The 64,146-nt window shown below is 48.9% G+C and overlaps 9 protein-coding genes and 1 pseudogene across 26 annotated transcripts in view; 5 read left to right on the plus strand and 5 right to left on the minus strand.

Annotated features, from left to right (window-relative positions):
- The window catches only part of PCP4L1 (Purkinje cell protein 4 like 1), an 18,995-nt gene extending 16,758 nt beyond the window's left edge, over nt 1–2,237 (minus strand). Inside the window, exon 1 of the mRNA XM_006215739.4 lies at nt 2,008–2,237. Within this exon, the coding sequence (XP_006215801.1) occupies nt 2,008–2,016 (9 nt within the window). The 5' untranslated portion in view covers nt 2,017–2,237. The remainder of the gene's footprint in view (nt 1–2,007) is intronic.
- An 8,115-nt stretch (nt 2,238–10,352) lies between these two features.
- NR1I3 (nuclear receptor subfamily 1 group I member 3) lies at nt 10,353–15,216 on the plus strand. Its single transcript, XM_006215692.4, has 9 exons — nt 10,353–10,544; nt 10,795–10,934; nt 11,395–11,525; nt 12,678–12,847; nt 13,082–13,221; nt 13,452–13,597; nt 13,689–13,805; nt 13,994–14,099; nt 14,955–15,216. The coding sequence occupies exons 2-9, from the start codon at nt 10,828–10,830 to the stop codon at nt 15,082–15,084; spliced, it is 1,047 nt and encodes a 348-aa protein (XP_006215754.1). The 5' UTR covers nt 10,353–10,544; nt 10,795–10,827; the 3' UTR covers nt 15,085–15,216.
- TOMM40L (translocase of outer mitochondrial membrane 40 like) lies at nt 14,156–18,864 on the minus strand. 5 transcript variants are annotated; one of them, XM_072946243.1, is made up of 10 exons: nt 18,720–18,834; nt 18,249–18,499; nt 17,889–17,956; nt 17,509–17,601; nt 17,144–17,245; nt 16,890–16,995; nt 16,578–16,700; nt 16,387–16,463; nt 16,088–16,190; nt 14,156–15,951 (listed from the first exon to the last, which is right to left on the minus strand). In XM_072946243.1, the coding sequence occupies exons 2-10, from the start codon at nt 18,361–18,363 to the stop codon at nt 15,812–15,814; spliced, it is 927 nt and encodes a 308-aa protein (XP_072802344.1). In that variant the 5' UTR covers nt 18,364–18,499; nt 18,720–18,834; the 3' UTR covers nt 14,156–15,811. The 5 variants fall into 5 exon arrangements, with proteins under 5 accessions (XP_072802344.1, XP_006215750.1, XP_072802345.1 ...); XM_006215688.4 differs by having other exon boundaries at nt 14,263–15,951; nt 18,249–18,399; nt 18,720–18,864; XM_072946244.1 differs by lacking the exon at nt 17,144–17,245 and having other exon boundaries at nt 14,263–15,951; nt 18,249–18,399; nt 18,720–18,864.
- Nucleotides 18,865–18,899: 35 nt separating this feature from the next.
- Nucleotides 18,900–21,998, plus strand: APOA2 (apolipoprotein A2). 3 transcript variants are annotated; one of them, XM_072946249.1, is made up of 4 exons: nt 18,900–19,061; nt 20,898–20,973; nt 21,267–21,399; nt 21,764–21,998. In XM_072946249.1, the coding sequence occupies exons 2-4, from the start codon at nt 20,922–20,924 to the stop codon at nt 21,879–21,881; spliced, it is 303 nt and encodes a 100-aa protein (XP_072802350.1). In that variant the 5' UTR covers nt 18,900–19,061; nt 20,898–20,921; the 3' UTR covers nt 21,882–21,998. The 3 variants fall into 3 exon arrangements, with proteins under 3 accessions (XP_072802350.1, XP_072802348.1, XP_072802349.1); XM_072946247.1 differs by lacking the exon at nt 18,900–19,061 and adding an exon at nt 19,077–19,338; XM_072946248.1 differs by lacking the exon at nt 18,900–19,061 and adding an exon at nt 19,077–19,309.
- A 2,229-nt stretch (nt 21,999–24,227) lies between these two features.
- On the minus strand, nt 24,228–27,381 carry FCER1G (Fc epsilon receptor Ig). Its single transcript, XM_006215686.4, has 5 exons — nt 27,205–27,381; nt 25,244–25,335; nt 25,044–25,079; nt 24,585–24,605; nt 24,228–24,424 (listed from the first exon to the last, which is right to left on the minus strand). Exons 1-5 carry the CDS (start codon nt 27,251–27,253, stop codon nt 24,362–24,364), a joined length of 261 nt encoding a protein of 86 aa, XP_006215748.1. The 5' UTR covers nt 27,254–27,381; the 3' UTR covers nt 24,228–24,361.
- Nucleotides 27,382–27,866: 485 nt separating this feature from the next.
- NDUFS2 (NADH:ubiquinone oxidoreductase core subunit S2) lies at nt 27,867–36,412 on the minus strand. 2 transcript variants are annotated; one of them, XM_006215685.4, is made up of 14 exons: nt 36,253–36,412; nt 35,333–35,439; nt 33,012–33,202; nt 31,341–31,461; nt 31,053–31,165; nt 30,678–30,752; nt 30,419–30,496; nt 30,191–30,276; nt 29,883–30,002; nt 29,097–29,226; nt 28,727–28,822; nt 28,472–28,555; nt 28,271–28,328; nt 27,867–28,084 (listed from the first exon to the last, which is right to left on the minus strand). In XM_006215685.4, the coding sequence occupies exons 1-14, from the start codon at nt 36,345–36,347 to the stop codon at nt 28,047–28,049; spliced, it is 1,392 nt and encodes a 463-aa protein (XP_006215747.1). In that variant the 5' UTR covers nt 36,348–36,412; the 3' UTR covers nt 27,867–28,046. The 2 variants fall into 2 exon arrangements, with proteins under 2 accessions (XP_006215747.1, XP_072802351.1); XM_072946250.1 differs by having other exon boundaries at nt 28,239–28,328.
- A 590-nt stretch (nt 36,413–37,002) lies between these two features.
- ADAMTS4 (ADAM metallopeptidase with thrombospondin type 1 motif 4) lies at nt 37,003–47,770 on the plus strand. The gene is made up of 9 exons (XM_072946251.1): nt 37,003–40,715; nt 41,835–42,158; nt 42,408–42,540; nt 43,102–43,272; nt 44,035–44,321; nt 44,425–44,611; nt 44,866–45,041; nt 45,951–46,126; nt 46,576–47,770. Exons 1-9 carry the CDS (start codon nt 39,978–39,980, stop codon nt 47,000–47,002), a joined length of 2,619 nt encoding a protein of 872 aa, XP_072802352.1. The 5' UTR covers nt 37,003–39,977; the 3' UTR covers nt 47,003–47,770.
- Nucleotides 47,771–49,424: 1,654 nt separating this feature from the next.
- LOC140687958 (mth938 domain-containing protein pseudogene) lies at nt 49,425–49,794 on the plus strand (annotated as a pseudogene).
- Nucleotides 49,795–55,676: 5,882 nt separating this feature from the next.
- B4GALT3 (beta-1,4-galactosyltransferase 3) lies at nt 55,677–61,374 on the plus strand. Of its 9 annotated transcripts, none has more exons than XM_015249038.3 (8): nt 55,677–55,773; nt 56,519–56,743; nt 57,091–57,365; nt 57,911–58,146; nt 58,750–58,940; nt 59,063–59,185; nt 60,367–60,471; nt 60,605–61,374. In XM_015249038.3, the coding sequence occupies exons 3-8, from the start codon at nt 57,104–57,106 to the stop codon at nt 60,876–60,878; spliced, it is 1,191 nt and encodes a 396-aa protein (XP_015104524.1). In that variant the 5' UTR covers nt 55,677–55,773; nt 56,519–56,743; nt 57,091–57,103; the 3' UTR covers nt 60,879–61,374. The 9 variants fall into 9 exon arrangements, with proteins under 9 accessions (XP_015104524.1, XP_031545070.1, XP_006215742.1 ...); XM_031689210.2 differs by having other exon boundaries at nt 56,598–56,743; nt 57,068–57,365; XM_006215680.4 differs by having other exon boundaries at nt 56,598–56,743.
- Nucleotides 61,375–61,471: 97 nt separating this feature from the next.
- The window catches only part of PPOX (protoporphyrinogen oxidase), a 3,801-nt gene continuing 1,126 nt past the window's right edge, over nt 61,472–64,146 (minus strand). For all 3 annotated transcript variants that reach the window (XM_015249032.3, XM_031689205.2, XM_015249034.2), the window contains 9 exons: nt 63,946–64,078; nt 63,501–63,645; nt 63,200–63,390; nt 62,694–62,754; nt 62,390–62,508; nt 62,206–62,316; nt 61,956–62,105; nt 61,772–61,814; nt 61,472–61,691 (listed from right to left, as the gene is read on the minus strand). In XM_015249032.3, the coding sequence (XP_015104518.1) occupies nt 61,549–61,691; nt 61,772–61,814; nt 61,956–62,105; nt 62,206–62,316; nt 62,390–62,508; nt 62,694–62,754; nt 63,200–63,390; nt 63,501–63,645; nt 63,946–64,078 (1,096 nt within the window). In that variant the 3' untranslated portion in view covers nt 61,472–61,548. The remainder of the gene's footprint in view (nt 61,692–61,771; nt 61,815–61,955; nt 62,106–62,205; nt 62,317–62,389; nt 62,509–62,693; nt 62,755–63,199; nt 63,391–63,500; nt 63,646–63,945; nt 64,079–64,146) is intronic.

Here is a 64,146-nt window from a genome sequence, read left to right on the forward strand (position 1 = left end):
CACACTGACAGCCGGGGATCTAGTTCAGAGATAGCTAGTCTCTGTGTAAGCCCAGGTGGCTGCTTCTGGATTTTATAAATACTCATCCCCGAAGCCAGGCTCAGCTCTGTATTAGGAGGCAGCTTCGAAGGCTAAATTGCTAGTTAGAACCAGTTCACGCTGACAGCCTGGGGGGCTGGGCAGCCCTGCAGACACTGGCAGTTAGTTCCCATCCAAGGATCCTACTCTCATCGTTCTATTGAACTCCTGATTGAGGCTAGCCAAGACCAGCTGCTAAGTCAAGACTTGACTTCTCCCTCAAAAACCAAATTGTTTTCCTTGCACTGCTTTGTGACAGCTTTGTCACTCCACCAAATACTACCCTAAGTCCCAACCCCTATACTATATTCTACAGAGAGGCTGTGCACTTCTTCCCCAAAAGCACAGGATGACCACACATCTTAATGTTGGCATAGCCTTCAGATCACAAACCCCCAGGGGATGGGTTGAATTGCAATTCTCAGATTTAGAAACACGAGAGGGGATGTTGAACTCTAGACTTCAGTGAAAAGAGGGCAAGGAGAACCTCTCTTCTCATTTTAGGGCTGAAAAGAAGCAAGTGGAAAGAAGACTGAACCTTTTTTTTTCTCTCTCTCTCTCTCTCTTTTCTTTTTGAAAGGCTGCTATGGTCATAGGCACAACTAGCTGAGCGACAGGAAACCAAGTTTGTTCATCTGAAGCCCCCAGACTAGCTGAATTTTCCAGGATAAACTTAGTGGACACAGCAATCAAGACATAGTATTTGACACTGATTGGCTCCCTGGGTAACAGCTTTTGGTAGGAGCCAGCAGAGCTCCTACTAAAGATGAAGATCTAAACTGAGACTTTGTCTCCAGGGTCCTATCCCTTCACTAACCTGATATCCTTGAGATTTCTCATGCTAGTTTTCTGTAATACTCTAAAATAGAAAAAAAAGAGACAGGGAGAGAATAATAATAGCTAACATGGATTGAGTGTCTACTCTGTGCCAGGTACTATTCTAAGTATTTTGCATTTATTATTTCATTTGATCATTAGAACAACCCATAATACCCCCATTTTGCAGATAAAACACTGAAGCAGAGAAAGATTTAGTAATTTGCCTAAGGCCACATAGCTAGTAAGTAGTAGAGCTGGGATCTGGCATATAGCTGAGAAGTTGGATTTCACACAAGATCCTGGGTACTAGGTAAGGGGTTACAGAGAGCAAGCTTGTGATGCCATTGCCCATGTCTTTGTCTCTGGATGCCTACAAATGTAGTCAAACAATGGGAGAGGTCTTTCCTAGTCTCTGCTTTGACCCCCACCAATGGAGGAAATGACAGCTAATGGACTGTATTTGGCTCAGATGACCATGGAGCCTGCGGAGACCCAAGGTGTATAACAAGCACTGCAGAGGTATATCTACTCTTGAAGGGGACATCTACCCAGGAGTTGGGCAGGACCCCACTAGAGGGCCTTCTGAATATCAGAAATAGTCCCTCCAACCGTTGCTTCTTGATTGAATGAGCGGAGGGTAGGATGCCACCTTCCTAAAAGGGGCAAAGTGGCCACCCTAGGGGTCGAGGGCTGGGGTTCTTGTTGAATGCTAAAAATGGAATGTCAGAGCAGTACAGCCCTAGGACAGAAGGGATTATTTTTCTCCAAAGTCTGGGGAGTGAATGGAAGCCCGAGTAATGTCGGGGCAGTAAGACAGGCGCAGAGAGCAGTATCCCAATGATATATATGACTTATCACCTGAGACCTCGGCACCCCGACTCTATACCGGATTCCAGACCCCCAAAAGCTCCACTCACAATCGGGGGACTCAACGCCTCCCTCCTCTAATCGCACCCCAGTGCCCCAAGGTGGGAGATTTCCCAAAGGGGCAATGGGGCCCCTGGAGGATTCTCCTCGGCTCTAGGCTGCCGCACCCTCCCTTCCTCGCCGCCCAGGTACCCGGAGCCTCGGCCTCCCCGCACCGCAGCCCTAGCCCGCAGCGCTGCTCACCTCGCTCATCGCGCGGCCGGACGGGGCGCGCGGGGCGCGGCACGTGCAGGGGAGACTAAGGGGCCTTCGGGCTGCACAGGGCGACGGCCGCGAGTTGCCGGACTCTGAGGCAGAGGCCCCGCCGATGAGGCAAGAAGAGCTAACGCGGAGAGCGGTTGGTCCCGCGCCGGCACCCTGGCGACCAGCGCTCAGCTCTCTCCAGGAGTCCCCTTCCGACCCAGTCCTGCCAGAGCCGCTTGGCAAGCCTTGGCGGGCCCCACCTTTTATAGTCAGCTCCGTACCCTCCTCCAGCCCGACCAATAGGAGCTCTTGCTGCCTCAGAGTGACAGCCCCTTGCATCCAATGGTGGCAGACTCAGAGGTCTGCTGCATTTCCAAACTAGGGTAAGACAGAGAGCGGGAAGAAGGGGGAGACTGTCGGGGGATGAGAGGACGGAAAATGAAGTAGGGGGAAGCAAAGAGAGAAGGAGAGGAAGGACTGGTACACGAAGGAGGGAAGGAGAGAGAGGGAAGGAAGGAATGTGTGAGTTTGAGAAAGCGAAGGAAAAAGAGCTGGAAGGGAATCAAGAGGGTACATGTGAAGCTGTGAATGAAAGGGTAAAGCCAAGAGATGTTGCAGTTAAGATTTACAAGTGTTAGCCGCTATATATAAAAATAGATTTAAGGAAAAGTTTCTTTTGTATAGCACAGGAAACTATGTTCAGGATCTTGTAATAAGCTTTAATGGAAAAAAAATGTGAAAATGGATATATGTATGTATATGTATGACTGCGACATTGCTCTGTACACCAGAGATTGACACATTGTAATTGAATGTACCTCAATTAAAAAAAAAGATTTAGTAATAGGATGGCAGTCTGAATAAGAGAAGTGCAGAAAGGAGGAAGGGAAGAAGAGAGAGGGAGAGAAAGACAAAGACAGAGACAGAGATAGACAGAGAGAAGCAAGGGGAAGGTATTCTGTGGCAAAGAACAGGGAAACTTTGAAGTGCCTGTTTGATTTGGAAGATCATAGATCTTAGGAGTTGAAACACATTTTAGGATTCATCAATCCTACCTTCCATATGATGCAAGAAACCCTCCTCCAACAAAATGAGGGACCACTAGCATCCACTTGAATAGGTAACAATTTACAAAAAGTTATAAAAGTTAATTTACAACTGTTTGTTCATTCAGTCTTATTCTGACAACGTGCCCTCCACCGTCCTCCACTGTGGTGGTGAAACTATAAAAAAAAAAAAAAAAAGAAAGAAAGAGAGAGAGAGACACACACACACTTATTATGACCTTGCACCTACTGTTGCCATTAAAATAGGTATCAATATGCAAGTTCTATCTGCTAGAGTTTAGCTTTTTCCTTCCTGCAATTCCAGTAGCAACCTATTTGGTGGTCCGTGCTTGAGTACCACAACCAGTGGACTCTGCCAAGGTGTAGGAAGCAGATGTGAAAGATGAAGCCCAGTTCAATCTATATGGATTATTTTTCAATAAGATGGAAATTTACTAAATAATTACATGTTGTATAAATTTTAAGGAAACAATATGATTAGCGCAAGAAGAAAAGAAATAGAACACCTAAATAAAAACTCCTTTAATGCTCTTGCCTGTGATACTTCTAGGCATTGTAAAAACCTTTTAGCCTACTTAAAGCTTCAGGCAGCCAAAGCCAAACACTTTCAGCTTTAGCCGTTATACTCTTTAGATAGTTTCTTTCACAGCCTGTAATAACCGAGTCATTAATAGCTGAGCTTCTCAGCCAGCAACCACTGATATCTTCTCAACAATCAGATTCAAGTAAGAGCTCAAATACCCTTTCTCTAGCTAGACCCTCTGTGCTTTTACATTTTTCTCTGCCAGTTCAGAGACAGAGAAGATGAAAAAACGATCATGTCTCTTCCCCCATCTACCTGAGGTCTTCTGACTCCTCTTTCCAGTGGGATTCTGGTTGCCTAAGTTACTAAATTTCTAACTAGGCTAGCTCCTACTCACTCTCTGCAGCCTACTCTCTGGCTTCCTTCACACAGCTTTCTAATGAATGGCTAATTAGCATTGAAAAGATTGTCTTTAGTGAGGCAGACTTCTCCAAAGTTCTTGAACAGCCAAGCAAAGATTATACAGAGAATTTAAGATCCTAGATCAGAGGTCAGCGAAGTTTTTCTGTAACAGCCAGAGAATAAATATTTTAGGCTTTGCAAACCTTATAGTCAAACTACTTGAATCTCCCATTATAGCTTGAAAGCAGTCATAGACAATATGTAAACGAATATGTGTAGCTATATTCTAATAATACTTTATTTGTGGACACTTGCAGGTGAATTTCATATAACTTTCATGTCTCCAAAGTATTCTTTTTCTGGTTTTAAATTTTTAATGTAAAAACCATTCTCAGTTCACAGACTGTGCAAAAACAGGCAGCAAACTAGATTTGACTTACAAGCCATAAATTACCAATCTCTGCCATAGATGCTTAAAATGCCCAAGTGTACTACAACAGTAAGTTGTATACTAGTAAACAGTAATAAGTCAAAGAAGAAAGACATTGTCTAGGACTGAAAGAGTCAAAAGCTTCCTGGGTAAAATGGGATTTGGGTTGGATCTTTATAAAGGAAGGGTAAAATTTAGACAAATGTTAGAAAGAGAGGGAGAAGGAGAAAAAGAAGTTGCAGGAGATGTGAGGATATCAGAATAAGGAATTTAATCAGAATAAGGAATTTAAACCTGACCCTCATGTAAATGGCATTTTTATATTATTCCTGCAGGGGAAACATAGAACTGATTTGACAAGAGAAAGACCAAGAGCTGGGAGACAAAGATGAGGCTGTCGTAGCTGAATAAAGTGCAAGAGTCTGGGTGAGTGTTGTGACAGTAACAGAAGAAAAAGGACAACATCAAGAAACATAAGACATAAGGAATCAGTGAGACTTGGTGACTAACAAGATTTAGGACAGGATTCAAAATGACTCCTGGAATTTAGGACCAGAAAATTTGGAGTTACTCAATTATTCATTGGCTATTAAACACACATTGTGACCAGGACTTATGCTAGGGATTGGGAAAAGAAGACCCACGTGACATAGAGCCTACAGTCTAGAAGGGGAGAGGTGGTCATGGGAAAGCGAAGGTGCAGCATTGTTATAGGTGCTGTGGTGGAAGTCTGGACAAGAGCACTGGGAGTCCAGAGAAAGGAAGAGAATGAGATTTAATCTGAACAGACAACAGGAGGAACTACTAAGACTATTAAAATCCTATGCTTGGAACTGGAGTTGTAGATTTTGAAGGTATTCACATACTAGAATGAGAATAAGAATTTAGAAAAAGAAGATCAAAACCAGATTACAAAGTACAAAGGAAAGGCGGGAGCCTAAACCCCTCCTTTTCAAGGAAGTGTTTGCTCTAAAACCTGGGAGGCCAAACAGGAAAAAGCAGGTCCAGACTGGAAATTTGGCTCAGTAGCCACCTGAGTGAGGTTGATCACATGTCAGATGCAAACATGGCAGGTAAGAACAGCAGGTAGCATGGTTCCAAAGTCAGAAAGGAGTCAGGAAACAGACCAGAATATACTAGAAGACTAATGAGTATCCTGTCAGAAACTCAGGACAGCAAAGGAAAATCAGCTATGAAAGACAGCAGACAAAAGGGAGACAAGAATGTATCCAGATGACATGGAACCTGCATTGCTAGAAAATACCTGGCAAAACAGATACCCATTAAGTACTTGTTTAATAAATGAACACATTCACAAATAATTACATATGATGCCACATGGAATGAGCATGAGTTTGGAATCAGATCTTAATTCATATCCAAGCCCATTTATTTACTCCATAAACATTTATTATATGTTCCTGGAGTATACAAGACCCTAAGGATCCAAAAATAAAAGATGTAGCTCTTGACTTCAACGACTCGCAGTTGATTGACAGAGTCAGAGAGAAAGAGATGGTTGCTCTTCAGTGTGATAAGTGCTGCAATAAACGTGTGTGCAAACATGTAGCTCTAACCCACAGGCTCCCATAGATGATCTGCTATGCTCAGGTATGAAAGGCCAAAAGGATCGGGAGTCACGGGGAGGGGGATGTGTGGCAGTTTGGAAGTGGGGTGTGTGTGGCAATTCCAACCAGACAGAATAACAAGGGCAGATGTTCAGAGGTGTGTGAGCATAGCTTGTTCAGGGAACTCTAAAAGCGTAAGCATATCTAGAGCAGAAGTGTGATGCGTCAGGTCAGGGGAGGGAAGTGGGGTTGGGACCGATGAGGTCAGAGTGATAAATAGGAGCCAGATCACAAAGTACTTTGTGTGACATGCTAAAGAGATTGTATTTTACCCTGAAGGTGATGAGAAGCAAATGAAGAATTTTAAGCAGGAGAGAGACATGATCAAATTTGCATTTTAGAAATAGCAACAGCATGGAGGATGGGTTGGAAAGAGATGAAGCTGGTCATAGGGAGAATAATTTAGTAGGCTACTTGAAGTGACAAGTGGAAAATGATGAGGGCTTGAACTTTTAAGATCTATTCTCTTGGCAACCTTCAAATATACAAGAGTATTTTTAACTATAGTTATGTTGTATTCAACCTCAGAATTTATTTAAGTTACAACTAGGAGTTTGTGCCTTTTGACCAGCTTCACTCAACACCCCCTCCACTCTGGTCTCTATTTCTAGGAGTTTGAGAGTTTTTTATGATTCCACATATAAGTGAGAGAATACAGTATTTGTCCTTCTCTTACTTTCTCAGCAAAATGCCCTCAAGTTTCATCCATGTTGTTACAAATGGTAGAATTTCCTTCTTTTTTATGCTGAGTTAAACATAGATTATACGTTAAATATATATTATATATAATAAACATATATATCTTACATCTTCTTTACCCATTGATAGCCACTTAGGTTGTTTCCAAGTCTTAGCTATTATAAATAAGGCTGCAACTGTGTTTTCTTCAGATATATACCCAGAAGTGGAATTGCTGGATCATTTGGTGGTTCTACTTTTAATTTTTGAGGAGCCTGTATAATCTTTTCCATAGTGATTGTACCAATTTACATTCCCACTAACAGTGCACAAGGGTTCCCTTTTCTCCACATCCTCACCAACATTGTTGTCTTTTTTTTTTAGATACTTTTGTATTGAAGTATAGTTGATGTGCAATATTATATACATTTCAGGTGTACAACATAGTGATTCACAATTTTTATACTTCTTGTCTTTTTGATGACAGTCATTCTAACAGGTATGATAACCACATTGTGGTTTTGATTTGCATTTCCATAATAATCAGTGATGTTGAGCACCTTTTCATGAACCTGTTGGCCATTTGAATATCTGCTTCAGAAAAATGTCTATTCAGGTCCTTTGCCTATTTTAAAATTGGATTATTTGGGGGTTTTGTTATTGAGTTGTATGAGTTCTTTATTTGTTTTGGGTATTAACCCTTATCGAATGTATGGTTTGCAAATGTTTTCTCCCATTCTGCAAGTGGACTTTTCATTCTGTTGATCATTTCTCTTGCTGTGCAGAAGCTTTTTAGATTGATGTAGTCCCACTTGCTTGTTTTTTATTTTGTTGCTTGTGCCTTAGATGTCATAAAGCTCCATTTTAGACACATTGAATTGAGATGCCTATGTGACATCCAAGTGAAGTAATTTAATAAACTACTAGGTATAGTAATCCTTGTACAAGTTATTTAAACTCTCTGGCCTCGGTCTTCTCATCTGTAAAGTGGTGATATCACCTACGTTTTAGTGTTAACACAGATAAGGATTCTTACACAGTACACTGCTCATATTGGGCACTCGGAACAAATTAATGAAACAATTGACATTTATAGTATGATATATAATCTTTACCACCCAATTTAGAGTTTGATCATATATTTCCTTGTAAGATCTAGGAGTTCAATTTACTTATGCAGTCTCCACAATTAGATAGTAAGTTCCTTGATGATAGGAACCCTCTCTTTTATCCCTCCCCACAGTGCCTCACCACAGAGTGGGTACTTAATAACTTATTGCTAGAGTAATTTGGCAGCTGTGGAAGTGGACAGGGGCCCAAGGACAGAGGGCCCCGCACTCCTCCTGTAATCCCTCTCCCAGTTGGTGGTACCACCAAACACTCAATCACCCATGCTAGGAACCTGGAGTTGTCTTTAACTCCTCTTCCTCTTTCTCAGCCCAGACATTGTAGTAGTCACCAAGTTCCAGTTATTTCATCTCCCATGTATTTCTCAAAACACGATCCTCCACTACATCCGACCGCTATCCTAGCTCAGGCTTAATCCCTCACCTATTTTATGGCAATAGCTTTCTAACTGGTTTCTTTGCCTCCAGTCCTGCTTCCTCAAATCCATCTTCCAAGCAGCCAGTAGTTAGATATCTGGACTAGATCTGACAATGTCATCTTCCATCTTACCCTTTAAAAGCTTTCTGATGGAATCACACTGCTTTCTCTGGCATATGCAGTCTCTCGTGGACTGGCCTTGCCTACATCTCAGCATCATCCCTTATCTCTTAGACTTCTCTCTTCCCACTTCCAGCCTGAAATGATATGCTCCAGCAAGAAAGGCATATTTGTGGTTCTACCATAGCTGTTTTTTGTATCTGGCTTCTTGAACTTCTCAGGTTGCACCCTCTACCTGAACTGTCTTTTATTTTTACCTGGCTAACTCCCCATTATCCTTTAAAAATCAACTCAGTTGCCATTCCTCCAGGAAGCTTTTCCTGCCTCTTCCTAAACACCCCTTTGCCAAAGCAGGTTTAGGTGCCCCTCTCCTGTGATCCCATAATGCTCTGTGCAAGCATCATCAGTGATCTGACCACATATTTATTTGCATCTTTGTAAAGGTATGTCTTCCCATCTAGCATGTTTAAACTCCATGAGAGCGGGAGAATATCTTATTCATCTTTTTCCCCCTATTGTCTCATATATAGTAGGTTCTCAGTCAATATTTGTTGATTGCATTAGTATAAATTCTCACAGTCCTACTCATGCAAAGATACCAACAGATGCATACACATATATAGGCTTACCAACTCCCAAGACCAGATCTAAGCACCTGTGCCCTCTGGAACTCAGATTATTTCAAAATGCAATAAGTTATGCATAGCTGGATGTTGTACCTACATGATGAAGGGTTCCACCAACTTATCCTGGGGACCTGAACAAGGCTCTTTTTAACTCAGTCTCTTCTCTGCCTCTGTCTCTCTCTGCAAGTGTGTTTTTATGGCTCTAGCCTGCACTTGGGTTTTTAACTCATCTTTAGAGCGACATTAACTATAATTTAACCCTTAACTAAAGAGACAGATACATGACAAAAAATAAAAAGGGAAAAAAGAAAAATGCTTATTTCCAGTGAGAGAAGACTGTATAAGTGCAGAAATAGCAAACATACAGGGAGATGTGCAATGAGAAGGACCTTTCAAATTGAAAGACTGAGATTTGGAACTTATTCCAGTGTGTGGGATCAGATTTATCCAACATAGATGTATCTAACATGTTATCCATCTCTAAAACATCCAAATAGCTTTTGGAATTACTTTTTCTGTTCATAGGCATTGGGAGAGAGAGAGTGTGTGTGTGTGTGTATACACTATCTACATTTGCAAAATTATTCTTCAATGTCTATGGAACACTTTACAACCCCAGTGAAGACTCCTACTTCTGATTCTTAAACTTATTAATTAGAAGTCCTTCATCTTGGCTCCAGACAGGACCAGGTACATAATTTGCATGGCCCACTAAAAAATGAAAATGCAGGGCCCCTTGTTCAAAAATCATGAAGAATTTCAAGACAGCAGCAACAGCAGAGCATTAAACCAAACCTGAAACCACTTTGAGTACAGAGCCTGTGTGACTGCACAGGTCACACTTCGATGAAGCCAGCTTTAATGCAAGAGCCCTCAAATCAATCCCAACTACCTCTAATTTATTTGAGCCCACTTTGATTTAATTCTCAGCCCTTCTTAGTTGGGAAATAGGACCTCTTCTAGTTCTTTGCATCAGCTCTTGATTAGACCCCAGTCTCTTTTGAAGAACTCTCCTTTTGAGAGCCTGGTGCAATTGTTTTGTCTGTTCTTTTACTGTTGACATACTGCGTGTGAGAACACTTGCTCTGTCTCTCTCTGTCTCTCCCCGCAGCTTGTCTAGGATCCATGTACAGGGGAGGCTGAAGATCTAGCCTGAAGCTCGGCAGTAGGGAAACGGATCCAATGAGGCACAGCTTCTAATGAGTCATGAGGTTCCTACCTACCAGGGTCCCTCCCCATGTGGCAGCAACCAGCACCATGGGCATGCTGGGAACACCTCCCACCCAAGCCTTTGCCCTGGGTCCAGAGTCTGTGCCCTATCCTGGTAGTCGCTGAGAACAACTGGAAGCCACACATACCAGGTGTTCCTTGTTTTCCAGGTACTGAGGCCATAATCCATAACTCTTAACTCCGGTAGCTCCTGAGATCAAGGGGAAAGCGGGGTCAGAGTGGTAGTCTGAGAAGAATCCGACACCAGATTCTGTGGCCTACAGGTGACATGCTGCCTAAAAGGAGCAGGTAGGAAACCTTTTGGGGGCCAGAAACTGAAAGCAATAAAGTTCAGATAACACAGAGGGTCAGGGCCTACAGGTGACATGCTGCCTAAAAGGAGCAGGTAGGAAACCTTTTGGGGGCCAGAAACTGAAAGCAATAAAGTTCAGATAACACAGAGGGTCAGGCCCAGGGCAGGTTTGTGAAGAGGTTCTGCAGAAGGGGGAGAAGAGGGTCAAGAGGGTCCAGAGCTGAATGCTAACCCCTCCACATTCAGGGGCCTGTGACAGCCACCCCAACACCTGAAGCCATGACCAGCGGGGAAGATGAGCCAAGGTACTGTGTGGTGTGCGGGGACAGAGCCACGGGCTACCACTTCCATGCCCTGACTTGTGAGGGCTGCAAGGGTTTCTTCAGGTGAGAACCTCCTCCCAAACTGAAACTCTCAAACTGCTTGCAGGCAGCCCTTAAGCCCTGGCACATGCCCAAGCTTGTCCTGCTACATCATTCCTGCATCCTGGAGCCTAACTACCCTGTGGCTGGCTATGCTGCAAATTGCCAACCTCAACACTGTATAAACAGGTGGCAAAATTACAGAGGGAAGGCAGATCATCTGTCCTATGGCCACAATTCCTTAGTCAAGTGTCTTCATTCAAGGCAAGCAGCAAGCTAGTACAGCATCAACCAGGCTTTCCTGATTCTGTGCCCCGGTGGAAATGCTTGAGATGCATTGTATCCTCTCCACCCCTAGGGGCCTCTAGGCACAGCTCAGATTAGCCCATGTCACCATAAATTCTTTTAGAACATGTCATTTGGGCCCCTCACATACCCACCTGCTCGCTACCATCCCTGACCCTTCATGTCTCCGTCTTCACAGGCGAACAGTCAACAAAAGCACTGCTCTCACCTGTCCCTTTGCGGGAAGCTGTAAGGTCAGCAAGGCCCAGAGGCGCCACTGCCCAGCCTGCAGGTTGCAGAAGTGCCTAGATGCTGGCATGAAGAAAGACAGTGAGTTGGCCCCCTACCATCCCTAGAATCCACTGACTATGTCTCTCCACTGACTATGCTTTGCCCTTGTTCCCACAGCGTATTCTCCACACAGCAGGCAGAGTAAGCTTTTTAAACAAGTCAGACAGTGTCACTTTTCTGCTCAAAACCTCCAAGGGCTCCTCATCTCTCTTATGGTCCATGACCTCATGGTTGAGCTCCCCAATACCACCTCTCAGATTTTACTTCCTCCTCTTCCCCTTGCTCAGTCCATCCCAACCACACTGACATCAATGCCATTCTCAAACACACCAAGCGCGCTATCCTCGGGACTGTTGTAACTTCTACTTACACTTGCCATTGCTTCTACCCGGAACACTCTTCCTCTATGGCTTGCTCTTTCTCTTCTATTTTTCAAGCATACTGCCTGTCACATCGTAGGTACTTGATCATTGTTAAATTAATTATTTAATGCTTTTCCTCTGTGCCAGATAATTAGGCTATGCTCCCAACAAATAATGTAACTTGTAGTCAACTTAATGTAACAGAAGTCAACTTGCCCAAGTCTACTCAGCTGAAAAGCTATAGGGTCAGTATTCGTCAGACACTTGCTTTTTCTATGACATCACACTACTGTTCAATACGGAGCAGTGGAAACTGTAGAAGTCAAAAAAAGTCTTGGTTTGAATTCAAACTACATCATATATGTAATCTTGGACCTGTCACTGGAATGTCAGCCTGTTTGTGTTTCTGAAAAATATAGATAACACCTGCCCTCTTTACCCATGGAGATTTAACCTCAGAACCTTTGAAATTACAATGCCATGCAAACATAGGTGATGTTTTAGGTACCAAGAGTCCTCCCGCTTCAACATTTCCCCAGAAGCCAAACATCTCCTTCCACTGTTCCCACTTTACTTTCCATCCTCTCTTTCCCTCCCACAGTGCATTGTTTTCTAATGCAGTGCCTCTCAGGTCGAGGAGAGTGTACAGGAACCTCCTGCCACCTGGAGCCCTTGGGACTTTACCCAAGCCCAAGGAGGCCTCAGGAACTCTCCTCTGTCCCTGTGTCCTTCATCGTGCAGTGTCTGAGGGTCACAGACCAGGGGCTGGCAGAGAAAGTCGCTCTCTGCTGGTCTCAATAGCTTTGTCACATCCCTTCCCTGGGCACAGTGATCCTATCAGCAGGAGCCCTGGCATTGCGGCGAGCGAGACAGGCCCAACGACGGGCACAGCAAGCATCGATGCAGCTGAGTAAGGAGCAGAAAGAGCTAGTCCAGACACTCCTGGGGGCCCACACCCGCCACGTGGGCCCCATGTTTCACCAGTTTGTGCAGTTCAGGGTGAGCACTTACAGGATTCAAGCTGGAATGTGACAAAAAGGGTGCCCAAGGAGGCTGGCCTGAGGGAGGGGGCTGTGTGCCATGCACCAATACAGAGGACGGGACTTCTCCGGAACCTCAGTGGGGCAGATTCCTCAGCCTAGAACCCATCCAAGATAAAGCTGGAGAGGCCTAAAGGGGATTCCTAAGGGGTGGTCGAGGGGGTGCCTCTTACTTAGGTTCTGATCTCTGCAGCCTCCAGCTCATCTGTTCACCCATCACCAGCGCTTGCCCACCCTGGTCCCTGCACTGGCGCTGCTCACACACTTTGCAGACGTCAATACTTTCATGGTACAGCAAATCATCAAGTTCACCAAGGATCTCCCCCTCTTTCGGTATGTGACCTCTCCTTACCTTTCAGGAAGAAAACACTCGTGAACTATAATCTGCCCCCGACCAAAAATAAATAAAGTCACTGACCAAACTAACCCATCCCTCAGCCTTTCCAAAAGCCAGGTCTTGAATTCCCAGCTTTGTTTTTAAGTATCCAATCAGAACTGGGAGTTCCACTCCCTCTCTGAAGTTCAGGCTAGAGTCTGAAGTGCCGGTTACCTACTCCCCACAGGTCCCTGCCCATGGAGGACCAGATCTCCCTTCTCAAAGGAGCAGCTATAGAAATCTGTCATATAGCACTCAATACCACTTTCTGTCTCCAAACACAAAACTTCCTCTGTGGGCCTCTTCGCTACACAATAGAAGATGCAGTGCATGGTGAGATGGTGCTAGAACAGTAGAAGGCATCCCTTTGGTATGGTATGTGGCAAGGTGAACCAAAGGCTCCTAAGCCTTGTGTCTCCCACAGCGGGGTTTCAGGAAGAGTTTTTGGAGTTGCTCTTTGGCTTCCATAGGACATTGCGGCGACTACAGCTCCAGGAGCCCGAGTATGTGCTCATGGCTGCCATGGCCCTCTTCTCTCCTGGTGAGTATCCCCCAAAGCCCAAAAGCTTTTGTTCCACCACCTCTGCCCAAACTCCCAGCTCCCTGCATCCACCCATCCAAGCCTTAGTCTTCAAACCACTGGAATGGGTCTATCTCAGCCTTGGGTCCCCCCCTGTGCAGGCTACCCACAACCCCCAACCTTGTCCTGCCCTACTCCCTATCTTACAGACCGGCCTGGGGTAACCCGGAGGGAGGAGATTGATCAGTTGCAAGAGGAGATGGCACTGACTCTGCAGAGATACATCAAAGGCCAGCAGCCAAATCCCCGGGACCGGTATGGTGGGACTGGAGGCTATACCAGAGCAGGAACGGGTTAGGGAGACATTGAACTCAGGAAGCTTTTGCTGTCCTTTCTTTTGGGAAACCAGGGCCCTTGAAGGTCTAGTCCTTCCCTCCCATCTCATAGAGTTCCGGCATCCAAATTGCTCCTACTGCTATTTCATCTCACTTTTTCCATATTTTTTTATTCAGTAGAGATGCAAGGTAGTAGCTCATAGGCTCTGTATAATAGCATTCCTGAGATTGATGACATCCATCACCTCACCAAGCAACTTCTCCAGACTAGAGCAGCCTTTCAACAGTTTTGTTCACTCTCTTTCCTTGGCCCTTCCCCTCCTCTCCATTGGTCCAATTCCTTTAATTTTTCATTCCCCTTGAACTTATGGTCATTCAATTTCATGGCCAAAGCCAGTCCCTGTATCACAGTCCATGATCTATCCAGGCTCTAAGGTATGCTCCACTTCTATTCTTGCTTATTCCTCAATGAGCCCACTCGGCCAGAAAAGGGATGCTTTATACCACAGAACACATCCACCTTCTGGAACCTGCTCTGGAAGGCCAGATCCTCAGATGCCACACAGTTGAAAATCTGGCCAAGTCTGGGGTTTTCTTCACACTTGGGGCTCAGAGCTCTGGGTTCAAGAAAAATGGCATAGTGAAAGGAGTCAGTGTCAGAGGCCCCCTTGGGGACCTTTGGAACTTTTGGTACATTTGTCACACCAGAGCATATTTTCTAGTGTTCAGACCTAGCTTCACTGAGGGGTGGTTCAGGGAATCAGGGCTCAGGACAAGACTCTCAGCTGCTTTATTTCCCTCCTCTTTCCCTGGTGACCCCACTACTTCTTCCCAGGTTTCTATATGCGAAGCTGCTGGGCCTGTTGGCTGAGCTCCGGAGCATTAACAATGCATATGGGTACCAAATCCAGCACATCCAGGGACTGTCCACCATGATGCCACTGCTCCAGGAGATCTGCAGCTAAGGCCCAGTCCACCTCCTTTCCCAGCCCACCTGGACACATTGGACTGGAAAGGGGAAAACGCTGGAACCATAGGTTGGGGCCAGTAGAAATGGAGCCCCCTGGTTGCAATGAAAGATTAAAGCAATAACTGCCTCTTCATGCAGTAATGGGGACAGTGAGGGGTCGCCATGGGGACAAAGTTGTTCTCTGGAAGCACAGAAGATGGGGAAAGAGGAAGCCCCAGGGCTAAGAGGTAAAGAAGCTGCTTCTGGGAATAGGTGAGCCCCACTTTCTGAGGCCAAAGATTTAGCCCTTCAGCCCTTCCTTCCCAGCCTTGGGAGACTCTGGGATGGAAAAGAGGATGGGGAGCTAATCCCATGCAGATTTTTCTGCTCTGAAGAGGAAGAGGCTAGGAGCTTTAATCCACAGGGAAATGAAGGAAATGGGAGTGAGGAGAGGAAAATCAGCCAGACATACCCCTTAATCCTTCTCCCTTAGTCCAGAGCCACAAGAGCATGGGAAGATGATTCTGGGGCTGATGACAGAGTGGGGAGCCTCAAACCACTGCCTCAGCAGCTGCCCCTGTGGCAGCTCCAGTTCTGAGGAGGGCATGGTCCTGTCCCCACTCTGGCTCCTGGGCCCTAGAGATCACCCAGCAAGGTGGGCTCTGGGGAAGGGCCTAGTCTCTGGCCCTAGGGCACCTGACTCAGAGGTTCCAGCTGCTGTGCGGGCTGGCTCTGGGACAACCTCAGCCCACAGTGATGCTGAAGCCACAATGGAATCTGTTGCGCCAGTGATTAAGGAAGGCTCCAAGGGCTAGGGTGACAGGCAGGGGGGGCATCTTCTTCTCCAGCACAGCACCCACACACCAGTTACTATCCACCAAGCCTGTTGGGGAAGAGGATATAGACTAGGTTATTTAACAGCGCTTGGAGAAAGGGGTCGGCGGAAGTAAGGCGGAGCTTCCTTCCCACTGTCTCCCCAATCCCTCAGCACTTCTGAATGTCATTTAAATAAGCCTCACCTCTAAACACCATGTTGGCCTGGGGCAGAGTCAGGTGGTAACCAAAGGAGAAGGTTGTGTCTTGTAGCCTTGTATTTGCCTCAAACTCCACTCCAACCTGAACCTGAGAACCAAGGGGAAGGATGGGAGAGGGATCTGTCTCAATGAAGACTAGAGGAGTCCTTACAGGGCATCAGCAGAATGAAGGCATGCGTGAAATGTATGTGTCGTGTGGGGAGGAAGAACAGTTGGTCAGTAGGGCCTGTGGAGGGAGATCCAGAGCAACTTGCAGGTGTGGGGGATGGGATCAGGAGACTCACCTGTTCATTTGCCCTGTGGTAATAACTTGCATGGGCCCCACCTGATCCCACATTCAATGTAGCTACCCAGTGTACAGCTGTGAAAAACAAAGTACAAGAGAAAAGAAATGTTACTGTATTAGGACACAGGCCAGGAACCCCAGCCAAGCTCAGGATTTCCCTCCCCATCACTATTCTGCCTCACCCCGTACCCGAGTACTTCCCAGCCAGTGTCAAGATGGCCCCCTCTTCGCCTGGCCGCCGGTGATAAACTAGCTCTCCTCCTAGCACCAGTCGATGAGTGAGGCTCTGCAGGAAGTGAGCAACCATGATCACTGTGGGTGAGTGGGGAGACACAGAGTCAGTCATAGAGATAGGACTGCTCCCTCACCTCAGCAGTCCCCACCCCAGCCTGCCCAAGAAGTTTCTTTTCTAATCCCTGAACTGTACAGACAGTGAAGAGGCAGAGCCAATATGAGCAAGTGGGCAGCCAAGATGAATAGAACCCTGTGCCAATTCCTCACCCGATTCCCCGATCAGGTCAGGATTTCCCAGGGTCAGAGTGGCTGTGTAGTCATCTCCCCGATACTCGCCATCAAACTGCCATGTCAGGAATTTGGCCTGCTGTGTCTGGGTAGGAACAGCAAGAAGTAAAATCTCTCTCCTTATTTAGGATCACTATAGCCTCTGCTCCTCCTCCTAGAGCCCCCAGGGCAGGACACTCATGGAGGAGAAAGAGGAAATGCTTCAGTGTCTGAAGGCAGGAACCATGGGTCACCTGGAAGACAGCCTTGGCTCGGAGCCGCTCTGCCAGGAGGAGCAGGACCTGGGCATTGAGGCTACCACTGCTGTCCATATCCCCTACCACAGTGGGGAACACCTGTTGAAGAGTGTAGACAGTAAGACTGAGCTGGGTGGCAGGATTCAGCCTAAATCCAAGTTCAGGATTTCTTTCGCTGTACCCAGCGCCCCCTGGTGGAGCCACAAAGACAAACTCTCAGCTCCTCCCACAGAAATGTTTCCCCACCCTCTCCCATTCAGAAGAAACCATTCTTCCCCATAACACACACATTTCCTCCTCCTCTACACCTGGGTCCCAGCTGGGATTTTTAGGGAGATAACCCAAGTGTGGGGAGCCCTCACCTCAGTGGGGCTAAGTTGCCAATCCCCTGCATAGGCTGCATGGAGGTGGTAGCCAGGCAAGCCCAGAGCACTCATGTGCACAGTGTGAGCCACCTAGAGAAAGAGAAATCAATAGAGGAGAAGCATTCCTGCTCCATTTCAATCCCCGTCCCACCCTTCATCTTCTCTCCACTCAGAAGGTCTTTTAAGGAACCCAAATATTCCAACATACACAGATTAAAAGCAACAAGTCCCACAGGCAAAGGAAGTAAAGAGAGCCCCCACATCCTCCCTCTTTGTTCCCTATAGCCTGGCTAAGGCTGGAGTACAAAGGGAAAGAGAAGGAGATCCAGGGACAGGCAGGGAGGAATAGTAAGGAGGGGCCAGAGAAGTGGGAGCACCTGGAAATGGCTGCTCAGAACCTTGTTGACAACGAGCTTCACTCCCTCCATCTGTGCTGGGAATACATCTGAAGGGGGTGGAGGGGAGGGGAAGGGAAGGAATAAGCACAGACAAGGAATCCCTACCCCAAGAAGTAGTCTCCCCTTTCAATCCCACAGAAAGTGCTTTGGAGAAATTGACCTCCTTTCAAGTCCTGAAACGGGAAATTCTCCACTCCATTGGGGCACTTGAACCTCACTGGGGCTGGATGCCCCAGCTGTGATCTCCCCTTTTCTGCTCCGATCACTGGACATCCAGCACTCAAGACCCTCCCCTTCTCTGCCCCTTCAACTTGAGACACACAAATGACAAGTTCTCACCTTTGCATAGCCGGTGCAGCTCATCGAAGCTCCCAGGGTTGGGAAGAGGTTCCTCTCGACGGGGGCTCCGGCGGGGCAAAGCACCCATTGGTGCTAGGCCCAGTGTGTTCCCCATTTCATTCCAGAGGACATGGGAGGAGCCTGGGTTGGCCTGGGAAAGGACTCTATAGCTTCCTCTACCCACCACGGGCCCCACCCCCCATTATCCGACTCCCCAGTCCCAGAAACTTCCACATGGTCCAACGCTAGACCTGGAACAGGAGGAGTGGGGAGAGAGGGCACTGGTGGGGAGTTTGAACCCCAGGCACACTCCCATCCCATCTTTAATCCCTCACCCCCACCTGTCACCCCTGTCTCCTCCCCCAATCTCTAATCCTAGTCCCCGCCACAGACATCACCCAGCTTCCTAGTCTTTCTACTCTTCATTCCTAGGCCCCAAGGCGAGGCTTGCAATGGAGCAATAGCCCTTACCTTCTCAGACCATCATGCTGCCCCTTTCCCCCCGGCACACCCCGGTCATCTTGATGGGGGCAGCCATCTTGAGTGATGGCAGAACTGCGGCTTCACCCTGCATTCCCAGCGTGGCCATGAACGCCATCTTGGAACCGGGCGTAAGAAAAGATTTCAAAGACCCAACCCTCCCTTGATTGTGCGCCGCCCAATCGATTAAAAAAAAAAAAAAAAGCTGCCTCGATCTCCCAGGGGCCAATGGGAGAGAAGGAAGCAAAGGAATGGCAAACCTTGCATCCAGAGAGGTCTAACCCCGGCACTGCAGAGACAGGCGGGATTTGATAGGTCCTTAGACTGACTCCGGTAGGTGGCCTTAGATCGCCCTGCCTCTCCAAGGTCGGGAAAAACCTTTAAGCGTACAAGACACTAGAGGGAGCATCTTGGAGCTTGAGCCACTGAAGTCCGTTCCGCCACATAGCCTGGATACGTGTTTTTGAAGGGTGGCCCAGGAAACGACTGTGAAAACTTCTTTCGAACAGAACACTGCGCACCCCACCCCCACCCCACAGGAACCCCTGGGGACTCCTCTTCACAGTTCTTCACAGTATACGGTACACCTCCAAATGATTCCTAGTCTCAGGTACAGCTCTCTCGAGGAAAATGGAGCCACACTTCCCTCCTGGAGGTCTACACCTCTCAAAGTTCGGCCCCTTGTCCCCTCGATGGAATGGGAATAAGTGTGAGAGTTTGGGGTAGAGGAGCAGGGGCTGCAGCCTTAGTTCTAGCAGAACAAGTCCCTGAAACAGCTGACCCCTGTAGTTAATCCTTCCTTCCCTGATTCCCCAGGCAGAGTTGGCAAATAATATCTAGGAATACGGACTCCTGACTTCAAATGCACTCCACTACAAAGCCACGAACAAATTAATGGCATGCCCTTCAAATACTAAGTGCTCCACAGAGAAATAATTGAAGATGGAGTATGATTTCTTGGACTCTGGTCACCTTCCTCACTAGCACTCACATGTCCACTCCCATCTCTTAGGAATGTTCTACATACACTTGGAGGGCAAAACGATAAAGGATACGAATTCTTCTGATATCTGGCTGATTTCACCCAAGTGCCTTTGGCCTAGAAGTGTACTTCTGCCCTCCCTCACAGTCAGGGTTGGGATAAAGACTGGGGCCTTGGTCAAAGGGATGCTGTGGTCCCTGCTGACTCACATTGGCTGACCAATGATAGAACTGATAAGGTGATCCAAATGACCAAAGACCTCCCACATTTATCCTTGGTGGAAGCCTCTCAACTCACCTTTTTTCCTGCCAGAGCACTCTAATTGGGAGGGGGAGGGCAGAGGCTGCTTTCTGAATTTGTTTTATTGGGGGTGGGCTGTGCTCATTTATCAGCACTCAGGAAGGTCATTCTTGGCTCTAGTGGTTTCTCCCTGGTCTCATTACACATTAACTTAAAAAGGGACAGAATCAATCAGACTTGCCCTCTGACCCAAGCCAGCATTCCTCTCACCCCTGCCCCTGATTTCATCTCCTTTCTTCTTTCTTCTGTTCCCCAATACCTCTCTGCCAAGTTGCAGCAAAAGGGGATTAGGGTTGGGAGCTGAAATCTACCCATAACGGAACAAAGATACTAAGGGCTGAGGGCTTGATATGTCAGAGCTTTCCAGAAAAAAGAAAGAAAGAAAGAAACCCTAGAAATCCTGTTTCCTGCAGCATTCAAATCCAAGGACTACTAGCCTCAGCCTCAAAAGGAATGAATGTTGAATAGGCCTAAAGTATGCCCCCTTGGCATGCACTAAGGCCTGCACCCCTGCCTCCCATCCAGTCCCCATGAGTCCCCCCACGTGCTTGTCCTCTCCTCCCCCATTTCTCCAGCTTGTTTACTCCAACATGGCCCCTGCCCCACTGGGCCCTTCCAAAGTCCTTGTCACCTGACATGGGGGTGGGGAAGCAGACAGATATATGGTCCCTGCCTCCCCAGTCAGGCCAGGCACAGACAGCAAGGACAGTGACGCCGACTAGGTACAGTAAGGGAGCAAGAGGTCTGGGCAGCATCCAAAGGGGACCAGGTTTTAATTATGGAAGGGGAGGGAATCAGGTTGGTGTGGATATGTAGGTAGGGGTCCCTGGGGAGGGGCTGAAGCCCATTCAGCTTCAGTGTCCTCCCCTACCCCCAACTGTTTGCAGGCCACTTTCCCCACTGTTAACACCATGAAGCTGCTTGCAGTGACTGTGCTGCTCCTCACCATCTGTAGCTTTGAAGGTGGGTGTGATACGGGGACGGGTCCCAGGGAGGAGAAGGTGCTTGGGTCCTAGCTGTTTATCAGTCTGTGCTCCTCTGCCCGGGTCTGGCAACCAGGGAGCTTAAAAGGAAAATCATTCCCTCTCTAAAGCCCAGAAAGCCCATCCAAAGACCTGGAGCTGGATACCTGTTTGGGGAGAGGGCTGAGAGCTGGGGCTGGATACTGGCAGAGAAATGGGACCCATTGTTGGGGACCCAGCTAAGAAACGTGTGTGTGTGTGTGTGTGTGTGTGTGTGTTTCTGTGTGTGTGCAGGGGCTTTGGTTCGGAGACAGGCAGAGGAGCCAAGTCTGCAGAGCCTGGTCTCTCAGTACTTCCAGACCGTGACCGACTATGGCAAGGACCTGGTAGAGAAGGCCAAGGGCTCAGAGCTTCAAACCCAGGCCAAGTAAGTCTCAGCAAAAGGGGTTCAGGGACCAGGGGGCTGTGGAGAGAAAGAAGGGAAGCCGGGAGGTCTCACATAGTCTGAGCTCAGGAGTCGGGGTTAGGGAGGATGGGATTTAAATTGGAGAGAAAATTCCTTGATCACCCCATAGATCCCATGGACCTCTTGGGCAGCAGGAACTGGGCTTTGAAATTCTATCTCTGGGGTCTGTTCCTCTGCTCGGTGGAGGGCTTACCTCTCCTCCTAGGAGCTTTGCCATTCCAAGACAGACCAAGCACTAGAGTCTGGGGACTTGGGTCTCACCTCCCACCACCACCAAGGTCCCTGCCAATTCTTCATGGTGACTTCTAATCCCTTACATATCCAGGGCTTACTTTGAGAAGACACAGGAGCAGCTGACACCCCTGGTCAAGAAGGCTGGAACTGATCTGATTAACTTCCTGAGCAATTTCATGGACCTCAAAACACAGCCTCCTGCCCAGTGAGATGTCTAGACCATTATCTTCCATCCCCAGCGGGCCTCTTGAATACTGACGGGCCAGACCTAGAGCTCCTTTCCCCACCCAGTCCTTGTTTTCTACAATAAATACTGAAGGAGTCAAGTTGTGAGCCTGGTATGTTTTGGGGACTGAGAGAAATAGGGATAGTGAGGGAGGAATAGTGGAGAGAACAAAGAGAAATCTGCTTCTAACAGGAGATGGGTTTTGGTGTGGAGAAAGGGTTGAAAAAATAAATGATGGAAGTGACAACGTGGGGGTGCCCGTAAGTCTTCTCCAAATCCAAGGAATCTTCCTACAGTCCTGGGAACACCCCTGTTGGGGAGACTAAAGAGCCTTTGCCTTGGACATGGAACCATGAAAAGCATGAAGGATTCATGAACCAAATCCCTAGACTCCTGGAAGTCATAGGAAATGACAACACCCCTCAGAATTTCCTCTATCATACTATGAAGAGGAGAAAGCTTCCCAAAAATGAGCCCAAAGGTGTCACCCAAGGCCCCCTCTTCCCTTCTGAGCCAGAAGAACATTGTGCTTCCTCTTATCCTGCAGTAAAAGATCTGGGTTTACTCCTCTCCCCAAAAGGGCTCTAATCCTTCCATTTATTTTATTATTATTATTTTTTAATGGAAGCACTGGTACTGGGGATTGAACCCCGGACCTCGTGCATGCTAAGCATGTGCTCTGCCACTGAGTTTTACTCATCCCCCTAATAATCCTTCGATTTAAAACCTCTCACCTAGACCCCCCTGTCTGGGGAACACCCATTCCAAGCTTCTCCCCCACTATTATCTGGGTGCTATTCTGGCCTAAGTTCTGGTAGCCATCTTAGAGCCTGGAACCAGTAGATGTGACAGCCACTTAAAGGCCTGACAGGTCTTCAACTTGGTAGACATGTGGGCCTTGAGAAACTTTGGTAGCTGTGATACCTGGATTAAATCAAAATGGAATGGAAATCAGGCTGGACTGATGCAGGAAACTCACAATCCCAAAATGGGAAAATGAGCATTTTTCCAATAAAACTTTATTTCTACTCTATCTTTAAAATCGTTTCTTCCCTATCCTGGCTCATTTCTCATATCTCATCTGAAATCACCTTTTCCCAGACACCAGAGATGGCTCCAATTTCTTCTTTATATTAATCAGCCTCTTCAGTCTGGCCTTCAAGACCCTCACCACTTACGATTACTTTCTTCCCCTTTCTTTCTTGGTGTCTTTTTTTTTTTCCTCACGTGGCAAAATGTGCAGGGACAGAGATATGTCTGTCACTTGCAAGATGACCTTGGACAGGTTAATCAACTTCAAAGAGCCTGAATTTACTCACAGGGTTAGTGAGTAGATCAAATGGTACAATAAGCTGGAAAACATATTGGAAAGTGTAAGTCACCATGCAGTGCAAAGTATTGCAAAGTATGGAGGCTTGCTGGGGTAAGCCTGGGGACTCCAGACCCATTTGGTCAGGGCTGCTGGGTCACAAGTAGGACTGGAAGCCTCTGATGAGTTTCAGATACTTCCAGGGAACCCTGCCTAGAAACAGGACAGGCATTGACAAGGGGTTTCCTTCACTGCTCACCCATGTGTTCGGAGAAGCTGACCTCTTATCTGGACCAGACTTGTTCTCCTTTGCCTTACCCACTTCCAACCCCTACCTGGCCCCTCAGGTCCCTCTTGCCCCAGAATCCACTGAAAACTCACTGTTCTCATAAAGCCTTCCATTAGGAGTGTCACACAAGCTTTCAACACACCATCCCATTTGTGTGTTTGGCTTTTCAGCTATACTAATGCCTGTATGTGTGTATATTAAGAGCTGTGCTCACACTTCTCCCTGAAGCCCACTGTCATCTGGATTGGTGACTATTTGGGGTTGGACAGCCAGGCTTTCCCACAACCCAGCCTTGTTTCAGTTGTCAGACACAGGGGGCCAGGATGGGTACAGAAGTCATTTCTTGGGTTCAAATGTCTCTGAATGTGCCTAGACTCTCAATACATTACTTCCTGCCCCAGTTCCATGCTAGAGAATGAGGAGATCCTTCCCCAAGTCACAGCCAACATTCATCCCTTAGTCAAGCAAAACAGCCCTGAAGTCTACTAACCTGTGAACTCTGAAAGATCAGGAACTGAGTTTGCCTTACTCAAAATGTCTTCAGTATCCAGTCTAGACTAGTAGAGGCTGAATAAGTATATGTTAAATGAATGAATAACTAGAGTCCAGTCTGTGGTGGCTTTATTGATGACAGTTCCTTTCCATTGTTTAGTAGCAGTTGAAATGGAGAAGAGGGGAAGGGTGGTGTAAGTGGGTGAGACTAGAATAAAAACATTGATGAAGAGCATCTGAGGTCTTTGACAGAGAGGTGTCTATTAATGAGGGGTGGGGGTATAGGGTCATTACAGGGATAGGGTCAGCTGCCAACCATGAGGGCTGGGAGGAGAGTGGAAGAAGGATGTGTCCAAGGGCATCTGTTCTAAGGTTATTGTGGTGGTTTCTCATGCTTCAGGGTCTCATAAGTCTCCTGGTGCCGGGTGCTCAGGCCCTGGAGGTAGATGTCAGAGGATAGTCAGGAGCTTGAGTCCATCACAGGGCCCATCCCACCCCTACAGGCCCTGCCCCTTCCAAAGGTCACTCAAAAGCCCACTCTTTTTTGCTGACTTCCTGGGACTGGGGTAGGGGGTTGCGGAGGCAGCTTCACTCACCGTGTAAACACCATCTGATTTCTGCAGAGGCAAAAGGGACAAGGCATTAGAGCTCACACCTCTCACAGGGCCTCTCAGCATCTTCTCACCACCCAGGGAAGTCTCTGGCCATGGGTGGCCCCCTTGGACCAGAGGGTACTGACATGGATACTCTGGGGCATGAATGCACATTTGCCCACATGGCTACAAACACATATACATTCAACATACAACTCTCTCATGTACTCATTGTCACACTACACTTGACTCTTCCTCATCACCTGCTGAATATTTCACTTGTGACTTGGCTAGGTGGCAGTGTAGTTAGGAGGAGGTGGGAGGGGGACCTCAGAAGCTTATACAGATCAGCACCCTAGTGTCATGTTCCTACCCCCAGAAGCCACAGACCTCAAGGCTAAAGCCCCAGAATGGCTGAGAGTTTGAAAAATTGTTGAAACCCAGTGGAGGGAGGTTCCATACCTCATAGCTGGCTATAGCTGCTTTTCGCACCTGGAGCTGGGGTAGGGGAAATATCATTAGTACAGGCGAAGTTAGTGGCCCATCCCCCTTCCCTCCAAACTTTGTAGGGGAACCCTTTTACTCCCTCTCCTTGAAGCCCTGCTGCCACCACCCTCCCACTTCTCATTCCAAGCCCTCACCCCACCCTGCCCCAACCTTACCTTGAGTCGGCAGTAGAGCAGGGTGAGGACAATACCATACAAAAACAGGATTGCATCCAGTATATAGCAAAGCTGGGGTTCTCCCAGGGCCGCTGAGGGGATAGAGGGTACCCGTGGGGTCAGGGGCAGCAGGGAAGATCTGGGACTCAGAGGAGAGAAGGAAAGGGCTCTGGGAGATAGGACAGGGCCTGGAGGGGCACCCTCCAAGGGAAGAAACTTCATCTTCCTCTCTGGATTCCTATTTCTCTCACCTTTCCCTCTTTTCCCTCACCCCAGGGTGAGGGTAGGACAGAAAGTGTGAAGGGTTCTGTCGTGAAGGAACTGATGGGTACTGAGAGCTGAGGACTTCCTCCTCAGCCCCGAACCCTCTTTTTAGCCCTGTGGGTTCCTCAGGCACCATTGAGCACTCCATAGTCCTCAAGGGGCCCATTTGAGTTCACTGAACTAAGACTAAAACCTCAGCCTTCGAGGGGTAGTGGGGGGGCGGGCAGTGACAAATTTCAGAGACGAAACCACAGGAGTGTCTCTGCTAAGTCCTGTGACCTGTGGCTGAGGGCTGGACAGGAAGGATGTGAGCTGGGGAAGGGAGGGAAGGCAATCACTCTATTATTGGTCATCTAGCCTCAGCCACATCACTTTCCGTCCTCCTACAAGACACTTGAATATATAAAAACAAGATGTCACTTTCCTTGGCTTTATAGCTACCGATGGCTCTGCACACAGGCTGAATGTGTCTTAGCCCAGGTTCAGAATGACCACAAGCTGTATGGATTCCGGCTCTGAGTACTCTGCCCTGTTACTCACTCACTCTGGGCCACTGAGAGAGGAAGTTTTGTGCAATTAAAAAAAATCAAATAAGGTTTGAGCTCCAGCTTCTAACAGCTCCAACTCTTTATCAGAAGAGCTCATGGGCGTGTGACTGGTACCCGTATATAGTATGTTTTACTCTGTGGCGCTCTTTCACACACAATATTGCATAAATCTCAAAACTTCCCTGTGAGGGAAAGAAATGTCATCGCCATTTTGTAGGTGATAAAACCAGGGCTCAGAAGAGCTAAGTAGATTCGGGCCAGAGTTAAGTGACAGAGCTGGAACTCAAATCCAGGTTTTCTGCTTTCAAAGTTTGTGCCATCTCTTTTCTGCCTCAGTGCCCCAGGTTGCTCATCTCAGGGCAGCAGACTGGCCGCTTTCTTAATCCTTTTCCCCACCGTCACAGCTGGGCTGGTGGAATTCCATCTCAGTCCATCTCTTTTAATTTCCCCACTTTCCCTTAAGTTTCACTAACCCCTTCCTCTCCAAACCTCAGCTGTAACTATCCCTCTTCAAAACACAGACAGACAACTCAAAGAGAGCAGCAAGTGAGATTTCAGAGGGTGAAGCCTCAGAGCTGAAGGGACCTTTCCATTTCTGCCTCAATTTCTCAGGGGATGCTCGGGTCTCTAGAATTGGGCATTGTACGCTGCCCACCCTCGTATCAGCTGTTGACGTGATGGGGTTTCTTAGTGATGACCCACAGAAGCAGCAATGAAGTTTTGACTATCCTTGCCTCACTCCTGAAGACAAGGGCAGGCCCCTGCTTTCCTAAAAGGGACTTAATAAATATTATTTAACCAACTAGAGATCAGCTCCCAGTGGGCATGACCAAAGGCACCCCACAGAAAATACTGACCATGGGAAATGGAGTTTTCCCCAGACCAGCTTTTTGTATCATACCACCACTCCCCTCCTCTGCCAAACTGAAGCCTTACACGTACATCAGGCCTGAGAAAGCAAGAAGGGGACAAGAAAGGCAGAAACTATGATTCCTGTACCCTGAGGACTGGATAGGACAGACTCCGGGTCTCCGTGCCCATCTAGCCGGGGCCAGCCTTCCTCCGTCTGTCCCTGCCTCGGCCGTCAGACACAGGCCCTTGACTCCCACCCTGTAGCCCAGCTCACTGTCCCTCATCAAACCCTCTCACCTGCTTGTTCAACCAAAAGGAGTAAGAGGAAGACCACTGCTGGAATCATCTTGGGCAGGGGCTAAGTGGCCGTGAGCTGGGATCGGACGCTCTGACAGCACTGCGCAGCTGTGCTCTGCCAGCGAGCAGCTCCCTGACCACAGTTCCCCCCTTCCTGCCACGCCTTCCCCCAGCTCTGGCCCCTTCCCCTTCCTGCACTAGAGACCGGGCGGCTCCCGGAAGGACCAACTAAGGGAGCTAAGAGACCTGGGTTCTTATGCCTCCGTCCTTCAGTGACCAATCCCCTGCTACCAGGGAAAGAGGGGGCTCCCATGTTTGGGAAGCCCTGTTCATTGACAGATCCATGATAAACTGCCCCTCGAGATTCTAAGACCCCACAATAGCCCCCTTCTCTCCCATCTGGAACTTTGTACCCAATCTTGATTTGAGTTTACCAATTAATGAGGGCGGGAAGGGTTGGGGAGGGGGGGAAGGGAGGGGAAAACAGGAAACGAGGAATAGAGAAGTGGAAAGGCAAAGAGTCAGAAAAGGGGGCGGAGATGAACAGGAAAAATTGCTAAGGACTGAGTCTAACAGAGAAGTGGACAGTTAACAAATACTCATCAAGTTTCCCATCAAAGTGAAAGACAATAAGATACTGAGAAAGACATACCAGACGTCTGTGCATGGGGCCAGAAGGTGGCTAATTTATTATAATTTCTCTTTTTTCAGTACATGCACAGAAAGCCTGACAACTAAGCATTCATGTACGTGTACACACACACACAGAGGCCCATTTCCAACAATGGACAGACTCCGCAAACGATGCAGGCAGGCAGGGAGATCCAATGCTGTCCCTCTGCTCACCGATCTACTTCTCCAAACACAATATCTTGGGTACCTAGGAGGTCAGGGGAGGAGGAAAAAAACTGATGTTACTGAGGATCTAGAACTCACTACTGTACCCAGGAGACTGAGGATTTGAATCTGTGCCCCTATTCCATGCTGAACAGGAAGTGTTCAATTTCTGTTCCCAGAGTCCCAAATTCCCTTGCCTGGAACGTCTACTACACAACAGGCCTTGTACCTATGATGGCAACGACATCTGCCAACATGTGTCCCTTAGACATCTTGTCCAAACCAGCCTGGAGAGAGTGAGACAGCAACAGTATTAGGCAAGATTAGCAGGGTGGGAGGAGAAGGAATAAAAGTTCATAAAAATTTTAACCAAGGTCATTAATTATTGGATTCATGTATTGGAGTCAGAATCGCTGGGGTTGGTTCTTACCAGGTGGGCAAAACCAGGAGCCTTGATCTTGCATCGATAAGGGCGGCTGCTGCCATCAGATACCAGGTACACCCCAAACTCTCCCTGTCCAGGGAAGAAGTTCCTCCATTACCAGAAGAACATCTTTCTCTGCCAACAAAACCTCTCCACTCACCCTCATGTACTCTCTCTGACTGATTAACAAGCATTTATTTGAACATCTATCTCCAATCACCCACTCCACATACTGTCTTTTCCCTCCCCTTCTCTCCTCACCTTAGGAGCCTCAATGGCAGTGTATGTGGCCCCTGGAGGAACTTGGTAGCCCTCAGTATACAATTTAAAGTGATGAATCAGTGACTCCATAGATGTCTGGGAAGAGGAAAAAGGGAGCATCGGTAAGCCAAACCCAAGCTGTCTTCCCTCCTACAGAAAATAATCTCTACCCACAGGGAGACTAAAATGCCACATGTAAGTCAGTGAGCAAGAAGATACAGAGTAAGAGAGGAGACTATAGGAGGTTAAGAATCTTATACAGTGAAGTCTTTGAAAAAGGAAAACTGAAAAGCAGGATTTAATCCAAAGATACCCCTCCCCAGCTACTGCCCCCTTTCCAAGACCTCTTTTCCCTTTCCCTGTAGCCAACCTTCATCTCTGCTCGTTTAGGTGGAGACACTTTGGCATCATCAACCTTGATCTCCCCGGGAGGCATCTTGTTCAGACACTGTGAGATGATTCGAAGGGACTGGCGCATCTCCTCCACCCGACACAGGTACCTGAAGCAAATAAGACAGAGCAAGAGAAGAGCAGTCAGAGGATCAGATGTGAGGCTGGGAGGATGCCTGTGGCCGATGTGAACAGTGCTAGGTAACCTTCCTCATTCTTTTCTCCTAGTACAGCTTGGCCACCCATATAAAACCTAGTCTTCTGATTCTAGTATTGGGCCCTTCCCCAAATCCTCTCCTAGTTTTCTCAGCCCATGTTCAGTAGTGTTTCCCTCTTTAATTACCCTCAAACACTTTCTGGAATGTAGAACAGGTGAGAGTCAAACTGCCTCAAAAAAGAAAACAGTAGCAAGTCTTACACAAGTCAGTAAAGAGAAGTGGAATTTGAAATTTAGAATCTAATGGAAAGTGCGCTGGATTAGGAGGAGTCTAATCTCAAGTGCTACTAACAGAGAGTCCCAGGCTAATCCCTAACTTTTATGACTCAGCTTTCTCAGCTATAAGATGCAGCCAAAACTAGTTCCATCTAAGACATAAAGAGAAGGTAAAGGTGAAATAAGATGTCACATATGTGAAAGTGCTTTAAAAAGCAACCTAGTTTAACACACACAAGAGCTTTAAAGTATAAGAAAGAAGAAAGTAGCCAAGAGAAAAGTTAGACAGGGAAACTAGCTGGACAATGAGCTAAGGAAGGATTGGGGCCTTACCTATCATAGCAGTCCCCTCGAGAACCAACAGGAACATCAAACTCCACCTGGTCATAAGCATCATAAGGCTGGGTCTTCCGCAGGTCCCACTGGATGCCTGAGCCCCGGAGCATCACCCCACTGTACAGAGGATAATGGGAATAAGGGTCACTGTCCTTGGAGGTCTGCTCTCTTCCTTAGTCTCCCCTCTCCCTCCCACACATCGTGGGCATGGGATATAAACTCAGCAAGGAAGGTGCCACACCTGAAGCCAAGATATTATGCTGGAACCCATCCACCCCTAAGGAGAGAAGTCTTACTCCTCCCACCTAAAACCATAGTTAAGTGCGTCTTCCGCCGTTACAACCCCGATGTCGACTGTTCGATTTCGCCAGATCCTATTGTTGGTCAGCATCTGTTGATAAAGAAAATGGGTGTGTGAACACTCTTCATGACACTCTTCAAACACCTCTCTATTTCTTTGTATCTGGGGACTAAAACCCCACAAACCCTTCTTGGGGGAAAAGAAGAGTTTTCCCCACTGACTCCTATCTTACCTCCTCCAACTCATCAATCCGAAGAGAGAAGTTCTTAGAAAACTGATAAATGTCATCCATAAGCCCAAGGGGTAGGTCCTAGAAGCCAAATGGAGGATCAATAGTGAAAACAGCAGAGCCTCCACTAAGGAGAGCCAGCTCAGCCCTCCCGCCTCAGGGCTACAGGGTCAGCCTTTCCACCGGCCAGGGCTGCCCTCCAGTGGCCGCAGAGGATATAGGCATGGCCTGGAAGGTCAGGGAGGCAGGGAAGCATGCTCACCTGGTGCACACCTCCCGGCCGGACATAAGCAGCATGCATCCGAGCTCCCGACACTCGCTCATAGAACTCAAACATCTTGATAGGACACAATGGGAATTAGTGACATATGACAAAGTCCTGGGACCCTAAGTCCAACAACAAGGTGGTCCACTCCCCTGCCCCCAGCCTTCCTGTGCCCAACTAACCTCTCATGACAGAGTTCCTTAAGAAAATAACCCAGGTTAAATATACCTTCTCCCCTCAAATGTTCTCCCTATGTTCTCTCTCCTTTTACTCTCGTCTCCTTCGTACCTTCCCTACTTCTTGTACCTACTTCCCTTTTCCTTTTCTTTTCTCCTTCTCATACCTTCTCCCTTTCTTTTCTCCTTCTCATACCTTCTCCCTTTCTTCAAACATCCAGAAGAAAGGGGTCATGGCCCCAATGTCCAGGGCATGTGTGGTCACAGCCATGATGTGGTTCAAAAGCCGTGTGATTTCTCCAAACAGCACTGTGTAGAGGTGACAACAACAAGAGAGAGATATAGGAGCCAAGGATCCAGGCTGACAGAGCAGATCTGGGCAGAGTTTGGGGTCTGCATACCAAGTTCAGGTTCAGGGCTCCTAAGATGGGGGCAGGGGCACTGTGCTGTCCTCACAGCAGCCCAGGAAGGGGAGGGGGCGTACCTCGGATCCACTGTGCTCGAGGAGGAGGCTGGATGTTGAGCAACTTCTCCACAGCCAGTGAGTAGGCCTGTTCGTTACACATCATGGACACATAGTCTAGTCGGTCAAAGTATGGAAGGGCCTGGGAAGAGGCAGGAATCTGGCTCACATATAACAGGTCCAGGAACCTTTAGTCTGGCTGCTCCCAGTGGGCATGAGGTTGGTGCTGCATAAACCTTCCCAATCTCAGGAGCCTTAGCAAAGCAGGATGAAACACCCCAATATCAAGTAGCATGCTGGTAAATGGTTAAAAACCAGCTTTCTGAAGTGATGGTGGAGGGGAACACCCTGATTTGCTGTTTGCCGATTTCCACGGTGAAAATACTCCTACCAGGTCCAATTCAAACTACCAACATTACATAACTGAACATGGCACTGAGAAGAGTAGCACACTATTGTACAGTATTTCCACTATCCAGACACAACGGAAGTAAATACCTCAAGAACACAGCCTAATACAGTGTAGTAAAATAATGAAGCTGTGGATTTTGATACTTCTTACCTTGGTTTTTAATATAATGTATTAAGTAGCAAGCTAATACACTTTATTTTTAATAATGGCTGTGTTTCACAACTGGCTCATAAAATTCTTAAACATGTAACGATTTGTTCTTGTGAGCCAGTATGAGCTGGCTCCAGCATACCACTGCCAATCAAGTCTTCTGGGCCAAGTGACAGCTCTGTCAAAGAACACCTCTCTAAGATATTGAAGGAGAAAGGTAATTAGCCTTAGGAGGAAATTAAGGAAAAGCACCAAGAAGGATGGGATTTGTTTCCACAGGAACAGTCAGTTAGAAACAGTTCTTCCCTAAAATACCAAGAAACCAAAGTCCCAGCTGTTCGCTGAACTAGCTTCAGCTTCCAGGAAGGAGGCGGAGCTAAGATGCTCTCTTTGGGACAGCCAGTTCTTGTCCTGATGTCACTGTGACGTGGATGATGCTACAGGGGTTAACTCCATGGACTCTGGGACCAGAAACCATCATTGCCCGGACTCTCTGGAGGAATCACATTCTGGTCAGTGGGTCCTAACCCCATCATCCTCTGTTATCAAGACCTTACCTCATGACAGTAAGAAAAAAAATTTCAGATTCCTAGCCCAGATCCAGTTTCTCTAAAATCTGACCCTCACCACTTGGGTCACACAGTTCTCCTAAAAACGGCAAACTCTGTCACAAACTCCCTCCCCGTCACTCTGACTCACCGAGGGTTTCAAAAACAAACTTAAGTCAGCTGGAAAATACAAGAATCAGCTGTTAGTCCTAGGGAGCTGACGTTTCTCTCCTCTTTCCCTGACCCCAAGGACACCAGCTTTGACGTACTAGTATAAATAAGAACAGGGAAACTGAGGCACTAGAGTGAGGGTAAAGGGGCCAGCCAAAAATCAGCCAGAGAAAAGCTGGGAGTGTAGCTCCAGCTCCAAATCATTTCTGTTGGATAAATCAAATCCAGATGATTCAGGTCAAGCATCCCCTGCCACATTCCTCCATCCTCCCAACCAAAACCGTCCTAATAACCTCAACAGGCCACTCCCCTCGACACTCTTTTCTCCTGGGGTTTCGGGGCAGCAGATTGGCAAAGTCCCAGGCTACAGTATCCCCAGATCCTATCAACAGGCCCCTGTTCACCCCCCACCTGCAGATAGGTCTTGTATTCAATGAGCTTCTCAGTGCCTCGGTGCAGCAGCCCGATGTGAGGGTCACACTTCCGCACCATCTCCCCACTCAATTCCATCACTAGTCGCAGGACTCCATGGGCTGCTGGGTGCTGGGGCCCAAAGTTCAGGGTCAGGTTCGACACCAATGTGTCCTTTGGAGGGTCCACATCTGAGAAGTGTGGAAAATAGTTGAGCCAAATAGTAATTCTCTTGAGAACCCCCAAGAGACAGCAAGGAGTCAGCATCTCCCTATAGACATTCTATACCCTGATAATTCTAATCTTTAACAAAACCAGAAAGACCATTAAATGGGAGAAAGGAAGGGAGATCTATACTTTCTGGGGTTTTGATTTGTTTTTGTTTTGTTTTGTTTTGAGGGGGAGGCAATTAGGTTTGTTTGTTTATTTTAATGGAGCTACTGGGGATTGAACCCAGGACCTCACGTATGCTAAGCATGCACTCTACCACTGAGCTATACCCTCCCCTTAAACTTTCTGATGAGAGGGACCATGAACCTCTTTCCATATCTCCCAGAATATCTTTTTTAAAAATACATAATAGATAACACTTATAAAATCCTCACTATATATAGCCACCACTCTTAAGCACTTTACTTATTTTAATTAAATTCTCTCAACAACCACATGAGTAGTAGATACTATTATTATTCCCATTTTATTGGAGGAACGGAAGCCAAGAAGGATAAATGAATTCTCACAGAGCTAGTAAGTGGCAGAGCCAGGATTTAACTCAGCCTGTTCAGTTCCAGACTCAACACTCTTAACCACTAAGATACACTACCCTTTATATGTGTCTGATGAATGGCCAACTAATCAGGAAATGTATATTCTTACTACTATTAAGTGACAGTTTTTACCCTCAAGAGGCTTACAATTTAATTTGGGGAATAAATACATGTGTGAAACTAGTAACACAGGTCAAATGTACAAGTTACCAAGTAGTTTAGCCGTTAAGTACTTAAAGGAAGGAAAGAACATTGTGAAGACTTCGTGGAGGCAAGATCTGAGTTGTTTCCTAAATACAGGAATGATTCAGACAGGTAGAGAGGAGAGGTATGGAATGAACATAGGTCAAATCTTAGACACAGAAGTAAGTATCTGTGAAAATTGTTTCCACCAAGAGGCAGATTAGTGTTGGCAGACAGCAGAGGGTAGTGGTTCTATTACCAGTATTATTAACAATACTTGTCATGAGCCAGTCACTACACTAAGTGGTTTATGTTATTAGTATCTCATTTAATACTTACAATAATGCTATGAATTAGGTACTTTATTCACTGGTAAATGGAGTTGAGATCTGAAACCAGAGTACACCTTTGCAACAAAAATTTTTCACCATTGGATTTGGGGTGATAGACCTGAGTACAAATCCACCTGTGCCCTTGATCACATTTTAACCTCCTTAGACCATAATTTCCTCAAAATTGGGATAACATTAATATCACTTTCATACAGTTGTTGTAACGCTAAGTGAAATAATAATTCATACAAAAACACTTAGCACATGGTAAGCTGTTGTTACTAGGAAGTTTTTGAAAGGTAACTGGACATGCTTTTGAAGGTTTTGGAGCAAAAAAATGAATGACATGGTAAAATAATGTTTGGGGAAGATGAGAGTGATGACATTGTATAGGATAGCTAGAATGGGACAAGATCAGTGGCAGGAACCCAGCAAAGAGACTTCTGAAATAATTAAGGTCTAATACAAAATAAATCTGAACAAGAAAGGGAGAGACGACCACATGTGAAACATTATTAAAGAATATGCATGGTTCGATGACTAACTGGACATAGACATAGAGGGCAAGAGAGAAAAAAGAGCCAAAGACATCTAAGAAGTATCAATCCTGAGGGATTCAGAGAATGAGGGAGGCACTGATCAAAACTAAAAATCAAAAGGAAGAGCTAGTTTTGACGGGGGGAAATGTTTTGTATTCAGTAAGGTTTCATCTGGGTGCTAGTGGGAAAACCACCTTGTCTAGAGAGGGAGATGGAACCTCTGGAAAAACCTGAAAGCTAAAGATATAAATTTGGTAGGGACCTTGGAAGGTTGGCTGGGACCTACTCTTTCTTTTCTCTTGGAATGTTCTGCTTGACAAATATCTCCCATTGTCACTATTATTAAGTTATTTGAGTTGCAACGTTCAAGAAGCAAGAAGGGTTGGAGGCTAAAATTTGCCTGAGACAAAGTGCTCAGGAGCACTTAGAAGTCAGCTTGGTGTAGGGAAGGGTGTGGGTTGGGAAGGGTGTGGGTTGGGACAGTGGGTCTGGACACTCACCATTCCAAGGTGGAGGCTTCCAGTGGGCTGTGTCCTTGGTGGGGTACATGACAGCTCCTCCAAACTGTTCTGCCCATTCCACATCTGGCTGCCACTGCCGAGCACCTCTGGAGAGTTAATGACAGATCCCAAAGGGCCTGAACAGTGCTTGGTTCCTCTGTTCCCACACACTTTCAAGTGGGCCCAGGGACGAGTGTCTTGGATTCTTCAATGCCAAGTCATTGACATAGAGTTGTGTAGCTTTGGCAAAACAAACTGGAACACTAGAAGTTACATTCTTACTAACAACTTATTTCCAGAGTCACTTCACCCATCATCCCTCTGCATGCATGGTTGGGGATCTCAGCTCTTTTAAATTTTGGTCATATGTATATTCCTATTCTGTAAATATGAGTTCAAGAAAGGTGTTTATTCAAGGTCAACCGAAGAATAAGAAAAGAAAGGGAGGGGGTGGGTCATGCTGGCTCCTTGGCTCAGCTAAAATATAACCAGGGCGATAAACTGGGGCCAACCTGGGAGGTTCTTGGTTTACTTTCGACCTTTAAGTCCATCGAGGTGCTTTCCTCTTCTTCCACAGTGTCTAAGGAGACTTTCGCCAGTCGCACACCCCACCCGTGGTGAAGTTTGGGAGAAGTAGCAGGGTATCAGGGGAGGGAGACAGTATCACTACGCTTAAGGGCAGAGTCTCCCCTCCAACTGATTTCGCCCCTGGCAGACAGAGCTCAAGACCGTCTTTCCTCCCGCGGCCAGAGCAAGGGCCACTGCATCCTGGAGCCCGACACTGCAGGCCTGGGCGAGGGGTCATGGGCCTGGGTCATTCTTTCCTGGGGCGGGGTGGGGGTCACAGGACCCGTGGAGTCCCCAGACTCGAGAAACCCAAGCCCCGGGCATAGCGCATGGAGGGCTGCCATTAGTCTCACCTGCTGGGCTGAATCGGCAGTCGGCCTCCAGCCCCAGGCCGCAGCACCTGGGCCGCGACGCCCCGGAGGAGGCACAGAGCCCTGAGCGCCGCCATCTTGCCCCGCCGCAGACTGTGGGAAGGAGAACCGGGCGGAAGTGCCTCTGGCGCGCCTCCTAGTGGGCTTCTCGTCTATTGGTACAACGCAGCTGCCCTTGGAAGTTGGCGGGGTCGCCGACCGCAAACCTGACAACATCCGGGTTCTGCCCTTCGGCTTCACTTTCGCTTAAATACCGGTGGCGAAGGCTGGTGTTTCCCACCGCTCCTGACTGACTCTTACAACCTTGAGCCCTTGAGCCGGAGAAACCTGCTGCTCCTCCCGCGGGCAACGACGCCCTCAGCGCCGTCTCGCCCGAGACGCCTGCGCACCTTAGAAAGTGCTCAGCCGCTCAGTGCCTGGTGCACACTCACGCGGGGGTCTTCCCCATGCCCGATCGGTGCTGCCCCGCTGCTGTAGCCCTGCTCTCCTAAGTTAGCGCCAGACTTTGCCAATAACCTCCCTGTCCCTCAATCCAAAAGATTTGGAGCAGGGAAAGCTAGCTAATTTCCAGATGGCCTAAATGGATTAGGAAAGGGGTCCCAAATGGGGCTGGGCGGGTCTGAGAGCTCCAGCCAAACCAAAACTAAAAAAAAAAAAAAAGTAGGACGCCAAGGCCACCAGCATTGGGGCCGGCTGCCAGGGTGTGCAGGAGCCACCTCACCCCAGTTGAGGAGAGAAGATCCCTTATGGGTAACCCTGATATCTGCCAGGCTTCCACAGAATTACAAACCCAGGCAGTGGCTTGCACTCCACTTCCATCCTGGGTCAGTCTCTTTTACCTCATATCTTTCTGACCTGGCCTCAGTCCCCGCCAACGGCATAGAACCACTAGGAGTCTGATCCCAATTCTGTATGAAAGAGACAAAGAAGACTTCTCCAGCCTTGGAGCTAGTTCCTGTTCTCTCCCTCTGTCCCCAAGCCCAGCTCCAGCTGGGCCACCCGTTTAGTTTGCACATCCCTCCCACTTGGGGCCTGGAAAGAGGCCTTCCCCAGATCTCCCCTAGACAGGGTCCCTGTGGCAGGGTGGAGCAGACAGACCAGGAGAGTGGCAGAGACAGAATTCTTAGCTGCAAAGAAAGAGAGCAAAGCCAGACTTCTAGCCTGGGAGTTGACCTAATGGGAACTGTACCAAAGGGTGGGGCCATATCCCTGGCTGCGGGAACTGACTGGAACCTGGGTAGGCTGGGAAGTCCCCACAGAGCCAGACAGAGGCCCTGCCCCCCTGCCCTCCTCATTCCCCAACCTCTTCCTGGACCTTCTCTCCCTCTATAGTTGGAACACAGTGAATACGGTGATAGCGAGGGAGGACAAATGAGGAGAACTGCATCTATTTGCCCTAATCCATCCTGGAAGAAGTCAGGACAGACTCTGAGCTGCTTGGCCCAGGGGGCAACTTGAGCTGCAACTAGGGTGAGGGATCCTGGGGGCTGTCTAGGACACTGAATCTTTTGTGCCTTCTCCTTGCTGCCAGCACCCCACACACACACTGCTGTTGGGACTCTAAGGCCCTTTGTCTGTCACTGCTTAGTCACCCCCTTTGTCCTCATCTCAGTTAGGGGGGTGGAAAGGGGCAATAAGAGTCCTCTGGTGATAGCTCCTCTTGCCCCTGCCCCTTCTGGTCTCCCATCCTTTGTCTGACTCCTGCAGCCCCAACCCCCTCCATTTAGGACTAGGGTCAGGGCATGTGGTGGTCAAGAGGTGGGTCTAGCAGTCAGAAGTGGGTGGGTGATACAGGAAGTGATGGACACCAAGGCAGGTATTAGTGACCTGAGCAGGAAGGGAGTGGGAAAGGAAGTACAATGGCGGATGTGATGTGGAGCACAGGAGGTGACAAGGCAGAGAGTGAATAGAATGGGGGCAGGGGCAGGTGGTCTGCCTCCGGGAAAGGAAAGTGCTGACTGTACTCTCCTTCCTGGGGATATCCTGGGGAAAGGAGTGGCCATAGCATGGGGTGAGCAGAAATTGCCCCTACTTCTGAACCCTTTACTTCCTTGCCTTGAGAGTCCACCCCTAAGACTTTGCTGATTTCTCTCCGGTCCAGAACCAAGGGAATCATTTTGCTTCCTTTCCCTAACACTGCCTCTTCCTTCCCAAGCACTCTCCCCATCCCAGGCACTGGGTTTCTTTTTCTCTCAGTACCCTGATTTTTCTGTGAACACAGTGCTGCATACACCCTCTCCCTGTCCCCTGGGGAATGAGAAATAAAAGATTACTAGACATTCCAGGAACTGTAGGGTTCTTGCTGGGACAAGGTGGAGCCAAAAAAGGGAACCAGGTGGGGATTCCCTCCTTTGTATTGACACTGGGTTCCTGAGAGGGAGAAAATCATTCCTGTGCTGGGGACTGGCTGACTTTAGGCTGGAGGAGGGTTCAGGGCAGTTGGGAGTGGGTAGGAGCAGGGCCAAAAGCCTGGGGGAAGCTACTGGGAGCTGGGCCAGAGAAATGGGGAGTCAGGAAGTGGGAAGGGGGAACCCTGGAGGGAATGGAGGCTTAATGGCTGTTTGGGCTTTGGAGGGGGTGGGGAGTGGTAACTTAGGAAGGGGGAGCCAGAGGGAGAGAAGAGACATTAGGGAAGAGGATGTACCACTCTGGATCTTCCTTCTATAAAAGGAAAAGTTATTAACCCTTCCTGCCTTGTCCTCTGCCCACTCCATGTGCCCATTCTAAGCAGACTCATCCTACCTTTGGGCAGTACACTCCCTGGTCACTGTCTCCTTGCCTGCCCCCACTCCCTGCCTCCTGTACTCTCTCCAGCTTCTTGGTCCCATCCTGAGCCATGTCAAACCACCTCCTTTCTTTGTTCTGCCTTCCTGGATGCTTCCTTACCTGTTCCCCACCCTCTTTCCCTAGCAGCTCATTCAGTTCCCTCAGCCCTGGAAACCAGCCTCTAAGGGCAGAGGGCAGCAGAGGGATCCCTGAGAAAAAGGAAGCCGTGCCAGGTTAGATAGTGAGAGCGAGAATTCTCCTGGGACCATGGTCCTTTCTGTGCGTATTGGTTGGGCCCTTTCCCTGACTTCCTACCCCGCCTGGGGCTCTGTCCCACCAAAAAGGGAAAGAGACAGTTGAGAGCCGACAGTAGAGTTTGGGAAAAGGCTATGTCATCAGCTGGCCCAGTGCCTGTGATCCATCCGGCTGCTAGAGATTCCCCTCCCCTGGGCAAGTCCCATTTTTTTTTCAAAGGAAAACAAAAATTAGGAGTTTGGGAAGCAATGAGACACTCATTTGAGTCCTACCAACAAAGCTCCTGGCTGAATGGCTTATAGCTCAGCCAATCGTAGCAGCTCGATACGATTAAAAGAGCTGGCGCGGACAGAGGCTGGGAAGAACCCACAGGGAGACCCACAGAAACACAGACACAGGAGAGAGAGGAGGAGAGAGACAGAGACAAAGGCTTGGCGGCAGAAGGAGGCAGAGAGAGGGCAGGCACAGAGCAAAGGCAGACAGAGTCTGAGAAAGTGCAGAGGGAAAGGGCCGAGAAGCTGCAGAAGACACGGGCAAGGAGAGACAAAGATCCAGGAAAGGGACTGTGGGAGGAGAGTTTGGAGGAGCCAGACAACTAGGCACCTCTCCTAAGCCTAAGAGCCAAGTTTTCTCCATCTCCTCTGAAGGTCCCCAGCCCCTCTGAAAACTCTGCTTCTGACCCTGGCATGAGTCCGAGCCCCCAGGCTACAGAGAGGAGCTTTCCAAAGCCAGGGCAGGGAGGACTTGGTGCCCAGACGGCCTCAGTCCCTCCCAGCTGCAGCACCAGTGCCATGTCCCGGACGGACTCGCATCCCGGGAGGGGCTTGGCGGGGTGCTGGCTGTGGGGAATCCAACCCCGCCTGCTGCTCCCCACTGTGCCCGTCTCAGGGCTGGTGCTGCTGCTCCTGCTGCTGCTGGCCTCCCTCCTGCCCTCAGCCCGGCCGGCCAGCCCCCTTCCCCGGGAGGAGGAGATCGTGTTTCCAGAGAAGCTCAATGGCAGCGTCCTGCCTGGCTTGGGCGCCCCTGCCAGGCTTTTGTACCGCTTGCCAGCCTTTGGGGAGACGCTGCTACTAGAGCTGGAGCAGGACCCAGGCGTGCGGGTTGAGGGGCTGACGGTACAGTACCTGGGCCAGGCGTCTGAGCTGCTGGACAGGGCAGAGCCCGGCACCTACCTCACTGGAACCATCAACGGAGATCCGGAGTCGGTGGCATCTCTGCACTGGGATGGGGGAGCTCTGTTAGGGGTGCTGCAGTATCGAGGGACCGAACTCCACATCCAGCCCCTGGAGGGAGGCACCCCTAACTCTGCCGGGGGGCCTGGGGCTCACATTCTACGCCGGAAGAGTCCTGCCAGCGGCCAGGGCCCCATGTGCAACGTCAAGGCTCCTCCCGGGAATCCCAGCCCCAGCCCCCGAAGAGCCAAGGTAGGCAGCCCTGGAATCTGTGTCCTGTAGTGTCCTCCTGCCATGTCTGTCCTACTGACCTCTATTCACCTTCTCTCCACCCACTTTACTTCTGGCTATTCTGCTTCTTCCCTCCCTTCTGCCTGCTTTTTTCTCTTTCCACTAGCGCCTTTCCTGGAAGGCTCTGGCTTCTCCCTGCCCCAACCCTTCTCCTAGCCAGACTGCTGATCCCAGGGGGCTTCCCAGAGGTGGATCAGAGACTCTGTGCTGGGAATGACCACTCCACTCCCTATCCCCACCCCACCCCTGCTGGCCATGGCATCCTACTGACACAGTCCCCAACAATGAAGCCCTCCTAACAGCCCTTTGGCCTTGACTGTTTTCTGTGCCCCAAATTTGATTTTCACTCCCATCACTAGCTAGAGGAGTGAGGTTTGAGGCCCAGGGAATTGGCCTCTGGATTCGGATGCTGCCTTCAAAATTGTCCTGGCACACTGCAGACTAGGGCAGGAGTGGACAGGGGAAGAAAGGCATCCTGAACCCCCTCCTGGTCAGTCCCCTCCCCACACTGTGGACTCACTGCAAGGCTGCCTGAGGCTCCATCCTTTCCTCCCTCCCACTCCTGGTCTCCCCCGTCTTCCCTTCCTTCCTCCCTCCCTCCCTCACTAGCTTTAATCCAGACCAGACGCTCCCTCCACACCCGCCACGCTGAGATCTGGCCCTGGCCCTAGCTGCTGACTGAATTGTTCCTCCCACCACACAGGGCAGACACGTTGCAGCCCAGCCTTCTAGCCCCAGTCCTGCAGGCCCCAGCCACACTCAGGCCTGGGGGACCCCAGAGTCCCTCCCAGAGGCAGTCCCAGCCGCTTTTCACCAGGGGGGCCCACATAGCCCTGGGACGTGGCATCCCCATCTCTTCCCCTTCTTAGAATCAACAGATGATTTCTCAGAGTAACCACAAAAGCCCTGGGATTTGGGGTTGAGGGGAAGGCCCAACCAAGACCCATCAGGAATCCCGTGGGATGGATATATGTGGACCAGCTGTCTCTGCTGAGTTCCAGACCCAGGAAGTAGGGGAGGGGAAAAGTGATCCACGGGTCTGGGATATTTCAGTATCTTCCACTATTTTTTCCTCTCCAGCGCTTTGCTTCACTGAGCAGATATGTGGAGACTCTGGTGGTAGCAGATGACAAGATGGCGGCATTTCATGGTGCAGGGCTAAAGCGCTACCTGCTGACAGTTATGGCAGCAGCGGCCAAGGCCTTTAAGCACCCCAGCATCCGCAACCCCGTCAACTTGGTGGTGACTCGGCTAGTGATTCTGGGGCCGGGTGAGGAAGGGCCCCAAGTAGGGCCTAATGCTGCCCAGACCCTGCGCAGCTTCTGTGCCTGGCAGCGAGGACTCAACACCCCCGAGGACTCGGACCCTGACCACTTCGATACAGCCATTCTGTTTACCCGTCAGGTGAGGCCCTAATCAGCACCACAGGCCATGCACTGCAGGACTCCAAGAAGCACCACTGCATCAACTGTGATGTAAATGGTGCCTCTGGAGTTGTTCAGCATGGCACCTGGCCCCAGACACTCTATCAATGCTTTCTGGGCCCTGATGATGCTGGGTACTCAGTGCCCAGGTCCCCAGTAATCTGGATCTCAGCCCAGTGGACCCTGGTGTCTTGGTTCCTCATGCATCTTCCATGATCCCTCTCCACAGGACCTGTGTGGGGTCTCTACTTGTGACACTCTGGGCATGGCTGATGTGGGCACTGTGTGTGACCCGGCTCGGAGCTGTGCTATCGTGGAGGATGATGGGCTCCAATCAGCCTTCACTGCTGCTCATGAACTGGGTACGTTAGGGGTGTGGTCATGGGCCACCTGTAATGGGTGAAAGAGGTATCACAGGGTGAGGTGAGGAGACAGTGAGCTCACCAGGGTGCAAATGGGAGTCATAAAATGTTTCTTCCTCCTCCCCATCCCTAGGTCTGGGGCCATTATCCTTTTTCACTCTGGGTATAGACAAACATTTAGATTTTTCTATTAAATGAGATGATGTGTAGAAAGCTACTGTGAACTCTGTGTGTGTGTTTGTGGGAGGAGTGGTGCAGTATTGAGAGAGAGATTATTCACAAGAGTCAGTGATGGAGTGGGTGGTGTCAGGGCTGGGATGCTGGCTATAAGAAAAAGTGGGTAGGGAGAGGCCCTGAGGGTATGATGGGAGGAGGTGAGACAGAGTAATGAGGGCTAGATATTGAGAAGCCCTCAGAGGATCAGAAGAGGATTTCGGGCAGGGTGGGATGGGGAATGGATCTGATCATCCAAAGCTGCAATCAGGTTTATGATGGGCCTGCAGCCCCCTGAGGTCACAGGGATGAGACCCTTGGACTATAACAGGGTCTCTGGTTTCACAGGCCATGTCTTCAGCATGCTCCATGACAACTCAAAGCAATGTGTGGGTCTGAATGGACCTGGGAGCACCTCTCGCCATGTCATGGCTCCTGTGATGGCTCACGTGGATCCCGAGGAGCCCTGGTCCCCCTGCAGCGCTCACTTCATCACCGACTTCCTGGACAATGGCTACGGTAAGCAGACAGCACTCCCCTTTCCCTGTGCAGGACTCAGTCCCTGGCCCTCTCTGTACCCTCTCCTCTGCCACATTCCACATGGACTCCCTCAAAATTGACTCCCTCAAGTGTGCTTCCTTTGCAGTGTGGGATGGGGTGCGAAATGCCGCTGTCTTTGTGTGGTCCCCACTCGCTCTCTGAACCAATAGGACAGCTAAGGGAAGCAAGTTTTGGCTCAACAGATTTAGAACTGACCTTCTGAGAGCCAGAACTGTCCAACAGTAGAATGGGCTAGCTGTAAAAGCGGTGACTGCCTTGTCACTCAAGGTGTGCAAGCCTGGCAGGATGACTACTACTGAGCAGGGATGTTGATGAGAAGCAGACTCAAGAATTCTGTTGTTAGTTAGAATATGTAGGAAGACTCAGTGCTTTGAGTTCCTATCCTGATCCTGTTCTTTAGATGTGTGTAGATGCGTGGCTGTGAGTAAGTGACTTTACCTCTGTGTAGCTGATCTGTAAAACAGGCATAATAATAATAACAACCATAATTACCTCATAGATGTTGACCATGATTAAATGAGATGCTGTTGGTCAAGCATTTAGCCAACACAATCACATAATAAGCATCCACTAAACTGTAGCTGCTATTTAAAGCTTCTTCCAGCTCTAGGACTGGGATTTTAGGATTCATCAAGCCCCAGGGAGCCCAAGGTTTCAGCTGGCAATCAGCTGGCACCCCTTCAGCCAACTGCTGACTTTATACCCCTTGCTTCTTCCCAGGGCACTGTCTCTTAGACAAGCCAGAGGCTCCCTTGCATCTGCCTGTGACTTTCCCTGGCAAGGACTATGATGCTGACCGCCAGTGCCAGCTGACCTTCGGGCCTGACTCACGCCATTGTCCGCAGCTGCCGCCGCCCTGTGTTGCCCTCTGGTGCTCTGGCCATCTCAACGGCCATGCCATGTGCCAGACCAAGCATTCACCATGGGCTGATGGTACCCCCTGTGGGCCTTCACAGGCCTGTATGGGTGGCCGCTGCCTCCACATGGACCAGCTCCAGGACTTCAATGTGAGATCCCAGGGCAAGAGTGGAGCAGAGGGCCTCAGGGAGTGAGGACTGGCCCCAAGCCGAGGGAGTATTTATCCCACTCTTCCATTCTGTCTTTCTGTAGATCCCACAGGCTGGTGGCTGGGGTCCCTGGGGATCATGGGGTGACTGCTCTCGGACCTGTGGGGGTGGTGTCCAGTTCTCTTCCCGGGACTGCACGCGGCCCATCCCCCGGAATGGTGGCAAGTACTGTGAGGGCCGCCGTACCCGCTTCCGTTCCTGCAATACCCAGGACTGCCCAACTGGCTCAGGTGAGGAGAGGGAGGGATGAGAGCCCTTGGGAGGGATTGGTAGAACAAAGAATTGTCCCTTGAGTTCAAGGACCAAGGAGGTGTTGACTGTCCCTGCTGTTGAGGGTAGTGACTTTACCCTTCAGGAACCTTTCCTGGCAGTCTGTGGGGAAGAGAGGTGCCATGCTGTCCAGGGGTCTGAGAGGCTAGATGGAGGGGCTGGAGAGGGCAGTGGAAAGAGAGAAGGGCTCTGACTGTCCATTTTAACCCTACAGCATTGACCTTCCGTGAAGAGCAGTGTGCTGCCTACAACCACCGCACTGACCTCTTCAAGAACTTCCCAGGGCCCATGGACTGGGTCCCTCGCTACACGGGTGTGGCCCCCCGGGACCAGTGCAAACTCACCTGCCAGGCCCAGGCACTGGGCTACTACTATGTGCTAAAGCCACGGGTAAGGGCCCCCAGATCCTGTCTGTGCTCACACACTGCCCAACAAGCCCTCTACTTTTTGATTGCAAAGATCCAAAACAGCAGCATTGCTGGCATTCCCACAGCCACGCCCAGCCAGCCTAGGGGCCCACTCAGACTTCTTTGTCCATGGGTATTTGGAAAACAAGCCCTAGACTTCAGATAAGTTGCCAGTTTGGCAGCTCTAGCCTGTCCCATTCCCCTTGGTTTCTTTTTCTCTGTCTCCCCATCTTCCAGTGCTCCATTCATGAGAATGAAATTGTGTGGCCTTTTGGGCAAGTCTTTGACCCTCTTTCCATGGGCTCTTCTGTCAAATTGCAGTGGTAGCCTCAATGAGCTTATGGTTGGCCAGTCCCTCACTGAACAGGCCTCTTGGAGACAGTGATGTCCCTGCACTCCCTCTCTGTGGTAGGGCCGTAGGTTGAGGCTGAAGAAGGAACAAGCCTAGCAGTTTTGCAGCCTTCACCCCATCCTGGGTAGAATGCCTATAGGTTGGCTGCCCTCTAGCGTCCAGCCAGGATGGTACCACCAAAGTTTAGGGCTTGGTGTTGGGACTCAGACCTGCAATTGGCGTGTTGGCTTCTCCACTTGCCAGCTGTGTACCTTTGGGCAAGCTCCTAATCTTTTCTAAACCTCAGGGTTCCATCTCTACAAACCTCAAATAGTGGTTGTGAGGTTTAGATAGCATTTAGCACAGTGCCTAATTCATACTGAGTGCTCTGAAAATGGTGGCTTTTACCATTATCATTATGATTATCATCCCTTACAGTGGCTAGGGTTCCCTCCACAGTCCATCCACTTCCCCTCTCTGATAAGATAATGGTCTTGTTTGGCTTACCAACCCCTTTTGACTCAAGAAGACCCTTTGCATCACTCCTTCTCTCTTCCTCAGGTCGTAGATGGGACCCCCTGTTCCCCAGACAGCTCCTCGGTCTGTGTCCAGGGCCGCTGCATCCATGCCGGCTGTGACCACATTATTGGCTCCAAAAAGAAGTTTGACAGATGTATGGTGTGCGGTGGGGATGGTTCTAGCTGCAGCAAGCAGTCTGGCTCCTTCAGAAAATTCAGGTTCATTCACTGTTTCCTCCTCTCATCTTCCTGGACATTATTCTGGGCCCTGGGTTACAGAGGTGAACTCAGCACTGTTTAGCCTCTCAAAGAGCTTAGCTACAGTCTAGTGGGGGAGACAGATAAGTAAGCAGTTGTAGCACAGTGTGCCACCTGTTCAGAGGTGTCAGCCTGGGCTGCTGTGAGGGCCCTTGTGGGCATCAGGGAAGGCTTCTGCAGGAAGTGACTTCCCTCCTGGAGGAAGAGTACAAATTGGACAGGCACCAAGGGGCAGCAGGTCTAAAGGCCCAGAGATAAGAGGGAGAAGGGCACGTTTGCAAGTAGCTCAGATCTAGGCTGGACAGATTATATCTGCACACACATATACACACATATAATCATACAAACGGCTCAGAAAGGCTGAGAGGATTCAGGAAGATGCTGAGTTCCCCTCTACTCCTTCTACACAGGTACGGATACAACGATGTGGTCACTATCCCAGCAGGAGCCACCCACATCCTGGTCCGGCAGCAGGGAACCCCTGGTCTCCGGAGCCTCTACATGGCCCTGAAGCTCCCAGATGGCTCCTATGCCCTCAATGGTGAATATACGCTGATACCCTCCGCCACAGACGTGGTACTGCCGGGGGCCGTCAGCTTGCGCTACAGCGGGGCCACTGCAGACTCGGAGACACTGTCAGGCCACGGGCCCCTGGCCCAGCCCTTAACGCTGCAGGTCCTGGTGGCTGGCAACCCCCAGAACGCACGCCTCCGGTACAGCTTCTTCGTGCCCAGGCCAGCCCCTTCGACGCCACGGCCCACGCCCCAGGACTGGATGCACCGCAAGGCGCAAATTCTGGAGATCCTCCGGCGGCGTTCCTGGACGGGCAGGAAATAACCTCACCATCCCGGCTGCCCTTCCTGGGCACCGGGGCCTCGAACTTAGCTGGGAAAAAGAGGAGGCTCTGCAGCTGCCTCACGCGGAGACACAGTGGGAGAGGGGCTGTGAGGGTGAGCCCCGCCCCCTTCTCTGCCCTGATGCGCAGGCTGGCCCTGCCCTGGTTTCCTGCCCTGGACGGCAGTGATAGGTGGAAGGGGCTGGGAGACAGTCCCCTATCTAAACTGCCCCCTCTGCCCTGCTGGTCACAGGAGGGAGGGGGAAGGCAGGGTGGGCCCCAATTGTATTTATTTAGTATTTATTCACTTTTATTTAGCACCAGGGAAGGGGATGAGGGCTAGGGTCCTGGGGAAACTGACTGCCTGCCCTCAGGGCCCTCACCCCAGCTAGGAAATCCAGGGTGGTACTGATAGGTGCAAGTGATCTGTGTGTGTGTATGTGTGTGAGAAAATGCGTGTGTGTGTGTGTGTGTGTGTGTGTGTGTGTGTGTGTGAGGTTCATCCTGCCCAGCTTTCCTCTCTCTGAATTTTATTTTCTGGGAAAGGAATATTTTCAGGGAGTAAGGGATTATCATATTTTTTAAATATAAATTGAATTCTGCTATTTATATGCTCCTTTTGGAGTCAGACAAATGTGGGTTGCACCCTGGCTCCACATCTCTGAACATTTGTTTCCTCATTTGACAATAATAATACCTCCCTTGTAAGGATTAAATAATGTAAATAAAGAACTAGCATAATGCCTCGCACTTGGCAAGTGCTCAACAAATGGCAGCTGCTGTCAGTTATTATCACCACCCTACTGTCCACCTCCACCGTCCATGGCGTCTGCAGTGCATTTGGAGGTGGCAGAGACCTGTGTCACTGGTGCCTGCCCTTACCCCCAGGCTCAGTTCCTTTGGTTGGGAGAACCCTAGCCTGGTTTCCGAGGGACTGTGAGTGAAAGGACGATTCTGTCCCTGATCTCTGGAGTCTCCCAACCACACGGAGATGGAAGTGTAATAAACACTTGGCTACAAACACGATTTATAAGAACATGAAGGTGCAAAGATAACAACAACAACGACTTTAATACAAACAAGTGCTTAGTAATGAAAGTTCTAGTTGAGGGGATTTGGTGGTAGGGAGCTGTCGCAGAAGGAGCCAATGTGTCTGAATCTGAGTTGGGGTTCAGCGTCTTATTAGCTGGTAGTGTTGGGTAAGTCACGGATGCTGAGTCTTAGGTTGTCCATATGTGCAAGGGGGGCTAAAAATAGGACCTGTTCCCACAGGGTTGTTCTAAACAAGTGTTACAGTATTTTCAAAATAGTGGAGGCTGTATCTGAGTGAGAGGTTACCCTCCTAACTACTGAGTGACTGGCTCAGGGTCCCCAGAATCAAACAGTGTAAACCCAGCAGACTTCTTTGAAGATGCAAGGTTAGAATGGAATTTAATAAGAGGAGTAGGGGATAGGAAGGGGGGAAAAAAAGGCACAGAGAAGGAATTAAGATGAGGGGGAGCCAGCTGTTCAGTGGTGGCAAAACACCTGAAGGGCAGAAGCTGCTAGAAACAGCTCTACTTTTCCTTCTGAGCAGGTGAATTTCCTTAAGAAAGAACTTGGGCAGTCCTGTGTGTGTCATGGAGGGAACAGTGTTGGACAAGGGTGGCAGGTGGTTCCTGCAAGAATTTGTAGTCCTGAGTGGCAGTAGCAGGACTGCTAGGGATTGGGAAGGGCTAAATGTGAAGGTGAGGGAGGATCTATAGGTAAAGAAGACTTTGAGGTAGGAATGGAAGAGGGGACATGGGAGAACTAGAAGTGCTCCACTCTGCTGTCATAGCTCTTAGCTGGGCTGCCAAACATTGCTTGGGCTCTGGTGCTGGGGCTAGGAGGTTAAGACAGGCCATGGAGAATATAGTGGTTGTGTGCACTATGCTCACTGGAGCTGGGCTTTGCTGATGAAGTTCTATACCAGGCAGTGTCCTACACAGTTCTATGACTTTATACCACCCAGCATGGCACTTACTCTCTTGGCAGCCCTGGGAACGGGGCCACCCCCTACTCTGCTTAGCCTCTTCTCTTCAGTCTGCATGGCCCCCACTGCTGTGCTGGGGCCCTGGCCCTTCCTCCTGTCTTCCTACCAGCCAGGCTAGAGGAGGAAGAAACAGGAGAGTGGGACAAGGCCAGAGTGATCTTCAGCTGTTTCATCTAATTAACAAAATTGGGCCCTCAGTAACACGGTTACAGACCTTAATACTATGAACTCATGGTACAGTATGCAGAGCTCTGTGCTGAGTAGATGTGAGGCTACAAACACAAACAATATGACTAAAGATGCTCACTGCAATCTGGGGGAAGGTTTTGTACCCAAAGAGAAAGAATGGACAATACAGGACGTTTGAGTTTGCAGCTCCTCGGAGAGAGGGTGTTGGAGTTAAGTTTCTTATGACTTCCCCTGAAATTGTTTCCCTCTCATGAGGGGCAAATGAAAGTACAAGGCTCTACTAAAGTCTATAAGGACTGCAACGTGTGGCCAGGGGGAAGTTGGGTTCAGGGCTGGAGGGAAACAGGAACTGAGCATTCTCCTGTTGTGCAGCCTGCAGATGTGGAGGAAGTTGTTGAGAAGGGTGTGCAGACCCTTGTGATTGGCCGAGGGATGAGTGAGGCCTTGAAGGTACCCCCAACAACTGTGGAGTACCTCAAGAAAAAAGGCATTGATGTGAGGGTCCTCCAGACAGAGCAGGCAGCGAAGGAGTATGATGTCATGGTTACCCAAAGTGTCAGGGTGGGAGGGGTGTTCCATTCCACCTGCTGATGGAGACTTAAGAGAATAAATCACTATGACATGATTTAACAACAACAACAACAAAAAAGAATGGACAGTACAAAGAACTGTATGATGAGGGTAAATTGTACTGTGTAGAGACCAAACCCTGGGCTTAATGGGCTATGAGGGTTAAGGCGACTGAGTCTTGGGCTGGGCCTTGAGGAACAGGTAATCATGATAGCCCTTCTTATGTTTCTTTAGTGCTCAGGGTAATTCACACTTTGTAAATCACTTCCACACATATATCTTAAGGGAAAGCCCTTTACTCACTGAGTAGGGTTCTGACTGCCATGAATAAGATTTTCCTAGAGGCCACCTGTGTGATTAGGGTGGATGGGTGGTGGTTCACAATGAAAGAGGAGACAAGAGAGAGACAGCGCCTCAAAGAGAGGTGATGGGCATCCTGGTCCTAAATCCCAAGTAAGGCCTAACCCCTTTCTGGAATGTTCTGACCCATACAACCCTTCCCAGACCCAGGCTATAGCCTGACTAATATCCTGATGTCAGGGGTCCAACAAGTTCTTGCTATGGATGTGGGGAGTGCATACATCCCTGCAAATGCCAAGATGAGCTCTGTCTCCCCGGTCTGTCTACTTACTGCCTTCATGGCCCTGAGCTGAGGTGTATAAGCAGAAGCAGCAACAGGAATAACAGGAAGGAAGAAGGCACCGAGATAGTCCAAGTATCTGGTCCTTAAGGGAACAAGAGAGAACTGGAGAAAGAAGACTGTCAAGAGAGCAAGGGCCAGGTCCCTGGAGAAGTTCAAGCAGAGACAGACCACCATTTTATGTGATGGCAAATGTGCCTGTGTGTTTGAGGTGGGGGAGGAGACTGAAGCAAAAACTGTGAGTTGGGCCAATTTCTTTAAGTTCTTTCTGTCCCCTAGATTCTCTGCTTCTGTGGTCAGAGCAGAGGAAATCTGGGCACTTATCCAACCACTATTTTTGTGGTAGGGGTGGGAGAGCCAGCATTTCTGGGGGAGCTGTGGAATGAGCTACTCGTTTACACTTCTACTCCATCTCTAGCCCCACTTCTTTAATCTCTATATAGTATTAAAGTATTTTGTTTTCTAAAATATCAGATTGACAGTAAGTGACAAAACCAGCACCTCATTGGTCAGGTTGTGTGGGGGAGGAAGGGGGAAGAAAGTGGAATTTAATGTATTAACATTTTGTTGGCTAAAAGGATGTTTCTGAACAAATTGAACACCTTCTCCATTGACTATTGCTGGGGGGAAGCCAAACTCATTGGCAGCAAGAGGAACCAGCTGACAGCTGGGGGAAACCACCAGTTCTAAAAATGCTCAAAAAGAGGTGGGGGAGGGGAGGGGCAGCAACAATACTGTACAATTTCCTCAGACAAGACCTTATATGGGAATAGGCCCAGAGTACCTAAGTAGCTTTAGAAAGGAAAAGGAGGGAAGGAAGTAGATTTAAGGCATCCCTCACAGCCTTTGGGCAATGAGCAACAGGTCCTACAAACCCAGTAATATATAAGTACACAGTGACACACATTGACATATATGTGTCCAACTTTGTAGAGATATATTAGCATATTCTCTTGATAATGTAGAGGTGATAAGTAAGCATTGAGAAGCTGGAAATACGAGAATTGGGGCCTGAAAATGGGTCAGAGGAAATATATTAATTGACCTAATTTCCCAATGAGAATGAACAGTTCATCCCATTTATTTGTTAAATAAGCCATGAAGTTATAAATGAGAATCAGATCATGTTCTCACAGTATCTGAAAAGGACACAGATTTTTGGAGTCAGACTGAATCTAAGATTTGCAATAGCTGAGATGTAATGATGTAATCTTAAACTACTTGATCTCTGGGAGCCTCAGTTTCTTTACCTATGAAATGGGTATACTACTACCTGCCTTTTAGAGAGGTTGTCAGAATTTAAGAATATAATGATGTAAATGCTTGGCCCTGTGTCTGGCTTCTAGTAAGTGTCAATACATGTTGATTCTCTTCCCCTCAAATCTCTTCCTTTCGCTGTCCACTTCCCACTCCTGCATTAGCATTAGAAAATAATTATACCAAGGAACTTTCTAGGTCAGATGTATGATGGTTTCTTTTGTAGAGTTTGTGCCAAAAATTCTGGATTACATTCAGTGTTGAAAAAAGGGAAGGCAAGGTCTCCGTCCTCAGAGAGTACACAGTCTGGTGGTTGAGACAGTCAGTAAGACAAAAATTCCAGAACTGAGTTCTAGGTACCATGAGTGAAGGGGCATAAAATATGGGATCATAGAAGTGTTCCCGGAGGAAGTGTCTGCCTCCCTTCTAGAAGTAAGCTGTAAGACTTCCTGGTGAGTAGGATAATAGTGGAAGAAGAATTTCTGCTTGCTGGGTCAGCTCCTGGGCTCTTCTCTGTTATGCAAAATCAAAGTCAACTGAACAAACTTGAAGCTGGAGGATAGTACTGTAAGGAGCTGAGTAGGGTTAGAAAGGGTAGTTTTGGGGAGAAGCTACCATCTAGGTGGAAAATCTGGAGTGGAAGAAAGAGGATTTTAAAGACCCTGGACTGTGCATTAAAAGTGCTCCTTTTGGAGAGGGTATAGCTCAAGTGGTAGAGGACATGCATCCTTAGCACGCATGAGGTCTGGGTTCAATCCCCGGTACCTCCATTAAATACATAAATAAATAAATAAACCTAATTACCTCCCTCCCCCCAATGATAATAATTTTAAGTGCTCCTTTTAGTGCCTCCCCCCTCCCTTTCCCCTTCCCCATGCCTCTGATGTTTCCTTGAGTAACTGAGGTAGAGATTTAAATTATTTTAAATTAGTTTTTTATTACTAGACAGGGTTTCTTCTATTATGTTGTGTGTCATGACTGGGCCTCTAGGGGCCTCAGGATTTATTCAGAATATAGAAAGACAGGATGTTGTGGTGGAAACCAGCAAATTAGAATTTACGTTTTCAAGAACATAGCAGTTCTAGGTGATGATTAAGCCCAGGGTGTGGCCAGGGTGAAAAGGAGTAGAAATGAAGGTTCTTGAAAATAGGGAGCTTACAAATGAATGCAGGGTAGTTTTCAGCAGTTGGTAGATAGAGATGGGGGATAGAAGGTGAAGGTCAGTTTTATAAGAATAGACACCATGGAGGAGCAGAGGCTAAGAGGGAGGATCCTCTAGGAAAACATTTCAATTTTCTGTGTAAGTCTGTCTTTTCTACTACATAACACAGTGAGACCCTCAAAAAAAAAAAAAAATCAGGACTTTTACTTGGCTCCTACTTTGTCCTCAAAATTAAAACTATTAAAATATATGCTGTCTGCTGGCCCTTTTCCATAATTGTCAGTCATTATTACAAAACTCCTTAAGTAAGATGGGGTTCACTATACACATGAAACCCAGAGAGTATATTGCTCAACATCATCCTGCCAGTGGATTTCAAAACTGCTATTTTTCTTTCTTCCTTTTCTTTCTTCCTTTCTTCCTTCCTTCCTTTCTTTCTTCCTTTCTTTCTTTCTTCCTTTCTTTTTCTTTTGATGAGGGGAGGTAATCAGGTTTATTTACTTATTTATTTATTCAACAGGTGGCACTGAGAATTGAACCCAGGACCTTGTGCATGCTAGGAATGCATTCTACCACTGAGATATACCCTACACACCCTGCTATTTTCCCCAAACCCAGTATTATCTAATTTTGAGCCTCCACAGTCACCTCAAACTCATTAAGTCCAAAGCTTAACTTGTCATCTCTACTATTTCCCTCAAACATGCCTCTTCTAAGTTTTGTTTCTTATTAAATGTTGCCACCATCCACCCAGTGGTCCACGTTAGAAATCTGGGAGTCATCTTGAAGTCTTCTAACTTCCTGACTTGGCATATCTGGTCAGTCACTAAGTCCTCTTTGCCTCCTGTAAGTTCTTAAAGGGGTCCACTTCCCTCTCATCCCAATGATATTACCTTATTTTCAGCTTCAACTCACTCCTGGATTTCTGCAGTAACCTCCTAAATAGGTCCCAGCTTCCAATCTTAACCACTCCAGTAATGCTCCATATTTCCACCAGAGTAAACTTTCTAAAGTTCTGATCATACCACTCTCTGTTTAGAGGACTTTAATGCCTTCCTCTTGCCTTCAGGATAAAACCCAAATTCTTTCCATGTGGTTTGTGGAATCTCTCATTATCCAGCACCTATTTACCTCTCCAGTCTCATTTTTCACTATTCCTCTCACTCTATTGTTTAGCCTTACTGATTCATTTAAAAAATTTCCCCCATTCCCCAATTTTGTCCTCATTTCCACACTTTTGCACTATAGTTGCCTCTGTCTAGAACATTATTCATCTGTTAAAAAATAATTTTCAGAAGAGAGTAAAATTATGACTCTCACACTGTTAAAGAAAAAAATTATTCTGACAATTTAAAATGGTAAGAAAGACTTTATTTGGGACTACTGCAATAGGTGCCAAGACTATCCCAATCAGAGAGAGACTGTGTTCAACTCTGAATACAGTGAGGACAAGTAAATATTTATAGCCAATGAACAGAACTTGACTCAGTGGATGGAAAATTACATGAAAGGTAGGGAGATTCTTGCTAAACCAACTTGGAATTCTTGCCAAAGGCAGGCCAGGGTGATCAGAAATTAATGGTGGTGGTGGGCGTGGGAAGGGGACAGATTCTCACTAAACTGATTTCCCAGGATTCTTGCTAAAAATGGCTACAGGCCCAAAGGTTAACTGTTGCAAAAGGGGGCTCAGGGGAGCCTGCCTAAAGTTTGGCCAAGGAGTTTTCGTCAATACCATATCAAAATGAACACCTGTTAAAAGATTTTATTTAACTCATGAGGAAACCAGTAGATGTTATAACTGGTTCAAAAAAAAAATCTAAAGAACAGACACATTTACAGATCAGGAATACAGAAACCAACATGAAAATAGAGGCAAACTATTTTTTCCACAATGTAGGGAGTGGGGAGCAAGTAGGGGTTGATTGAACCCCTATCTGACAGGACAGAATTTCATGTGGATCAGTTACCTACACAGAGCTGTAAAATAGCTACATAGAAACAGACTCCTATAAAGCAGAAGGATAGCTAAGTCGTTCAGATTTCCCGTTAGCCATCACTTCTTCTGGAAAACCTTTCATGAACCTCCACTCGTGAATGAGGTGCAATTTCTGGACTATCATATTTATCACACTATATTGTTTACATCCCCCACCCGCCAACACATAAGACCATAAGGTTTTGAGGCAGAAACTGCAAGTAATTCAAGTTTCCTCGGTGTGAACATCTGTTTCTAAGGAGCACAGTATGCAAAGTGGATGGTAGAAGCCACAAGATAAACATATTGCAAATTCATGAAGCGTCCATTTTCTGCTAATATCTGAGGAAACCCATTTTTACATTAAAGCAGAAGCTGCCCTTCCCTCCACACTGATTTTTTTCCTTGTTTTATTAACTAGCCGTTACAATTTCAAAGCCTGAGGGATACAAAAATGCGCCAGAGCATTCTGCAACGATGTACACTGAGCAAGAAACAACTTTGATACTAAGTGGCACTAGGTCGCAGGGGAAGCCACTGACACACTGGGAAGGGGTCTCAGCCCAGACTGGGGTGATTCGGGAACATCGGCCTCTTGGTCAGTCTTGGCACCAGGAAGGTCCTGGTTTGCGCTGCTGTTTTTACAAGTCTGAAGGGTGGTAAATGGAACCCCACTAGAAGTCGGTCCGGTGGGGGTGAGCCCCCGAGCTACCTCCCGAGGGGTCGAGCCCCTCGCGGCCAGCGGCCTTGCCTCATCCGAGCCCGGCTTGGCTTGGCCGCGCTCGGTCACCTGCCTCCCGGATGCCCTGCGCTCGGACCTGCGCTCCGCCGGCCCTGGGCGGCTCCACCCCAAGGCCCCGCCTCGTGACGCGAGGCCCCGCCCCCGCAGCGCCCGCTTCCAAGATGGCTGCAGCGGTGCCTGCCCGGCTGTCGGAGTGGCGGTGACGACGGGAAGCAGAAGACCAGGTATGTGGGCTGGGGATGGTGGGATGAGAGGCCCAGGAGAAAGGTTCGGGCGATCGGGAAGGTGAGAAGTTTTGGCTAAAGGCTGGAGACAACATTAAGCAGGCAGGAGGACCTAGGTGCAAATACGGATAGAGGCCGGTGGGCTCACATTGCAAGATAGGGCAAACGCAAGAGGAGGTTGGGGTGGGATGAGGGTGCTCCGAAAGAACTGGGCTGTAACCCCCTGCAGCGCGCTGACCACGCCCCTCTAGGTGAGCTAATCCAGGTACCTCTGACAGGTTCTGCCTAGCCCTCCCTCTCTCTATCTCATTTCACCAATAACCCTGATCCCTACTCCCGCTTGAACTGGGGAAAGGTGGAAAAAGGTAGAGGACGCCACCCCCACCCTACTCCGCCCCGCGCTCTAGGCTTGTTTGCTTGCAGCTCCCAGGTGGTCACGCTCCCTGCACCTGCGGAGCTAGCTTCCAGAAACGTGAAGAACGGAACGTGGCCTGTTTCCTCCACCTCCCTGGGTTCTCTTGAGGCCACTCACAGCCTTGCTGTGCCTGCCTCACCCCTTGGCGAAAGTAATGTCTCCAATAACTGCCCTGTCCCCACTCCAAACAGGTTGGTCCTGTTGGGATGGGGGATGGTTAAATACGGAGTGACTCTGACACACCACAGGGTAACCCGGAGGAGAGGCCAGGGACCTAGCAAATCCTGCTCCTCCCCTTTTCTTTCCAACCAGTTTCTCTCACTTCCCCAGCTGGGAAACCGGCTTCACCCTGATCCTAATTTCTGCCCCTCTGCGTGTGGCTGGTTATCGTTGACCACCTCTGTTCCAGCTGGTCCCAAGATCGCTGTTGGAGTTATGGATGGAGCCTTTCTCTGTCCTCTGTGACATTTCCAATTTTAGATAATGTCTCACATCACTGCTCCCCCGGGACCCTCTGGAGCCCCCATGATCCTGAAGAAGACACCTTGAATCTAGGTGAGTCTATCCCCCTCTAAAACTGGAAGAGAGGTTCTCCAGAGAATCCTCTGAAATGGCCTTGGGACATGATGTAAGCATTCTTGGGGGTGGGGACTGAGAATAGACGGCCAGAGCAGTTTGAGGAAGGGGTGGAGGAGAGTGAAACTTGGGCTGGAAGTGACAGGTGGTAGGGCTGCTGGTGGTTGCATTCTATTTCTTTCTGTACATCTGTGTGCTCCATTCTGTGACTTTGTTCTTTGCCACTTTTTCCTCTTTACCCCTGGCACCACCTTCATTCCTACCTGATGATCTGTTGGTTTCCTCTCTTCCTGCCTGCCCCAGAACTCTCCTCTCTCCCTCTCCAGACCTTACCCCAGGATGTTGCGGCGGCTGCTGGAGCGGCCCTGCACATTGGCCCTGCTTGTGGGCTCCCAGCTGGCCGTCATGATGTACCTGTCACTGGGGGGCTTCCGAAGCCTCAGTGCCCTATTTGGCCGAGAGCAGGAGCCAACATTTGACTATTCTCATCCCCATGATGTCTACAGTAACCTCAGTCACCTGCCTGGGGCCCCTGTTGCCCCAGGAGCCCCTCCAGCTCCTCAAGGTCTGCCTTACTGTCCAGAACGATCTCCTCTCTTAGGTGAGTACAGAAGGAAGGCAGAAGTGAAGGGAATACCAAGGTGTGGGGGCAGGGAGGCTTGGACAGGCATAGGATGGCAGGAGTTGGTCTTAGAACAGGAGGTTCCTTGTAATTGGAAGGTGGGCAGAGGTTGGGATACAATGGACTCTGAATTTGGGGGGTTGATTAAGCTCTTAGGTTGAGGCACAGCTTTCCATTGCCTGCTCATTTATGGGCTCTTCCCACCTCGGGCTAGGAATTACTTCTTTTGTAGACAATCCCTGGTTTAGCTGTTAGTTGGAGGTCCTTCTGTTCTCTCCATTTCCTAACTGTAAGCTTCCAACCTTGTGAGGTAGGAGAGACTTCTGGAATCCTAAAATAAGAAGGTAGGTTGGGTAAGGAGCCTGCACCTTCCAGACTTTGCAAAGCTGTCCCAATGATGGGGAACCCAAGGCTTTGTGAGATTTCTGAAAGAGCCCTTGGGGAAGCAGAGCCCCCAAATCAGACTGCCAGGGACAGTTCTCCTTGCCCCTCTAGTCCCTGACCTTGCCATTCCCTTCCGACAGTGGGTCCCGTGTCCGTGTCCTTTAGCCCAGTGCCATCGCTGGCAGAGATTGTGGAGAGGAATCCGCGGGTGGAACCGGGGGGCAGGTACCGCCCTGCAGGGTGTGAGCCCCGGTCCCGAACAGCCATCATTGTGCCCCACCGTGCCCGGGAGCATCACCTACGCCTGCTGCTCTATCACCTGCACCCGTTCCTGCAGCGCCAGCAGCTTGCTTATGGCATCTATGTCATTCACCAGGTACCCCCAAACCCCGCACCACTCTGACTTTTTTTTCTTATAAGGAAGCCTCAAGTAAATTCCACTCCACTCTCAAATAATGGGTCACTGAAATAACTTTAAGAGGTCAGACTGTTGAATGTGGGAATGCATCTAGCACTGCTCTGCTAACATGTTAGCCCCATCTCTCTCCTTATTCTGCTTAGGGTATTCCCACTGTCCTATAATACTTTCATGATTTTTCCTCTCTTGAATTTGGAATTGTGCAAATTTGGAATTGGATAGATATGGGCTAAAATTCTACTTCTGCCATTTGTTCCAATATGTGACCTTGAACAAGATACTTAACTCCCTAAAATGAGGCAAAAAGCAATAACTAATATACCACCTGTTTCACATGGCTGTTGGTTGTCAGGATTAAATGCTGAACAGCAGCGTAAGTCGGGCACATACTGATACTCAATTTTTTTTTTGTGGAATGAGAAAAGGAAAGTTTGTCTTTCTCTTCATTCTCTTGGTCCTACATCCCACTTTGATTTTCAATCTCTTTTCACTTTATACTTCTGCCCCCTCTTCTCCATGCTACCTATAGACATTGTTTGGTCCTCCTCCATTATCTTTCAGGCTGGAAATGGAACATTTAACAGGGCAAAGCTGCTGAATGTTGGGGTGCGGGAGGCCCTTCGTGATGAAGAATGGGACTGCCTGTTCTTGCATGACGTGGACCTCCTGCCAGAGAATGACCACAATCTGTATGTGTGTGACCCCCGGGGACCCCGGCACGTTGCTGTTGCCATGAACAAGTTTGGATACAGGTAGAAGGCATGAGAGGGTACTGGAAGCAGGGAAACCCACCATCCAGTGGAGGAACTGAGGGGACTGTGGGTAGAGATGTCTCCTCTAGACTTGTGGAATCCAAGGATCTTTCTCTCCCCAGCCTCCCGTACCCTCAGTATTTTGGAGGGGTCTCGGCACTCACTCCTGACCAGTACCTGAAAATGAATGGCTTCCCCAATGAATACTGGGGCTGGGGTGGTGAGGATGACGACATTGCTACCAGGTCAGACTTCCTGCCACCACCTCCCTTCCTCACCCTAGCCTGGCTTCCTGTCCCCTGAGACCACCATGACCATAGCCCTTTACCATTAACCTATAGCTCCCTGGTCCTGCCCATTCATCCCCCTGAGTCTTAGTCTACCTAGGCTTTGCATGCTGCTCTCCATTCTCTTATCCTTCAGGCTCCTAGATCTGATTAGTTATGTTCCTAGGAGAGAAGAAAAGATGAATAGGCTATAGTATCATGGGATTCTGGAGCTGGAAAGGGGCCTAGAGACCGTTTAGTGCTGCCTCTGCTAGGATTGCGTCCAGACCACTTCCTGTGGGGCTGGGAAAGGAGGGACTCTGCTCCACATAGCCCAGAATTTTTTTTTTTTTTTAAAGTCTGTGCCAGTGGCATGATGCCAACTCATTTTTAGCATGTGAAACATTTTGACCTTCAGCCTTGGCTGACCCAGTTTCATATCTGTGGTGTGAATACTCGGGCTTGATATGTTGGATCCATTGCCTTTCCTCCCACTTTGTCCTCTTGAGGTGGCATCTCTCTGAATTCTTGTTCTCTGTATGTGTGTAAAGCACCTAGCAATTTCTAAATGTGTATATTCTCTCAGTACCTTCCCAGGCCATCTTCATTTGCTTCTGTGTCAAAGTTGGAGCTTGTTTCTTACAGATCCTGATTATTTGGTTCCATTTCTTTTCTTAACATGGGGGTGGGGTGGGGAAGGGGAGGGCACAGGAGTGAAGAAACTCAGTCACTAATCTAAGAAAGAATCGCTGAGCTTGGGTTAGCAATTCCCAGGCTTGTCCTATCTTTTTGACAAAATGGCTCCTCTCAGTCCTTCACGGACCACAAGGGCAGCTCCTGGGAGCCATTTAGGAAAGGAAGATGGGAGGTGCAAACCTACCTCTGCCAATTGTTTAAAGGCCCCAGGGTACCTGGCATTAGCCCTGAGGATTTGGATACAACGAGCTTTTTCCATTCTCTTCAGCCGCTTCCTTCTTTCTGTTTAACTTGCTCTCCTCTTCCAGTACTTGGCTTTTTTTCTTTTTTTCGCCTAACTAGGAATAGCTGTTCTTTGTGTACAGAACATGCAACCCTTTCTTGCTGGCCTTAGCTCTTCTTGCTCACCTGTCAGCAGCTTTCCTCCACTCTGGATCCTCTAAGGTGCCCTCATTTTCCCATAGGGTACGCCTGGCTGGGATGAAGATCTCTCGCCCCCCCACATCTGTGGGACACTATAAGATGGTGAAGCACCGAGGAGATAAGGGCAACGAGGAAAATCCCCACAGGTAGGAAGGGAGGACTGCCTGGGAATTGTTACTGGATCTTCAGGATTCTGTACCTTAGTCAGGTGGCTCCTAAAGGTCACTAGATTCTTGGCTTTTCCTTTCTGGGTCTTAGTCTCCAATATCTAACCCTCAGATTTGACCTCCTGGTCCGTACCCAGAATTCCTGGACGCAAGATGGGATGAACTCACTGACGTACCAATTGCTGGCTCGAGAGCTGGGCCCTCTCTATACCAACATCACAGCAGACATTGGAACTGACCCTCGGGGTCCCCGGATGCCCTCTGGTCCCCGTTACCCACCTGGTTCCTCCCAGGCCTTCCGTCAGGAGATGCTGCAGCGCCGGCCCCCAGCCAGGCCTGGCCCTCTGCCTACTGCCAACCACACATCCCCCCACGGTTCACAGTGACTTCTTCCTGTCTTAATCATGAAACTGAATCAGAGAGGTTGTATTCTCCCCACCCTCAGCTCCTCACTGCTCTTAGAGGGTTTGTGGGGGAACTGAACTCTAGTGCTGTGCTGTGGGCAGAGGCCTCTCCTCACTGCTGAACTGGAGCTGAGCTCCTCTAGCCCTGGGGGGTCCCTATTTCTAGGGTCACCTGCCAGGGCTTATGACTGTGAATCCTTGATGTCATGATTTTATGTGATGACTCCTGAGAGTCCCCTGCCCATGGGGTAGGAGCAGGGCTGGACCCCAAATCCCTTCCTCTTCCATGGAGAGAAGAGTGATCTGGCTTCTTCTGGGACTTCTGTGAATATTTATTCTATTTATGGTCCCCAGGAAGTATGTCTGAAGGAAGCCCCTCCCTGGGTACTTTGTGCCAGTGCTGGAGTAGCTCCCTCTTCTGGACCTGGCTCAGGAGGCTGGGATTTTGATATATTTTCTAATAAAGGACTCTGTCTCACCTCTGTTCCTGCTTTCTGCATCCCAGGCACCCTTTGCCTGTCTTTGCTCACCTACCCCTCCTTATGCCCGTAGGTGACAGAACAGCCAGACCAAGCTAAACTCCAGCAACTTTTATTTTCATGGGTAAGAGAATCCCCACCCGCAGGAGGCAGGAAGATGTGGGAATTGAGGATCAACTGTTAGGTTCTATGCCTAGGACCTGGACTGCTGCCTGGCGCCCACTCTCTATGCAATCATTGACAGCAACGCCCTCATAGGAGGCTCCGGCCAGAGTCAAGGGCAGCTTTTGAGCAGCCAGGAATTGGGTAGCTGACTCTGGAAGGAAAAGATAAAAAGGAATGTTACAGGTGGGGGTCTCCATGGCTCTCCGCAGCCCAGTTGCCTTCCCAACTTACCCAGTTTTTGCCAATGGCCTAGTGTATACTGAGGGATGGAGTTCTGGAGAGAGAAAAGGGAATACAAGGAAAAAATTATTACTGATGTCCCAGGCCTAGATGGACAATGACAAATATACTAGTCCCTGCCTCCAGGGCTTTCAGGGGGTAGCTGAAAAGTATTTATCTTGTGTTACCAACTCACTTTGTGTAGATGGACCAAGCAGTGACTTGGTGGCTCCTTCAGACCTAATTGTGTGGCAGCTGCTTTCTCTGCCTTCTGTTGGAACAGCTCCTGAGATAAGACACAGCCCTTGGCTTCCAGCATCTGTAACCAGGAACCTCCCAGCATCACCTAGGGAGGGAATATGGCACTGACCAGCCTGGACTTACCTACACTGGGGCACAGAGGAGCCCTTTGGGAACCCCCACTAAGCAAAGCTGCCTTCTCTCACAGTTAGTCTGAGACCAGGGGGGCTCCCATCGTGCTCAGGGAAAGCGACTGAGTCATACACGATTCCCAGGATGCCTGGATCTTCGGAGGATGGCACCAAATGTCCAAATCCCTGGAGAACAGGAAAAGACTGGGTCAGGAGGGAAGGGTTCCAGATGAGCCCATGTCTCCCCTTCCTCTGTCACCTGGACAGGCAGACGAGCTCCTTGGTATTGTAGATTCACCACAGCCACAGACACAGCAGTGATGGTACTCAAGGCACGAGCCAGAGGTGCAGCCTCAGTAGGGAGCAGCTTGCTGAGTACTAGAGGAGAGCAGTCAGAGGCCAGCCTCAGGAGGCAGACACACTACAGTTTCACCAACCCTCCTTGGGATTGGACTCCCACAGGGATGACCAGTTCAGGGGCATGGTATGGTTCTGTTGGCCCAGGAAGGAGATACAGTTTGCCTCACCCTGGTTAGGGAAGGGGAGGGTGGCTACCCCATTACCTGAAGCTGGAACGGCACTAATAATGTGGTCAGCCTCCAGGCTGCTGTGCCCTAGAGACACCTGGGAGGATGAAAACGTTGAAAGACACACAGATCATGAGAATTTTGCCTCAGTTTCCCAGGTACCCAAGTGGCAGGAGAGAGACTAGGTGCTGACCCAGGATGAAGAGACTGAATGACTAAGTAGTCAGCACAAAAATCAACCCCCTATTACTCCAGGAATTGGGCCAGAGGCCAGTGTGGCCACTCTGAAATGTTTAGGGGAGCTGGGTGGTTCTTTCTCCTACCTGGGAGCCTTATAAGCACTACTTCAATCCAAAAACTTGGATCAAATGGGTCTTGGAGCAAGGTCCACAAATAAGGCCTAAGAACCAGGGGTAGCCCCTATTTAAATAGCTTCTAAGGCGGGAAAACCAGGAGTAACTCCAGTTTTGCCAACTAAAGCATTTAGACAAAGATGAAAACTCTAACACACAGGTTGGTTACACTCCAGGGGGCTCTCCTACCTTCCAGCGCCCTCCTGCCTGGAGGCTAAGCCCACAGACTGGCTGGCCTTTGAGAATACTGACACCCCTACTAGTCAGGTAGGTGTTAAGGGCCTGGGGCAACGTCTCCAGCCCTCCACGGAGTGACCACTGGCTCCAGCGCTCAGCCCTAGCTTGGTGAATGAGAGCTGAGTCTGGCTGTGGGCTCCGCCCTGCAGGGGAGGAAGCAGAGAAGAATCATTAGAATAGCACCCCTTGCCTCCAGTCCCTCACTCTGGCAGTCCTTAGTATCTTCAACCCTTGAACCAACACCCCCCCTCACCTGCCCCCAGCAGCAGCCCCAGTAATATGGAACGATGGGTTTGCTCAGCTTGGAAGAGACTGGGAAAGCAGGACCTGATGCTGAGCTCACGGCTGTTGCCAGCAAACACTCCACGGCAGAGACTGTCCATGGCTAGAGACGCCACCTTAAGGGTGAGACTGGGATTGAGAGTCCAGGGAATAAGCTGCACTAATTTCCCCTGCCCCTGCTTGGTAGGGAATGGAGGTAGGGTAGGGTTTGGTTGGGAAGCAGTTCCACCATAACAGAAGAATGGGAAGGAAGTGAAGGCATTCACCCACAACACTGAGTTTTGGGGACTACTGGGTATGAAGGGAAGAGGGCATTTTCAGATGATACAGAAGAGACCCTAGGCTGTAGGTCTGAGTAAAGGGCTCTGCAGCTAATTTAGGAGGGCAGGGTTGTGGGGGCCTCTGGGCAGTGTTACCTCAGGACCAAGGCGGCGCTGGGCAAAACTGTGCACAGTCTCATCAGGGTCTTTCCCCCGGGGTGTGGTCAACTCCCTTAGCCCAGCCCAAAACAGAGGTTTGGAGAAGGGAGGTGAAGGGCGAAGTAGCCCCCTGCATGGAGGAAGGCAAAGTGAAGAGGGAGCTCTGACTTACCTCCCCAGCTCCAGGGGTCATTTCCA

This window comes from Vicugna pacos, chromosome 21 (assembly GCF_048564905.1).
Source record: "Vicugna pacos chromosome 21, VicPac4, whole genome shotgun sequence".
NCBI classification, from domain to species: domain Eukaryota; kingdom Metazoa; phylum Chordata; class Mammalia; order Artiodactyla; family Camelidae; genus Vicugna; species Vicugna pacos.

Excerpts from the sequence above, each read along its gene's own strand:
- NR1I3 (XM_006215692.4), top strand. The coding sequence starts at position 10,828 with ATGACCAGCGGGGAAGATGAGCCAAGGTACTGTGTGGTGTGCGGGGAC. Across the intron at positions 13,222-13,451 it reads AAGGATCTCCCCCTCTTTCG|GTCCCTGCCCATGGAGGACC; the intron begins GTATGTGACCTC and ends TACTCCCCACAG. Across the intron at positions 13,598-13,688 it reads AATAGAAGATGCAGTGCATG|CGGGGTTTCAGGAAGAGTTT; the intron begins GTGAGATGGTGC and ends TGTCTCCCACAG.
- TOMM40L (XM_072946243.1), bottom strand. The coding sequence starts at position 18,363 with ATGGGGAACACACTGGGCCTAGCACCAATGGGTGCTTTGCCCCGCCGG. Across the intron at positions 16,701-16,889 it reads TGACCTGATCGGGGAATCGG|TGATCATGGTTGCTCACTTC; the intron begins GTGAGGAATTGG and ends ACTCACCCACAG. Across the intron at positions 16,191-16,386 it reads ACCACAGGGCAAATGAACAG|GTTCAGGTTGGAGTGGAGTT; the intron begins GTGAGTCTCCTG and ends CTTGGTTCTCAG.
- APOA2 (XM_072946249.1), top strand. The coding sequence starts at position 20,922 with ATGAAGCTGCTTGCAGTGACTGTGCTGCTCCTCACCATCTGTAGCTTT. Across the intron at positions 20,974-21,266 it reads CACCATCTGTAGCTTTGAAG|GGGCTTTGGTTCGGAGACAG; the intron begins GTGGGTGTGATA and ends GTGTGTGTGCAG. Across the intron at positions 21,400-21,763 it reads GAGCTTCAAACCCAGGCCAA|GGCTTACTTTGAGAAGACAC; the intron begins GTAAGTCTCAGC and ends TTACATATCCAG.
- FCER1G (XM_006215686.4), bottom strand. The coding sequence starts at position 27,253 with ATGATTCCAGCAGTGGTCTTCCTCTTACTCCTTTTGGTTGAACAAGCA. Across the intron at positions 25,080-25,243 it reads TGCTCTACTGCCGACTCAAG|CTCCAGGTGCGAAAAGCAGC; the intron begins GTAAGGTTGGGG and ends CCCCTACCCCAG. Across the intron at positions 24,606-25,043 it reads CAGCTATAGCCAGCTATGAG|AAATCAGATGGTGTTTACAC; the intron begins GTATGGAACCTC and ends TTGCCTCTGCAG.
- NDUFS2 (XM_006215685.4), bottom strand. The coding sequence starts at position 36,347 with ATGGCGGCGCTCAGGGCTCTGTGCCTCCTCCGGGGCGTCGCGGCCCAG. Across the intron at positions 29,227-29,882 it reads CGAGGGGACTGCTATGATAG|GTACCTGTGTCGGGTGGAGG; the intron begins GTAAGGCCCCAA and ends TATTTGCTTCAG. Across the intron at positions 28,823-29,096 it reads CTAAACGAGCAGAGATGAAG|ACATCTATGGAGTCACTGAT; the intron begins GTTGGCTACAGG and ends TCCTCTTCCCAG.
- ADAMTS4 (XM_072946251.1), top strand. The coding sequence starts at position 39,978 with ATGAGTCCGAGCCCCCAGGCTACAGAGAGGAGCTTTCCAAAGCCAGGG. Across the intron at positions 42,159-42,407 it reads CCATTCTGTTTACCCGTCAG|GACCTGTGTGGGGTCTCTAC; the intron begins GTGAGGCCCTAA and ends CCCTCTCCACAG. Across the intron at positions 45,042-45,950 it reads ACTATGTGCTAAAGCCACGG|GTCGTAGATGGGACCCCCTG; the intron begins GTAAGGGCCCCC and ends TCTCTTCCTCAG.
- B4GALT3 (XM_015249038.3), top strand. The coding sequence starts at position 57,104 with ATGTTGCGGCGGCTGCTGGAGCGGCCCTGCACATTGGCCCTGCTTGTG. Across the intron at positions 59,186-60,366 it reads GATGACGACATTGCTACCAG|GGTACGCCTGGCTGGGATGA; the intron begins GTCAGACTTCCT and ends ATTTTCCCATAG. Across the intron at positions 60,472-60,604 it reads AACGAGGAAAATCCCCACAG|ATTTGACCTCCTGGTCCGTA; the intron begins GTAGGAAGGGAG and ends TCTAACCCTCAG.